General features: G+C 41.5%; 1 protein-coding gene and 1 pseudogene across 1 annotated transcript in view; both read right to left on the bottom strand.

Moving 5' to 3' along the window:
* Positions 1-17305: 17305 nt before the first annotated feature.
* LOC131255624 (H/ACA ribonucleoprotein complex subunit 2-like protein) lies at positions 17306-59180 on the bottom strand (annotated as a pseudogene).
* Positions 59181-71735: 12555 nt separating this feature from the next.
* LOC131255623 (S-adenosylmethionine decarboxylase proenzyme-like) overlaps positions 71736-72089 on the bottom strand; it is a 4572-nt gene continuing 4218 nt past the window's right edge. Inside the window, exon 4 of the mRNA XM_058256382.1 lies at positions 71736-72089. This exon is cut by the window's right edge and continues 869 nt beyond it. Within this exon, the coding sequence (XP_058112365.1) occupies positions 71874-72089 (216 nt within the window). The 3' untranslated portion in view covers positions 71736-71873.

Raw genomic sequence — 72089 nt, 5'->3', positions numbered from 1 at the left:
TCCAGAATCCCTTGCCTTAGCATCAGGCAGGTCCCAACACATCAGGAACCCCCTCCATCAACGCCATCTAGGGAGATTATCCGCCCCAACCTTGAGTTACGACCAAGAGTTTCCTCATCTCGTCCTGCAAGGGGCACCACTCCCTCCTCCATTGATCCTCTGAGGAAAAGCCCCCGAACCATCCCGCCATCCAGTCTATAATGCACATTAATCGTGGGACCAACCACTGGTTCCATAAGGGCGCACCCCGGCAACCAATCAAATCGCCAGTCACAACCAGTCTTAAACCCAATAGCCAGTGCTTTTCTTGGGGAGAGCCACAGAACCACCACATGTTGCCAGTCATATCCGTCAGTCACCTTACAAGGAGGATATCCCTTCTCAGTCTTCATGCCACATGAATGGGCCAAATCAGCCCAGACAATCCTTATTTAGGAAAATCCACCCCCATAGCCATTCATTCTCTTGAGGGCAAGCCCAGCACATTGGCCAAGTCACCTAGCCCCTCCTACCAACCACTGCCTCCACCATCGCAACCTCCTCTAGTTCTATAGGGAAGAGAGGTACCAATATTTGATAATAAGGTAGTCCTATGGCACTATTCAGGATAAGCAACATAAACATCAGAGCATTTGATAATTCCTGGAGACATGCCCAAGGGGAGATCGACATTGAACTGTAAATCAGTCTAGATACATCCACAATCACATTTCAAGTCTTGGACATCCCTTCATCATTCAATTTTCTCCTTGGCCACCCCTGGCTATATAAGGTTAGGGTTATACCTTTGACCCTTCACCAAAAAGTCAAGCATATTTTTGGGGATAAAGTTTTCTCCATTTTTACTGACCCTAAACGAGTCTTTCCTGCAGAAAAAAGAGTCGCCTGAGGTAGAACCCCATCCCTCTCTACCAACATGTCCCCAAGAAAAAAGAAAGAAAAAATGTGTTATGAAGGAACTTCTAATTCGTACTTCTAAAGGTCACAAAAATAAATAAATCATCAGAAATCAGCTCAAATCTCACAGAGGATGGATGTTATAACAGTCAAGTGTCTGATCCCCATAATCCAAAGCTCTAAAATCCAAACCACAGATCATATAGACAAAACGATCACAAACAAGCTTTTCATTTCGTCTCTTCTATAGGAAGTTATGTTTGCCTTAAAAAATAGGTGCACATGTATGTATATAAACAACACCACACCTCCCGCACATGTATGTATATAAACAACACCACACCTCCCCCTCCAAAAATAATAATAATAGTAATAACAAAATAAAATAAAAAACTATCGTTGCAAGTTGCATCACTCAAGCCATGGGCGTCAGATAACAACCTCAACAAACCACCTAGGTGACTCGCTTCTTCTGCTCCAACTCTTCAATCATTCGGCTAAAGCGATTCTTATTCTGTACAGGTATAGAATAACTCTTGATAATGAAGCACGCTAAAAGTTGTATATTAAGCAACGAGTCAGTCTTAATAAAAGCTAATCTTGATCGCATTCACTGGATTGTGAGATGATAGGTTAGATCTATTTAAAAAAAAAAAAAAAAACCCTTACTCTGATCGTAACCATTGCAATCTTCAATGGAAACAAGAGCAACCCAAACTTATTTAAAAATTCAAAAAAAAGATGCCAAAATAAAAATCACCTAACAATGCCCACTCGCGAGATCAGGCAGATATCTTAAATGACACACACACACAAAAAAAAAAAAAAAAAAAAAAAAAAAAAAAAAAAAAAAAATTTAAAAAAATTTTTGCAATAAAATCCCCATGTAACCATATTTTATAGGTAGGGATCTTTCAAAAAAAAAATCTTCAAAATATAGCGCGCATGGCATCTGAGGCAGTAAGCGCTCTTCCATACCTCCCAGTGTATGCCAATGCAACACCAATAATTGATTTTGGTTTTTTTCGACTTGTTGATTTTCTTCGAAATCATATGCGAAACATGGGGTGGCCATCCTGAACTCTCAGTGTCACCCCCAATCATCTCGGAATACGGAATGATTACTTCTTGATTAGCGCAATCATACCTTCGACTACAAAAAAGTCTATTACAACCAAAGTGACGAAATCGAGAACTCGAATGATGAAAGAATAACTCGGATGACTCTAGTCCGGGACAGTACTTGTAAGCTTAACGCATTGTAATGTGGGATATCCATAAAGCCGCACAATGCCCAGGCAAATTATTCATTACAAACGACCTGTATTATAAGCAATCCTAGAAAATTGTGCATCATCAAAAACTATATTTCTATATTAAAGTTTGTTATCATCGCAAGGCCACAGAAAGCGTAGGGGCTCTAACCACCCTCATTCTAGACTCGTAGACTCATTCAATGCATACACATGCCTATCACGATATAAAAAGGTTGTAATTTGATGCTCTATAAAGCTGCAAAACGCGCAGGGACAAATTACAATATTTTCCCCAACCTTCATGAGATGTCCAGGATAATTTTTAACCAAGCAAGCCTCTCTATAACAACACTATGGCAAGTAATAGACAAGATCACGTCTAAGTATAATATGAGGGTGAGGTGTCCACTTACTTTAACATTCGGTTATATTCCAACCTCTGTCAAAAAAATGGTATATATAAAAACCCCACTTTAAATGGGATCAGATCCTACCTATTAACTTCAGTTGGACCCTGAGCAAGACATGTGTACGGCTAAAATTGCACTCTAAAGACAGGCATCTGGCGAATCAGCCATTCCAAGCCAGGTGGTAGGACGGCAACATAGCATAAATCTAAAATATCAAGCAAAGCGCACTTGAATTATTCGAAAGATGGCAGGGTCTGTAAATTTACAGTGTAGAAAAGGATTTCCCTATCCTGTATTTGAGCATATACGGTCCTTGCAATACCATATCTACGCATAGCCGCCCCATGCACCAATCAGGAGCTAACCAACACAAAAAGCCAAAAATAAATACGGGCACCGTTCCATCAGGTGCGACTTCAAACGCGGGAGGGCGTTCACATTAAGGGAAAACACAGTATCACCTTGATCCGAAACTTTTGTGGCCCCAAAAAAGAAGTTTTCAGTGGTGGGCATTCAATCACATCTGTTTCCTCCCGTGTGTTCCAACGGAGAGTTAGATCTGCCTCATTTCCCATCTTTTGCCATAAAATGATATGAAAAAACGGAGGGACGGTGTGGATATATCACATACATCATTGTAGGGCCCACAGAGCACCGAGTCCTGAAATTTCTACTTGGAAAGAAAAAAAAAAATCCACACGCGGGAACACGTGCCAATATGGAACACATTTACTGTATATATATGGCACGTATGGAAAAGATCCAGACCATTCATACCACTGATTCCACAGTTGAATGGCCAACAACCAAAAACCACCTTGATAGCTCAATCCTAACCATCAAACCAGTGAAAATTCTCTCTCCTTCAATCTGAGCCATGTCCTTTTGTGTCCGTTACAATCTTCAGACAAATGTTTTTTGTTTTGTTTTGATTTGTTTTTAGTTTCTGCCCTATTCACTACTAAACCTATTGCATGTACGGTCCAGATCTAGTCCATGCATGCCACAAGTAAGGTCAGTGCAGGTGCACGGAACTCCTGTGCTCCAAAAGCACTAAATCATCTCTCTGTGGGGTCCACCGAAGCCGACACGTGCCAAACCCTTGGCCCACGTGAAAGCCATGAATCATGCCATTGAAATGGATATCACCCAATGAAATCCAGCCTGTCATTCTGATCTTGACCGCTGATGTCTTTTAGCTCCTTTTCAAGGACAGTCAAATGACAAAACCATACAGCAATTCTCTTGTCCCACTCTCATTGGCTTCAACGGCTTTAAATCATTCCTTTAGAACTGTTGCCGAAAGCGATTGAATTAGATCCATCAACAGCAATTAAAAGAAAATTGCTAATATGCATGTAGCTGCACCCGAAGTTATACCCAGTTCCTCCTCATTGTACACGTGGAAACCATTTTCTTCTGATCAGATCCGTTGATCTGATGGGCCACCATGTCAATGGTCTATAGGAAAGAGATTGCAGTGATCAGATAATTCTAGCCGTTTATTTATCAGTTTTTATAACTGACCGTTCTCTGATGGCTACCACAGTCCAATCCCCATGGTGGCCCACCAGATCAACAGCTTAAATCAGTGGACGTGTTTTCCATGTGTACATAGAGGAGTGAAATGTACGGAAGATTTGTGCAGCAGCTTGCACGCTAACATTCCGCTGATTAAAAATCAGCCACTACATGAGCTTTTTGTTAAATTATTGTTAAAAGCTGATGAATCATGACCGTTGGTTTAAAGCTATTGCCGACGATGATAAATAGATATGGGCTTGTTTCTTTTTCCGGCATGGGAAAGCAATCCACGTCTAGGGTCTTGATTGACGGTCTATCTACCGGACGCGGATTCGGTGGATCTTTGACTGTTTTACCCACGGGGATGTATGTGTCTTTTACCGTGATTCTGTGAATGCCGCGGGGAGCGCGTGCTCATGACCCCACACTTTCACTTGCACGTGAGTTCATGACACCATACTTTTCCTTGCACGTGTTGTGGGATCTTATCTAGATGCGGAGTACGCCCACAGATCTGTCTGTGCATGGGACATGGCGATCAGGTGTCGGATAGCTTACCTAGCTGAGACGCCGCCATGGAAGCCGGATAAGAATACCAGAATACCTGTAGAACTTAGGATCTTCCTCTCCTTCACACCCTTTCTGCAAATCAGTAGATGGGACTCGAATTTCTGCTATGGTGTAGGGTTGGGGACCCAGCTCTCTTTTATAGAGTCTGTGGAGAGGGAGTTTGAAACCCATCACAACTCTCTCTCCCATGCTCCACGTTGTAGCATCCTAGTTCAACTCAAACTGCTATCTGCGTAAGACAGCTATAGCATTCCAGCCCTAGTACGCAGAGCTGCGCAGATAGACTGCGCAGCACATCACCTGAAGTGGGGCCCACTGGTCTACTCAATCATCCAGTCCAACTGATAACAATCCAGACCGTTGATCAGTGAGGCCCACTAAATAGAGTTCTTACATTCTCCCACTTGGGCCTCATTGAGCAACGTCAATGATAGTCATATATATAATAATTTTGTAAACAAGTTTTGATATTTTTAAGAAAATATCTAAATAGTCAACCAATGAAAACAGTTGGACAATATGAGTAATGCTATTCAATCTGGTCCATCAAAACAGTCAGTATCGAAACGCGGTAGTCATCACAACATTTAATTTAGGCGAAGTGAGTCTAAGCGCGATCACAAATACTTTCAATCTTAACGACATAGATCACGAACTAGGAAATGTGGTATAAGGATTACACACTTTAGTGTGATAATATGTGCCTATCCTTAAGAGGTCCTGAAGCTTTTTCATGTCTCCAACGAGACACAACTGTAGTTCCACTTATTTAAAAAATTTGCGCATATATATAAATAAGCAGAAATAAATTTTTATATCAAAATCATCCAAAAATAAAATTGCATAAAACGAGATCTCTAAATATCTGTGAAAATCAAAATACGCTCAACTCCCACTAACTGAAAACATCTATGGGACCAATGACTCCCATGGATGTCACATGCTCCTGAAACGGCATGATAGGGAGCCCTTTAGTAAGCAAATCTGTAATCATCTGCTTAGTATCGATGAATTCTACGAACACTTGATGATTATGAACTTTTTCTTTTACAACAAGATATTTGATGTCGATATGCCTCGATCTTGACGAAGGCTTGTTGTTATTAGAGAATGAAATAACAGCTGAATTATCGTAAAATATTCTCAAGGGTTACAGGATATGCTCCAGTACCCACAAACCTGAGAAGAAACTCTATAACCATAGTACCTAATTAGATGCCTCATGGTAGACAATTAATTCAACTTCCATAGTGGATGAGGCTGTGGTAGATTATTTTACGCTTTTCCACGACACAGCTTCTCTCACCATCATGAAGATATATCCTGAAGTAGACTTCTTAGTATCAACGCAGCCTACGAAGTCTGCATCTAAATATCCGATCAACTCCAACCGATCAGATCTTCTGTATGTGAGTCCGAAGTCTTTCGTTCTCTATAGATACCGTAATACTTTCTTTGCAGCTATCTAATGTTGCATTCCTAGATTAGATAGATATCTTCCCAACATTTAAGTGACAAAGGCAATGTCCGGTCGCGTACAGACTTGAGCATACATGATGCTCCCTACTACTGATGCGTACGGAAATTCTTTCATTCGATTCTTTTCTAAATCATTCTTTGGACACTGAAATAAACCAAATTTGTCGCCCTTCACAATGAGCGACTTTCCTGAAGCACAATTTTGCATGCCATACCTTTCGAGTACTCTAGCAATATAGGTCCTCTGTGACAAGCTGAGCAGCCCAAGTGTTCTGTCACGGCGAATCTCAATGCCGATGACGTAAGAAGCTTCACCAAGGTCTTTCATTTCAAACTTTTGAGATAAAAATTTCTTGGTGTCGCTCAACATCCTGGTATCACTGCTAGCTAACAGAATGTCATCAACATACAAAATCATCATAACGAACTTACTCCCACTGGTTTTAATGTAGATGCATTCATCTGCAGTGTTTTCTACAAAGCCATATGAAGAAATTACTTCATGAAACTTAAGGTACCACTGCCGCGATGCCTGTTTCAACCCATAGATGGACTTCTTAAGTTTGCAAACCAAATGTTCTGCGCCAGTAGCTACAAAACCTTCGGGCTGCAACATGTACACATTCTCATTTAGATCCCCATTGAGAAATGTAGTCTTTACATCCATCTGATGTAACTCTAAATCCATATGAGCTACAAGAGCCATTATGATCCTGAATGAGTCTTTCTTTGATACTGGTGAGAAAGTCTCCTTAAAGTCAATGCCCTCACGTTGGTTAAAACCCTTGGCAACAAGTCTGGCTTTATATCGTTCGACATTACCTTTGGAGTCCCGTTTGGTTTTAAATATCCATTTACAACCAATCGGCCTTATTCCAGTGGGTAACTCTACAAGATCCCATACTTTATTGTCCTGCATGGATTTCAACTCATCTTTCATGGCATTAAACCAACGAGAAGGATCAACACTTTGTTTGACTTGTGTAAAGGATTCAGGATCCTTTTCTACCCCTATGTCAAAGTCGTGTTCCTGTAAGTATACGATGTAATCGTCTCGATTTACAGGCCTTCTCTCTCTTTCAGATCTTCTTAATGGTTCAGCTTGTTGGGTCTTATCTTGATTTTCCTCATCAGTGGTTTGTATATGAGGTTCTACGTGGTGCTCTGCAATGACTGCAGAATCGACTGTATCATTAATGTCCATGTGATCTGGATTGACTATAACAGGAGTCACAGTCCTTTGTTCCTCAAATACAAAATTTCTTATATTCGTGCTCCCACTGTTTTCAGTGTCCTCAATGAATCTGGCATTCCCAGTCTCAACAATCCTAATGGAGTGGGAAGGACAGTAGAATCGATAGCCTTTTGATCTTTCTGGGTATCCAATGAAGAAACAACTTATGGTTCTAGGATCAAGCTTCTTTTCATGCGGGTTATAAATTTTGGCCTCAGCAGAACAACCCCAAACATGTAGATAATGGAGACTTGGTTTTCTCCCATTCCACAACTCAAAAGGAGTTTTGCTTACTGCTTTATTGGGAACCTGTTTAATATATGAACTGCGGTTTTGATCGCATCACCCCACAGAGATTCTGGTAATGTTGAATTGCTGACCATACTTCGCACCATATCCATAAGGGTGCGATTACGTCTCTCAGCAACTCCATTCTGCTCTGGAGTACCAGGCATAGTGTACTGAGCAACAATGCCACAATCCTGTAGGTATTTAGTGAATGGCCCTGGATTGCGTCCTGATTCGTCATATCTGCCATAGTATTCACCACCATGGTCAGATCTGACAACTTTAATTCTCTTATCGAGTTGATTTTCAACCTCGGCTTTATAGATTTTAAAAGCATCCAGGGCATCTGATTTCTCACTGATAAGGTATAGGTACCTAAAGCGAGAGTAGTCATCTATAAAGGTAATGAAATATTTGTGGCCACTCCATGAGGCTGTAGGGAATGGTCCACAGATATCTGTATGTATAACCTCTAATAGATCTACACTCCTGGTTGCACCTTTCTTTCTCGTTCTAGTCTGTTTCCCTTTTATGCAATCAATGCATACTTTATATTCAGAGAAGTCAAGAGAATGCAAAATTCCTTCTCGTACAAGCCTGTCTAATCTCTCACGAGATATATGGCATAGCTGTGCCTGTGCCACAACATGGAGGAAATCTTATAGTCTAGCTTTCGCTTGGATCCCACTTTATTTCTCTGCAATGTATTAATATTATAGACATGAGAGACAATCAAGTCTAACTGGTATAAGTTGTTTACTAAAGAGCCGGTTCCAACTTTAATCGAATTAAAGTAAATACTAAAACTTTTATTTCCAAAGTGGAACGAATATCCCAACTTATCCAAACAGGAAATTGAAACTAAATTACGCCTTATAGACGGCACACAGAATGTATTAACTAAATTCAAAAAATGACCAGACTTCAACTTAAGCCTATAGACTCCTATTGCGTCCACGTCAACTTTGACACCATTGCCTACGTATACTGAGCGCTCCGCATCAGTTGGTGGCCTGGCCTGTAGTAATTCCTGCATAGAAGTGCATATGTGAATAGTAGTTCCTGAATCTATCCACTAGGAATCCGCTGACACATCGGTCAGATTAGATTCAAAACAAACAAGGACAGAATGATTACCTTTCTTTATGAGCCAATCCTTAAAACCTTCGCAGTCTTTCTTTAGATGACCCGTCTTTTTACAAAAGAAGCACGGTTTGCATTTAACCCGTTTGCGTTTAGATCCATTTCCAGTTTGATTCTCATGGTTTCCAGATGGAGGACCAGAGAATCCATTATTAGAACCTTGTTTCCTCTTCCTTTTACCTTTATTCCCCTGCCCATGCCCTTGTCCTGAAGTCACCATATTAACATTTTGAACTTTTATCATCTGTCTGATCCTGTCTTCTTCTTGGACGCACTGAGTGATGAGTTCATCCAATGTCCACATGTCCTTCAGAGTGTTATAGTTTACCAGGAACGTGCCGAATTGAGGAGGTAGGTTGTTCATGATCAAATGAACCAGTTGATCATCAGTGAGTACAAGCCCTAGAGCACGGATCTTAGAAACAACTTCGATCTGCTCTACAATGTATTCACGGATGTTGCCTTTTCCATCGTAGGACGAGCGAGTCAATTTATTCAAAAGAATGCTTATAGCTTTATTCGATTTCTTGAATCGTTTTCCCATTTCGATCAGGAAAACTTTAGCCTTATCTGTTTCGGCATGGCACCCTTCATCGATTCGTAAATTGAATACTTAATGACTTTCATGCATGTATCATTTGATCTAAACCATGCAACCCATCGATTATATTCACTTGATGCATTATCGGATGGCTTTGGCGGTTCGGTGTTATCGGGCAAGATCTAATTGAAGACAACCCAGTACAACTTCAATGGCGTTCTTCCATTGAGTATAATTAGATCCATTTAAGGCAGGGACTTGATGTGTATTAGTTGGAATTGAGACTGAAATATAAGAGATACACATATACGCACATTAGTTCATAGTTTCACAAAAGCAATGTTATGAATGTAAACAAATGTCAGGCAAAGTTAATCAATTCAGTTCCTAAGGGAGGCATCAACTGAATCCTTCAGGATGAAAATGGGCCCAACCATCACATCCTAGTGAGAATCTGTTACATCATCATCATTCCTCCTGTGGGAGGTAATAATAACATGTTAGTGATCCTCCTGAACATGAAGCTGAGTGATGTAAGTCATGTAAATTTGAGACACTCAACACCTATGGGTGAGATGAGTCTTTCAGTTTTACATTACTAGCACCATTTACTTCACCCGTTCACTTGACTGCCAAACGGTAATCGTCTATGTTTTCGTTATCGTACGCATGAAAATGTGAACGCAACTGTATGCAATCTTTCTGATCCCAATGTTACAAATCTGTACTTGTAAAGTTTTCATCGATTGAGGTCACTATGGTGGCTAACACAACCGAATCCAACACTACAAAGACAGACTCAAGATTGCAATCATAATCCTGCCTCTCCATGAATTATATCTTAACAGTCTGATGCGGTCCATAAGTTAGTTGATTTTGACCTTTTGGAATTCCTTAAAGTGAAATAGGTTTCACATCTTATATTCCAACGGTCCATATCAACGCTTAAAGATGGGTGATGGGCCAATAATAGGGTCGCACCTGTACTCTATACGATCTGAAAGTGTTCAATGAGCATGACTAATCCAGTTCCTAATATCCACATGATAGATAAATAGTACGGAATTTTGCAATTGGATGGTTAGGTCCATGCATAGGTGTCCACAAGATGGACAGATTAGTTTAAACGCTTAATATAGATGGAAGTTCATGTAATCATCTACCAAGCAAAATAGACATAATATGTCCATAAGTTAGCCCAGATTATGGACATGAAAAAATATATGATGGTCCATACAGTTTTAACTCAGGGGGCCCACCATCAAAACAGTATAGTGAGCAAAGTGCCGGTGATAAGCCCACGAGAGAGTGGGAATAGATCCCGTTCGCGGGTACAGGAGTCGGACCCGAATGCGCTTAATCGGGTCCGAAGACCCGATTCCATATAAGGTCGACTTCGACCTAATGCTCACAGCGAAAAGGGGAAAAAAAAAAAAAATTCGCCCCGCTCCAAGCCGCGTCTGAAAGGAGGGAGAAGGGAAGATCAAATCCCAGCTATTCCCCTTGTCCGTCCGATACAAGTAGTAGAGATCGAGATCCTCTCATCTCTGCAAACCTTAGCGGAAGCAGCGGCTGCGGCGGAGACAGCGGCTGCCATTGATGGACGCGAAAGCACGAGACGCTGGTGTGGATGCGGATGAAGTAGAAGACGCATAGCTGTCCAACAGAGATGGCGGCTACAGTCTCCATGGTCATCTCCCAGAAATACAGGTAAGGGTATATGAAATCCCCAATTTGGGATAATCGAATGCGAATCCAAGTTCTGCATTCTGGAATCTGAAAACCTTAAATAGATGTGGGTTTCGTATTTCCAGATTACCCTAATTACTGGATCCAGATTTGGAGATTCGAATCTAAATCTCTGATAAGTCTGATTTCAGAATCCAGGGATTCAAAAATTCCCAATCTCAACTTGATTTTGGGGTTGTAGATATGAAAACCCCAATTTGAGATTTGGGATTTGAAATCCCTAATTTATCTGATTTTGGGGATCCAAATCTGAAAACCCTAATTACCTGATTTGGGGTTTCCAAATCTTAAATCCTTTATTTTATTCAGGTCTGAATTCCGGGAAAAATCCCCAATGGTTGATTTCTGAATTCAGGGAAAAATCCCTGATTTCAACTGTTCCAGGAATTCGAAAATCTCTTATGCTGATGTGAGAAGACTGAATATGATCTTCCATACCTATGCACAGACTGCTTTGATACCAACTGTGGGATCTTATCTAGATGCGGAATACGCCCACGGATCTGTCTGTGCATGGGACATGGCGATCAGGTGTCGGATAGCTTACCTAGCTGAGACGCCGCCATGGAAGCCGGATAAGAATACCAGAATACCTGTAGAACTTAGGATCTTCCTCTCCTTTACACCCTTTCTGCAAATCAGTAGATGGGACTCGAATTTCTGCTGTGGTGTAGGGTTGGGGACTCAGCTCTCTTTTATAGAGTCTGTGGAGAGGGAGTTTGAAACCCATCACAACTCTCTCTCCCATGCTCCACGTTGTAGCATCCTAGTTCAACTCAAACTGCTATCTGCGTAAGACAGCTATAGCATTCCAGCCTTAGTACGCAGAGCTGCGCAGATAGACTGTGCAGCATATCACCTGAAGTGGGGCCCACTGGTCTACTCAATCATCCAGTCCAACTGATAACAATCCAGACCGTTGATCAGTGAGGCCCACTAAATAGAGTTCTTACACGTGTGTCATACTTGTGTCTCGGTTATTAAACATGTGTTTGGATGGGAGTCTTTGTTAGTTAAATGAAATCTTAAAATTTATAGTGGGCTAGAAATCATAGAATTGCATATCAAAATATAGGGTCCGATGGTTATTTTTAAGAGGTGCAGGGCTCTTTTGACTTGTCGCAATCCACATGGCCCAATGAAATGCTACCACATGTCAACACTATATACAAATGACGGACACAATCTCACTTGCCCTTCCACAAATCTCTAGATCCTACTTCCTTCGGTGACATGTAGCTTGCTAAAATTAGAATGACTTAGGGCCATATGCACATTTGCAGGCGAAAAAAGAAATACACTGAGAGGAACACGTGATCATCATAGAGCGGCATGTGTGATCGAGCAACATGCTCAAGAAACTTATAAAGCTTCGTCGATACTGAAAATCTTGTGACACAATATACGCACGGCAAGGTCATCTCGTACAATCATACCGAAGAGGAAAATAAAAATTTTTAGAGACAACTACTGCTTTTGCATAGACTACGAAGGGTTAAGAAACGGATTCTTCCAAAATTAGAAAGGGGTCAAGGCATGCAATGAAGAATTTGAATCCAGCTAGGATACAACCTCCTAACCTTTGAGTATAAAAGCATGCACCAATAAGAAAACCTTGACGCAACCACCATCTCTCCACGTCTATATAAACGGCACTTAAAAAAGAGTCTGAGGCCCTCGTCAACACACACAATCTCTTTATACAAAGCAATGCTATCCATTTTAATCTTAGATTTATTTCCTCCACTTCTGTCTAGCCCCGCTGCAGCAAGTCTAGAGTTTAACATATTTTATATATGTGTTATACAGTTTCATTGTTATAATATGATTAGGAATAGTGTAAATATCCACGACCACCATTGTCAGATTTTCGATTAATTGAGTCTATACTTTGAAGATCACACAAGTCATTTCTTGTAAACCACACGTCTCGAGTGTTTGTGCATACGGACGATTATAGGTAATTTATCTTTTATTTTATCTGCTTTATATTGTCGCTAATTATAATTACAAATTTACAAATCAATAAAAATCAACTATTATCATTTATTTTTAATCTTATTTTTTGCATTACTGAGAAACCTTAAAATCACGATCACCGTTAAAAGAGAAGTCCTTAACTTAAGGCAAAATGCAAAATGGTCTCATTGAAGAACGGACCCTCCCTTTCCATATCGCTTAATCTAATCGCTGCAACATTGGTAGCTAGACAATCAGATCAACCTTCATATGGTCTTGGTATCGATCCCTAGTGGGGGTGGCTAACATGGAGTGTGTGTACTGTCATGGGTGTATTTATACTAACAAGCTAACCCAAAAAAAAAAAAAAAAAATCCCTTCATAAGTCTCATCAATACATCGTTGAAACTTCTAAACACCTTGAGAGATCGGCTGTTATATAAGTTGATCATATCATAGGCCTCGCGATCCAACCCATTAATCATCTTTAATTAGGTCATGTGGTGGATCTTTTCTAACCTAATCATTTGGATCTTTGGGCCGTTTGGACCCGAGAGATGGCTTCATCCATGATATGCATTTTCAGTTTTTCGAAGGACCTTGATAATTTGGCCGAAGTCAGTTTGGCTGGGCCCTTGATCTACTGATACGATAATTAGTCAACCTCTTCCAAAACATGTTTGAAACGTATCATCCTTAACTTGCATTGTCCCTTGACATATGTAGAATTCCACAAAGGTATTTTTATCAAAGCTTAATGTGGAATAATAGTTTAAATCTCATTTTGGATGAAGTGTATACGTATACCATTCTGTCCATAAAAAATAAAGCAGATACAAATCTCAAGTGGACCACACCACATAAAATAGTGGTGATTGAACACCCACCGTTAAAAACATTCTAAGGTCCACAGTAATGTTTAATTGCTATCAAACCCATTTGTAGGGTCACACAGACCTGGATTGAGGTAAAACAAAAATATCAGCTTCACCCAAAACTTTCCTGACCCCATGAAGTTTTTAATGGTAGGCGTTCACTCAGCACTGTTTCCTGTGGTGTGGTCCACATGAGATTTAGATCTACTTCATTTTTTAGCTCATCCCCTAAAAGGAGCTTGAAAAACAGATAGACGGCCTGGATATAAAACACATACATCCCGGTGGGCCCCGCAGTGATGGATCCACCGATGTCGTTGGTTACCGGATACACCGAATCGGCGTCCCAAAGGTTCGGGCCCGCTGGATGCTGTACAAAGCTGCTGAACCCTTTCTGCCTTTCTCGTGATTGATCCAGGCCGTTCATCTAAAAAGTCCAGATATAATTGGTCGCACGGAAAAATCTCGGATATCAGGAACCTTGATGTTGGTAAAAACTTCCAAATGAAAGAGTTAAAAACAACGGTCCAAAAAGCCTGGGTATTACCCCGCCCCTACCTAGCTAGGAATGGACAGGGGCTCTGAGGAGCCACCCTAATGTATAGATTTTATCCACACCGTCCATCCATTTTTTTCATATCATTTTAGTGTATAAGACAAAAACTGAGACAGTTTCAAGCCTCAAGTGGACCACACAGTAGAGATTAAATACGTACCGTTGAAAAAATTTTGAGGGCCACGGAAGTTTTGGATCAAGCTGATATTTGTGTTTTCCCTTCATCCAGGTCTATGTAACGTTATTAACAGGTTGGATGGAAATTAACCATCACGCCTCCCTACCCTTTTTATCCAAAATAAACGGTTCAGATTCTATCATTCTGAGAATAATTTAAAATAGGGTTTTGCTAACGTCCATTGGGGTGTCTATTGTCAATCTGAACCATTCATTGTTAGAATGATCAAATCAAAGTGCTACTTTAGAATGATAAAAAAAAAAATACAAAGTTGAATCTATCTATCTAGATGGCTAAATGTTTCACGATGATGATTGGATCCATTTTATTTCTCTAGTCTCACTGTCTCCACATTCATGCTATTGATCGGAAGCTTAGGATCAATCGAAATGAACGGTTGAGATCAACAATAAATCACCTGATGTGACCTTTAAAATGTCTGGGAACGTTGCTAACCTCCATGGGACCAATTACTTTAAATAGATGTATAGACTCTTGCCTTACAATTTCCATAGAAATTCATTATTTCAAAATGGTGGTGACTGGGCCGCCGCACACGTGGCATGCACGTACAGCAATACAGCAATATGGACCATTCAAAATTGTGGGTCCCAATGTCTATGGAACAATGCCCATCGATTTGTGCCTATTGAGTATGGACCGCTCACTTTTAACCGTCCAATCTAGATTTTTTTCAATCAGCAACATTCAAGCTATGACTTGGACTGATCAGATTGACTTACATGCATCCCACGCGTGCTTTATGATAGGTACGCTCACATGCACACGGACACACGTGGGAATCCAATCGCCTCTGTACAAAGAGAAAAACTTGGATACTCTGGCAAAGCGTGATGGATAATACACAGGCACTTCGAAATTACTTAAAAATCACATACAAGTCAAATAAACGGTCCCAATTACAGGTCCCAGTTTTTAATGTATTATTAACTAATATTTAAGATTATTTGATAATCGGCTTGTGGGGTTGGCTTTTACTTATTGGACGGTTAAAAATGAAAATTATCCAATGGCCCTATTTCAACAAGTACCCACCAATCAGAGGCTAGGATTGTTCAACCAATCTAGTTCTGGAACTGTGAGTTAGCAGCGGGGGCTCCACATTTTAATACGAATTTATGTATGCCACGTGTATACTGAGTGCCTGAGTATCAGGCATCATACTCTCAGAGTAGTAAATAAGTATGGATTCGGTGTGGAGCACGTAGAACAGGAACATAGCAGGAGCATATGCTGTTCATCCAGTGGGACCCACCACGTATAGGATAGCCCATATTTTAAATACCAATCCTACCCATCAATTTTCTGCACTGAATGCCTACCTCTTTGATCGCTTTTAAGGCTATTTATCATACGGCTACGATCATCTGATCAATCATTATTTTGAAACAATTGCCATCCTTGATCGTCCACTGGAAGGACGGTCCTGATTGACATGATCCCTGCCATGGAAGCAGATTGCTTACTGAGTAAACTGTGAGGGGCCCACCGTGATGTGTTTGTATTATCCACACCATCCATCCGTTTTACCACCTCATTTTAGGGCATGGGCCCATAATGTAACCATATGCAAAGCTCAACTGGACCACACCACAGGAAAAAGTGGGATTTGAACACCGACCGTTAAAAACTTCTTGGAGCCCACAGAAGTTTTAGATCAAGCTGATATTTGATTTTTTCCCTTAATCCATGTCCGTATGAACTTATGAACAGATTGGATGACAAAAAACTTCATTGTCGGCCTTAGGAAGGTTTCAACGGTGGACGTCATTATCCCCACAGTTTGTTGCGGTGTGGTCCACCTGAGCTTTGAATATGCTTCAATTTTGGGCCCACGTCCTAAAATGATCTGGAAAAAAGGATGGACGGCGTGGATAAGGCACATACATTCATGGTGGGCCCCATAGTAACTCAGTACGCAATCCGCTTCCCCCCTGCCATGCTCTCTGACGAATGGGCTCCACATTCCGCAACTACCGTCCCACGCAAGATCCACAACTCGCAAACCGTTCATCTGTTGGGCCCTACCATTGATCAGCTGTGCCGGAACTGCAACCGTTCATCTGTACCATCCGCCTCAAATCCTACAATCAGCATTCGAATGGTAAAGATGCAATTTTCAGTAAGGCCAAATCCATGGTAAGGCCCCATATATCAAACTGCCCGGATCAAATACATGCTTACCACCTGATTAAAAAAAAAACACACACACACAGGTGGGCCCAGTCCCAGATCCTTTCCCAAAAAACACAAACCACCTTTCAAACATGAAAAAGAACATTCACCAATTAACAGAAGATAAGGACCACCACCTCATAATCATGATCCAACGGTTGCAAATGACTCCTTCAATGGCTCAAAAAATAAAAAATAAAAAAACAGCTATATTATGGGAATGAAAAGGCAACTGGTCCCCACCCACCCACCCACCCACCCCAACACAAGCTATGCTCATACAAGCATGACAAATGACAGAGGCATAAAGCAAAAGCAAATGCATGCATATAAAAAAAATTCCTCAGGTGGGCCCCACTTTGTTGATTCCCTGGCCCGCTCCTCCGGTGGGCCACTCCTGTACAAAAAGAAAAGGACAATTGGTGGTTAAAAAGTAGGCAATGGTCCACATTGAACGACACCGGTGGCCCATCCCGGATGACGACGAAGTTCTCATTTACCAACTCTGGATATGATCTGTTTCACAATCTTTCGAGAAATGCATACAAGATAGCGAAAAGCTGGAGCAAGCGAATTGGGCTTCGGTCTTCAAAAGAGGCGGGATGTAAGTTCATTTACGTCCAATACGACTTGGGTGTAATCCGCCTTCAATTTTTCCTGCTCTTCCTGGCCCAACTCTCCCTTGGCGGGTTTCGTTAGCACCAGCACGCAGCATGTGGGCCTCTTCGTGGTCCCTGCGGTAGCAAGATCCTGAAAAAGAAAAATGGGTGGGCCCCACAAAGAACGGTCAACATACGGAAGGCTTTGATCCTAAGTTTTCAACAGCACCAAGGTGGCGTGTGGCACAATTTAGAGGTGGCAATGGGTCAGGTTCGGGTCCAATCAAGGTCAATCTGAGCATGACCCATGACTGCAGATGAGATGACCATGGTCGACCCATGACCTCATTCCCAAGCCCAAGCCCAAGCCCATCCCGACAACAGGTCACTCAGCATGCTATTTCAATGTGTGGTACCCTAAGGGTAGGATCATGAGTCTGCTCTGATACATATACTAGATATATACAGTATATTTTCATGTACAACATACCAACCCTTCCAATAAGTCCACCCAACTATGACGATCATATAGTGCAAAAATCAGCCCCCATCTGCTCATCAGGTGGGCCACAGCATAGTAAAAAAATAAAATTTATAGCCATCGATAAATAGCAAAATACAAGTGTGGTCCACTCAACTAGTGGACGTGGCTGATTTTTGCCTAAGGCAATCCTCATGGTGGGAACCCATCAGACGAATTAAATGCCACACGCACACAAATGGTCAGAAGTAATCCATTAGGTGGACCATAACCTAGTGGTTCAAACGATTGGACATGTCGCTGCATAAATAAAAGTATAAATATCTACATTCTAAATATATATTAACATTACAAGATAAATCTATAATAGGAGCATAGGGCCATAATTTTGGATTGCTAGGGAGGCTGGCAATTTAGGTAACATGAGTGGGCTACATTTTCTGACACGAGCCCGCCCGAACCTACTAAGTTTGACCCCGGCTTCTAAAGTAGGTAGTGTGGGTCGACCTATTGCTAGCCCTATGGGACATGTTAGCAGTGCATAGGCCAGCCCCCACCATGAAGATCATACGAAGAACCCGGCCAGTCAACTCATCAAGTGGGCCACCCCTTTAAAAAATGGATGGTTAAAAAATGCCAACGGTCCGCATTCAATGTGTTTGTGGCTCTCCATCAAAACTGAGTTGAGCCAGTCACATTCCAAACTTTTTTATTTTTATTTATTTATTTATTTAGATATTGCATGGGAAGTGGGAGCGGATTAGGTGCAGCCCTTACTGTAGGGCCCATCTTGATGTATGTATTCTATATCCACCCTGTCCATCCATTTTTCCAGATCATTTTATTGCATAAGCCCAAAAATGAAGGGAAACAGTGGTGATTGACCATTAAAAACTTCTTGTGGGCCACAAGTTTTGGATCAAGCTGATATTTATATTTTCCCTTCATTTAAGTTTGTGTGACCTTATCACTAGGTTGGATGGCAAATAAACATTATAGAAACATTACGGTGAGCCCTATTAAGTTTTTAATGGTAGAGAATTCAATCACCACTGTTTCCTATAGTATGGACCTTTATTTTTGGGCTCATGCCATAAAATGATATGGAAAAATGGATGGACAGCATGGATATAGAATACATACATCAAGGTGGGACCTACGGTAAGGGCTGCACCATCTTGGGTGAGGCTAGGGCCGCACCTAATCCACTCCGTAAGCAACTTGGACCAAGACTCTATGCAGGTCCGTCCCAATAGTAGACAAGACGAATGTGTGGTTATTAGAACTGTTGATCTGTTGGGCCACCATGTTCAAGGGCCATGTACCAAAACACATTATGTTAATCCGGCAAAACTAGCAATAACTTGGACTGTAGCCCACATCCATGCAGTGGCCCACTAGATCAACAGTCCCAATCAACACACATGTTTGCAATGTGTAACATGGGGAGCAAGATGTATAGAAAATCTACTATGCATTCTATATGCATTTCTCAATACCTTTGAAAATTAAATAAATAAATAATAGTAATAATAATAGCATTTCTCAATACATCTAAAAATAAATAAATAATAGTAATAATAAAAGCATTTCTCAACTTGGACAATGATGCATGCCAATATTGGACATGGCGACTTCAAAAACCGATCAGCGGTTCAATAGAAACAAATTCAATTTTTAATTTATCCATTTATACATTAAAATAAAAATAAAAAAATATATAATAAAAAAAAAAAGATTTTATCAAAAAATTCCTCGGATATTTGCATTTTACTATAAAATTCCTGGGAGATGTTTTTTGGAGGGTGGAAGTGTACAAAATTGTCCTCGTTTAGTTTTTTCTTTGAAAGGTAATAAAGTTGAGAATTGTGGACTCCACATGGTATTTGTACAACATCCAATCTGTCTAAACATATGAAACCCACCATGATGTTCGCACAACCCAAAAATCTGGCTGATCAAATCAGGAGAATGGCTACAAATGAATTTAGATGTTTTTGAGTGGTGTATGTTAGTTTTTATGGTTTGGTCCACCTTATCATTTGATCTGCCAATGTTTTGGTCCTTTTGGTAATCATGGTATGGTGCATCTATTGGATGGGTTGGATGCTAGACATATAACTTGTGGGCCCCACAATTCTCGATTCACCATTTTTTAAAGAAAAAACCAAGAGTGTTTAGGTGATTTCTCTCCTCAATAAGCATTGGTCAGTAATTTGAGAGGTTGGAGGCATTATTTGGTAAAATCTGATTTTAAGGAAATTTGCTGAAAATCCCCTAAAAAATTTACCCAAAAATTAAATAAAAATAATAATAGCAATCCCCTAAAAGAAAAAACTAAAATGAGAATGTTTTGGTGAGAACCAACCACCTACAGCCGGCTGCATGCTAAACTTGTGCAGGCGGCCATCTTTCCCATCAAACATGCCACTTGTGTAAGATATCATGCAAACGGTAGGGCCCATCACAAAGATCACCTCTCAAATCAGGCAGACTTGGTCGTTGGGTGGCCCAGCTAACGACTGGATCTGCCTGATTTTTGAAACAGGCAATCTTCATGATGGAGCCCACCATTTGCATGGTATGCACGTCCTAATGTGACATGCTGGTGGCAACAGCATAGTTCGAAAACCCGAAAACTCTACTTGACTCAATATTCAGCTGGGTTTGGTCGACTGGAAGAGTCAACTCGACTCGCTAGTTAACAATTAAATTAAAAGGTTTTAGGCATAGGTGTTTGGGATATGTATGATCTGAGTACAAAAATGGTGCAATCTCCTCCAAGCATAGCACATGGCAAGCTGGTAGCAAGGCACACGTTCAACGTTCAGGTCATGCACTCTCACTCAGTTCAAGTCATGCCTTTGAGTCGACCGAGTTGGCGAGCTGACTCAATAAGTCTTGCCAAGTCAGTACCGAGTCTCGCCGGGCAGCGAGTTTCTTAGTGACCCGACTCAATATCTCTTCAGTGACTGGGCCGAGTTCCAAGTCGAGTCAAACCATGGTTGGCAGGAGAGATGGGGGTGTATGACAAGCTAGATACAGCCAGCTGTAGGTAATCAGTTCATACGGAGTGGTGTCTAGTGCTGCCAAAACACATCTACACCAAGATATGTGGACCCCACCTTGATGAATAAAATGACCAAAAGGGGAGATGAATCGAATTAAAAGTGAAAGGAAGCACTAGCATCGATTTTGACAGGCACTAAATGTATTTATAAAGGGAAATGACAGGCAGACTAATCAACAGAAAAGCATGGTTTGGTTGTTGCTTCGAACACAATAAAAGGCCAAAAACAGTTTCAGGACGAACCAAATTGCATTATCAAAAGACAGAATTACCCCACAAAGACGCAATTATAGGGGGACTGAAAAAGGTAGCACTCATTAAAAGTAAATGAAGGTACGTAAAGAGGATAACAACATGTGCCATGTCAATCAGGAGCGCAACTTGGCTACAACCCCAGAACCAGCAATGTGGGTGAGACCCTGACTGTGGAAAGAAATGAGGTGTTGAACAGGAAGACACAGTATAATGCTTCAGAATGCAATGATGGAGAGAGTATAAACTCTTATTAGTGATAATATATATATATATATATATATATATAGAGAGAGAGAGAGAGAGAGAGAGAGAGAGAGAGAGAGAGAGAGAAACTTCGATACTCTGGTGGTGTGATGGATGATATGCAGGCACTTAGAATTTACTTCGAAATTGCACAAGGGCATACAAGTAGTCAAATTAAACAGTCCAAACTATGGTATCCAGAGTAGAAGGATCATGAACCAAAATTAAGCTTATTTGATTGTCTGACTATTGGATTCCTGAACATTTATTGGACAGTTAAAATGGGGAAGAAAAAAAATTCCAACCACAAACAAGTGTCCACGAATCAGTGGTTAAAATTGTTCAACCAATCTGATCTTAGGATTGTGACTTGGCCATAGTAGGGTGCACAATCTAGTCAGTTTATATGAGTTAATATATGCCACGTGTACAATTTCTGTGTTCTTGCGTATCAAGCATCATATATGCCACGTGTACAATTTCTGTGTTCTTGCGTATCAAGCATCATATATGCCACGTGTACAATTTCTCTTGCTCCGGTGGTAGACTCTAAGGAGTTTCAACACCTGGTCAAGGGTTCGAGTATCAATAGGTGGTGAAATCCCACTCCAATGTGAGTGTGTGGGGGGGTGTGTGCATGTGTAAAAAATTTTATTTTTATTTATAAAAAAAAAAAAAAAAAAAAGTATCATATAAATACTCAAATAAAAATAAAATAAAATAAATTCATTATAGATACACATATATAAACTATGCAAGGACATGAGGCGTCAAAAGGAAGATACCAAACAACCTGAAATTCCTAGAATAGTAAAATGTTTAAGAACTAACTGGTATAAAAATACAAACCACTTAAACATATCGATTAAAATATGTTAAATACATCCACATCTATAAAAACTTAAGGGAACTTTACAAACTAGTACCTCATTAATATGGTATTTACAACCCAGTACCCTTTTAAATTAAATTTTCATTAAGCTACCTCATTAATTTAGTTATTGTCAAAAGGGTAACTTTCCGCTAGTTTTCTCTAACTTCCGCTAGTTTAAAGTATGATTTTTCCTAAAATGACAAAAAAGCCTATCAGTTAATGAGGTTGTTTAAGAAAAGTTACATAGTTACGTAGATGTAAATATCATTAATGAGGTGTTATTATCCAAGAATTTCTAAAAAAGAAAAAAATAAATAAAAATCAAGAGTTTTACTAGTAGTGACGTGGCTACTGGTCGGTGTTTTGTGGGCCCCACCATGATGTATGTGTTTTATCCATGTTGTCCATTCCATTTTGCTAGATCATTTTAGGGAATGAGCCCAAAAATGAAGCAAATCCAAAACTCAGGTCGACCACACCGCAGGAAATAGTGGTGATTGATTGCTCACCATTAAAAACTTCCTGGGGCCCACTTATGTTTATTTTCATCCAACCTGTTGATCAGGTCACATAGACCTTGATGAAGGGAAAACAAAAATATCAGCTTGATCCAAAACTTTAGTAGCCCCCGAGAAGTTTTTAATTGGTGAGGGTTCAATCACCACTGTTTCCTGCGATGTGGTCCACCTGAGATCTGGATCTGCCTCATTTTTGGGCCATACCCTAAAATGAGCTGGCAAATTTGATAGATGGCGTGGATAAAATACATACACCATGGCGGGGCCCACTGAATTTGGCTGTCATCAACATGGTGTGATTGCATGTCGCAAGCGTGCACAATTGGCTGTTTTGTAGAGGCGTGTCTGGTCCAGCAATGCTCTTTTAGGGCCTCTTTTCAACCAGACAATAAAGAAACTTTGATGGCAAAGACTTTTCAATTATATCTCATCTATATGAAGAGTTTGGATCACCAAAATATGGGAGTCAAATGTACCATTTGCATGTGTGCCTACATGTGGATTGGCAGGCCACAAGGCCCTATACACGTATGGAATTAGGAAATCTCAAGATAGCTATGTTTGTGACGTGGCAAGTATGAAACTTGGAATCGGGGTAGGTTTCATAATAGAAGCAAAGCAGGAGTATCTGAGAGGAAACGGACTGATTGTATTGTATTATTTTATTTCTGGCAGATGATCCGTAACCTGTAGTACTGAAGTCACTATTGGTCAGTGCTTTGAGGGCCCCACTATGATGTATGTGTTTTATCCACACCATCTATCCATTTTGCCAGATCATTTTAGGGAATGATCTAAAAAATGAGGCAGATCCAAATCTTAGGTGGACCACACCGTAGGAAACAGAGGTGATTGAACGCCCACTATTAAAAACTTCTTAGGGGCAACAAAAGTTTTGGATCAAGCAGATATTTGTGTTTTCCCTTCATCCAGGTCTGTGTAACCTAATCAACAGGTTGGATCGAAAATAAACATTACACTGGACCCTAGGAAGTTCTTAATGGTGGGCATTCAATCATTCCTGCAGTGTGATCCACCTAAGATTTGGATCTGCCTCATTTTTGGGCTCACACCATAAAATGATCTAGCAAAATGAATAGATGAAGTGGATCAAACACACATCGTGGTGGGGCCCCATAGAGCACTGACCAGTAGCCACCTCACTACTAGTATGCAATCTGCATTCAGTGAAAACCCTTAATTTTTTTTTTCCTTTTTAGGAATTTTTTTATAATAACACCTCATTAATGATATTTACATCTAGTTACATATTTAACTTTTCTTAAGCGATCTCATTAACTGATGGGTATTATTGTCATTTTAGGAAAAATCATGATAAAGTTAGAGAAAACTAATAGAAGGTACCCCTTTGACAATAACATGATTAATGAGGTAGGTTAATGAAATTTAAATTTAAAAAGGTACTGGGATGTAAACATCATATTAATGAGGTACTATTTTGTAAAATTCTCAAAACCTAATCTTGGGTTGTTTCCTTAATGTGGTGTTGACATGCATGGCAATGAAAGTGATGGGAACATCTCGCACATATGCATGCCCCCCTTCGATCTGGATCGATGACGACATCCATGGACGGCCTCCTAGTTAAAGGACTGTGTTTTGGTTACTTGGGGTGGACCCGATCATCCTGTGGATCCCATCATTGGATCTCATTATCGTGGCCCACTACCCTAGGTGACCTAGGACTTTGAGTTTTGCTTATTACCGTTATTAGGAACATTCTGAACAATTTAGATTACATTGATTAATTGTTATTTTTTATTACTTCATCTTTAAGTAATAGTATAAGCACATGGCACGGCTTATGGGGTATAGGTTTTTCTTATAAATAGGCAACCCCTTGTAGGGTTTTTTTCATTGAAGATGATTAAAAAAATTCCACGTTTTCTTGCTTCTCTAATTCTCTGAGTTATGGATACTCAATTGGGTGTGAAACCCTCCCTTCTTCGAAGGGCTAACTACCATGGTACGAAGCCACACCCATCCCAAATCGCCCCCATCTCCTATCCTCCATATTCCTTATCTCTTATAATCATTCCCTTATCAAATTCACCCACGTTTACAGCTAATCTTTCCCCTGCTTGCAAGAAGGCCGAAACTTCGGCGAAGCACCGTGTTCAAACCGATCATCCGTTTGGCCTGAAATTTGGAGGGAAGGTGGCCCATCCCTAGCCGACCAGGCACTAGCTGGTCGATTCTAGATTCGTGGGCCCCACACACGTGCGAGCCGCCATCCACGCACATGCGTCAGGCCAGTTTGCTGTCCACACGTGCAGGCTGATCACAGGTTCCCTCTCGTTTCTATTTCACTCTTCTTTCGCCTTGTTTCTATAACCCTAACCCTAGATCATCTCAAATCCTCAAGTTTTATTCCACTTTTGAAACCCTAGGTTTTCCCGAATTGAAACATGAGAATCCCTTGGATTGGGAAATAATCCTTTGCATGTGTAGATAAATCTACTATCCTTTGAGCATTGTTTAGTCTATAATTTTTAATTGATTCAGCCCTAACATGTGTAGGCTTGGACCCTCGTAGATTCCCCTTGTTGAATGCTCGACTTTATATGGGATGTGGAATTATTGTGATTGTTTCTAAATTATTATGATCTAAAGCCTGAAATCTTGCACATCATATCTAATTTTCATGTCTTGCATAAAATTTGGTATCAGAGCTTAGGTTTTTCATTGGGGATTGCATTGCATGTTAAGGGTTTAGTCTACTCACGTTTATTTTGCATTAAATTTCATCATACAGGGTTGTTTAGGACCCATCGTTCACAACATAGACTGCTGAATTTTCTATTGTCAGAAATTCCCCAATTTTCATTGCTGAATTTTTTGTTAACAAACTGTTTGGACAGTTATATTGCTGAAATTTTAGGAGCGTTGCGTAGTTTCCCTCATATAGAGTCCTCTAGGAGCATTTAGCCCCATTTAGATGCATATAGTTGTATTAGAGGACCTTTGAGTTGAGTGGGTAATTGTATGCCCACACGTACTGGTCGCGATTTTGGGTTGCACTCTGCACTAAACATAGAGCAATTACAGGAGTCAATGGACAACATAACCCGGCAGTTTGAGTCTTTGGGTAGGCGCTTAGAACAACATATTGACCAACGCTGGGATTAGCTTAATGTGCGAGTTACCCAACTAGAGACTTCCGCCTGGGCAAATTTCGTCATTGGGGAAGATGCCCAATATCAGGCAGGTGGTCAGGAGGATAGACAAGGGAATAGGGGTGGCCAAGGAATTGGTCATAGGCGCGTGCCCGTGCACCCACCCCTAGAGCTAGGCATTTTATACCCGAACCGGTGGATCCGACCCAATCAGACCCGATTCGACCCGATTCGAACAGAATTGATGGTCAGGATCAGTCAGGATCAGATAACATAATCTAGATCCGAATTATTTTCGAGTCGAATCCGGATAGGCCCTATTCTGAACCAACCCGATCCGAAATCCGATCTAATTGGATCCAATTCGGACCGGCCTGATCCGGACCGTCTGCAATTTCTAAGTGCCTGTGTATGATCCATCAAACTCCACCAGAGTATTAAATTTTCTCATAACTGCAACCCACGCTATAGCGGTTTTAAACAAAACAATGGGTTGCAAAAGCGGTTTTAAGTTTCCTGTTTGAAAATTCAGACGTATTCGATATTTCTGCTTGGAAATCGGTCCAAATGGACTAGTTTAAATTTGTGGGTCCCACAGTGATATATACGATGTATCTGTGCCGTCCATCCATTCTAGCAAAACATTTTGAGGCATGAGCCAAAAAATGAGGCCGATCTAACACTCAAGTGACCCACACCAAAGGAAACAGTGGCCCTAAAAAGTTTTTAAAGGTAAGTGTTTGATTTCCTAAATCCTGTGGTGTGGCCCACTTGAGCTTTGGATCTTCCTCATCCTTTTAGACGATGCCATAATTTCAGCTGGGATAATGGATGGACGGTGTGGATAAGACACATATCACCGTGGGCCCCACATATTTCACAGCATCATCGGTTTTAGTGCCAAAACAAGCAAACATCGTATCAAGCATTGGTACAGCTGCTGTAATTAAGGAAATCATCATTAACCATTTCCTGTGAGTTTACCATTGGTTTGGAGATCAAAGTTATATGGCCCTACAGTGATGTATTTATTATATCTACACCGTTGATATATATTTAAAGATCATTTTAGAGCATTATCCAAAAAAATGGATCATATCCAAAGATCATCTGGACCACACCACAAATAGCAACAGAGAATGATTTTCAGTGTGGTCCCACTACTTTTTCCAGTGTGGTCCACTTGATAGTCAGATCTATCTTATTTTTTATCTCAAGCTTTAACACGAGCTTGCCAAATGGATGGACGGTTTGGATATAACACATCCCATGATCAGACCTACATAACTTGGTAACATCAAAGTCATCTTTTCGTGGGCAACAAGTTACAGCAGCTGTCGTGCACAACACGTTCGCAGCTGCAGCGCCTCGAGCTCCAAGTTGTACGAACGGCTTAAATGATATCAACCTTATATGGACCCCACAATGATGTATTTATTATATCCATACCGTTTATCCATTTTTCATGATCATTTTAGATCATTTGGAAAAAAAAAAAAAAATCATATCTAAAGCTCAAATGGACCACATCGAAAATAGCAATGAGATAATGATTTTCACCATTTTTAACAATCCGAATCGCACCCAACCCAATCTGACTCAGTTTCCCTGACCGAGTCGGACTAGGTTCAGGTCAGGCCAACTGTGTGCCGGGTAGGATTGAGTCCTATGTTCCGGACTCGGTCCCGGATCGGATCGGATTCAGGTCAGTCCAGCTGGATTTCGGACCGAATCGGGTTAGCCCCAATCCGATCCGACTCGGTCCAATGCCCACCTTTGCCTACCCCGCAAGGGGCATCATGATCATTATGACCCAGATGCGTAACTCCTCAAGAGAGTTAGAGTAGAGGCCCCTACGTTTAATGGCCACTTGGGCCCTAAAGCTTTTTTAGATTGGTTGGCGGATATGGACCACTATTTTGAGTTGCAGGACATGTCGGATGCTCGTCGAGTCCGATTTGCCAAGATAAAGCTTGTGCGCCAAGCAAAAAGATTTTGGGCTACTGTGGAACAAAAGAAAAAGAGGTTGATGGAACCCCCAATAGTCCATTGGGGAGAAATGAAAGAAACTCTTAAGGAAAAATCTCCCTTTCTCTTATCACTCGAGGTTGTTTGAGGAATCGAAGTCCAAGTCTAAGCCTTTTCATATTCTAAATACCAAAAACTTTGAGCGAAAGACTAAGTCGGACTCGATGGTGTACGCCCTTGTGGCTAGGGAAAGTGCACCAAAGGCTAGTGCAGAGTTACCCACTGAGGCCATTCCGGTAGTGGATGAGTTTCGTGATGTCTTTCCCGGTGATCTACCGGACGAGCTTCCCCCTATGAGGTATATACAGCACGCCATTGATTTAGTCCTTGGGACGACTCTACCAAACTTGTTTGAGGTTGTCAATAGGAGTTTAGGAAATTTGCTCAGGTGTTTAGTGGAGGAGCACACCATAACGTGGGACACTACACTACCTATCGCTGAGTTTGCATTTAATTGTTCTATCAATAGATCCACAGGTTTAAGTCATTTTGAAGTCGTTACTGGTTATAAACCTAGGAAGCATATTGATCTTGTCCCTATGTCCGTCCCATAAGCCATTAGAGTCTGCAGAATCCTTTGCACATCACATTCATTCATTGCATCAAGAAATTAGGCGAAAGATCAATACTAGTAATGAACATTATAAAATTTCTGTTGACCAACATAAACGATTCAGGGAATTCAATGTAGGGGACTGTGACGGTCCGCATTAGGCCAGAGCGGTACCCTCAGGGAGCCATTCGTAAATTACACACGCGTAGCGCTAGACCATTCAAAACTATAAAACGAAAGTCTCAATACGCATGTGGTAGATCTTCCACCTTCTATGGGAATTAGTTCCACATTCAATGTGGAGGATCAAGTTGCATTTCAAGGGACCACTGATACATTGTCCAGCCTGTCACCTAACCATCCTAATTCCCCAGACTTTTTCCTTGATCCATATTCCATAGCCCCCTCCCGACCCATCTTCCCAGCCTCTACCTCCCATACATACCCTTCCCACACCCAGAGATGAGATAGAGAATATTCTGGACCATCAGATTATATCGACGTCAGATGGCGAATTTCAAAAGTTCCTGATCAAGTGGAAGTCACGCCCAGCTTCAGACAATACGTGGCTCATTGAGGAGCTTTAGAGACTTAATCCTGACATCTTGGAGCAGTTCAGGAATTTTGTTTCGCCAGTGGAGAAATCTTCGCAGCCGGGGAGAGTTGGTGGGGACATCTCGAGCACAAGCACGCCTCCTTACGCACGTACGCAAGGAGGGCCCCACCTTTGATCTGGATCGACGACGACATCCATAGAGAGCTTCCTAGTTAAAGGATTGTGTTTTGGTTACTTGGGGTGGACCCGATCATCATGTGGATCCTATCATTGGATCTCATGATCGTGGCCCACTACCCTAAGTGACCTAGGACTTTGAGTTTTGCTTATTATCGTTATTAGGAACATCATGAATGGTTTAGATTGCATTAATTAGTTGTTATTTTTTATTACTTCGTCTTTAAGTAATAGTATGCGCACATGGCGCGGCCTTTGGGGTATATGTTTTTCTTATAAATAGGCAACCCCTTGTAAGGTTTTTTTTTTACATTGAAGATGATTAAAAAAATTCTGCATTTTCCTGCTTCTCTAATTCTCTGAGTTGTGAAAACCTAATTGGGTGTGAAACCATCCCTTCTTCGAAGGGCTAACTACCGTGGTACGAAGCCACACCCATCCCAAATCGCCCCCATCTCCTACCCTCCATATTCCTCATCTCCTACAGTCATCACCTCATCAAATCCACCCAAGTTTGCAGCTAATCTTTCCCCTATAGCAGATTTCCAGAATCTGGCCTTGCAAGAGGGCTGAAACTTCAGCGGAGCACCATGTTCAAACCGATCATCCGTTTGGCCTCAAATTTGGAGGGAAGGTGGCCCATCCCTGGCCGACCAGGCACTAGCTGGCCGATTCTAGATTCATGATCCCCACACACATGCGGGCAATCATCCATGCATGTGCGTCAAGCCGGTTTGTTGTCCACACGTGCGAGCTGATCACAGGTTCCCTCTCGTCTTTATTTTAATCCTCTTTTGCCTTGTTTCCATAACCCTAACCCTAGATCATCTCAAATCCCCAAGTTCTATTCCACTTTTGAAACCCTATGTTTTCCCGAGTTGAAATGTGAGAATCCCTTGGATTGGGAAATAATCATTTGCATGTATGGATGAATCTACTATCCTTTGAGCATCGTTTGGTCTATAATTTTTAATTGATTCAACCCGAACATGTGTAGGCTTGGACCCTCGTAGATTTCCCTTGTTGAATGCTTGACTTTACATGGGATGTGGAATTATTGTGATTGTTTATAAATTATAATGATCTAAAGCCTAAAATCTTGCACATCATATCTAATTTTCATGTCCTACATCAGAAAGGTTTCTAGACTTTAGCATTGCAATGGTTTAAATCCTTCCAAGGGTCAGCCCACCATGTTTGACCTTCAAGCATAGCCTTCCATGAGTAGGGCTCAGGCCTGGACTCCTAGACCCATTGGGCTGGTTCAGATTGGGTTAAATACAACCTGAACACAGGCCATACTCTAGTAATTTATATAAGTTGTATACATTATTGAATACGCTTACCATACAGTATACAAGTAGAAATTGCTTAATAGGCTGGGCTGGTATTGGGAAGAAAATTTATTCAGGTAGGCTCTGGTTTAGAAAAGGAAATAAAATAAAACAAAAAACTCGGCCCGTTTCAGGCTTAGGCATAGGACCTTGTATTATCGGGTTGGGCTCATGCTCAACCCAACCTGGCCTGGTCAATCAACCCTGTTAGCATCCATATGAATCTCCACTAATTATATAGGAAAAATGAAGGGGAAAGAAAAGTCTTGAAATGCATCACAAAGGACTTGAACTTACTTCCTTTGAGGGTACATATATGTATGGGATTTCAGCTTCTTCACATAAGATGGGGACGTGTGATCACATCAATTGGGGAAATATTTCCAGCTATTACGCATAACCTGCAGCATTGAAAATCATCTCAAAAGTTCAACTCCACATTCCATTTAAGGTGCGCGGAAAAAAGAAAAAACTGAAAAACAACTGCCAAGATCTAAATTTTCAGATGACTAAAAAATGAATAGAAGATTAAAAGAAGATCAAGGAAAGTTGGAATTATCAGGAAAATCATGATGCTAGATTAGAATGTGCAATAATCTGAAGAATAGGAGTGCCGATCAGCTGGGTCTGGGCCATGCCAGGGTCAGCCCGAGCTGAACCAATTTAGTAATTGGCACCACCCGTAGATTTGTCGAATGGATACATTAACATGGCGTTGGAGACAAATCCCAGAAAGCTTGGGGGCCACCATGGGTGGGCCCCTTGTAGTGATATGCATGCTTCCTCATTTGTTGGAACCCTCATCATTTTGATCTTATTGTGCCACCTCATGTTGTGCTGACACATCACACTTAGCTACCACGTGTTGCTTCCTCATAGGCTATCAAAATCCAAATGCCACATATTGAGTAGGGCACAGCCATGAGGATAACTGCCTTACCTTGCCTCCCTATAATAAGGGTATTACCTTTCCAAAAAAGGCAAGAAAAATGTGTGAAAGAGAAAGGAGGGGAGTGAAATGAGCATGGATCTCCACCAGCTGGTGGAAGCATCATGACAACTCTCAACCTCTCACCTGCTACATGCATCATTTTGGGTAGTTTGGTATTACAACACCCACCCTCAACGTACATTCTTTCCTTTCTTGAACTTGGGGGATCCAATTGTTCCCAACATGCACACAGTATCCATTCTGTCTTCTTGTACTAGGGGATTTGTTTATTGGCTGCATGCACACGGTACCTCTTGCACCATACATTTACTTATTGCAAATAAGTCGTCCAAGGCCGACCAAGCCAAGTCCTCGCGGGTTTACGAGAGGATGCAGAAATATCAAGGACACCATAAATAATAACCTGTCCTTGAGACAGGTGTTCGCTTCAAAGTGTAAATTTGCAATTCTCTCTTTTTGCTGCCCCTATTTTCTCTTAGGGGATCATGTCATTTGAAAGTTCTTAGGCTACTTACTGGGACTCATTAATATCACCAGCAAAATTATCAGGCAATCAGTCTGATAGGGGATTCCTTACAAATTCCAGACTTCACTAGATCCTTTGATGATCATCTCAAAGGCCCTTAGCAACATGTTAGATCAGGCAACAGATTGAAGCTTAATCAATGGCTCTGAGCTGGAGCATGCCAACTTTCATATCTCACCCCTCCAGTTCGTTGATGATACACTTTTGTTTTGCGAGGCAGATAAGGTGCAAGTCAATGATCTGCATAAGGTTCTTGGTGCTTTTGAGGTTGTCTGGGCAGGAAATCCATATTCAGAAACTGTGAAATATTGGAAGTGTCTTCCTTGCACGTCTTTGGGTGCAATCCGGATAATTTCCCATCCACCTACCTCAGTCTTCCTTTAACTGTCAGCAAGACAGCTAAGCATCTTTAAGATGTGCTAGTGGGGACGATGGAGTAGAAGTTGTGTAGTAGGACAAGTAATTACTTAAAAAGTAATCTGGTAGAAAAAGTCATTACTTATATTTTGGGTTTGTATGAACTTGATTGAGCCATCCTTGTCTAGCATGACTTACATTTGTCTCTATTTTAGTGCCCAGCTAGTCATTCAAATATTATAGAGGATTCAAGGGGATTTCCCTTGGCTAGGGGCTGAAAATAAAAGTGCCACTTGGTTAGTTGGGAGAAGGTTTGTAAGCTTAAGAAGTATGAGGGATTTGGCATTAGAGGTCTCGAAGTTCGAGAATTTGGATCTCTTGGGTAAATGGTTGTGGAGATTTAGGAAGGAAGAAGGCAGCCTACCGAAAAGCATGATAGCTTGTAAATATGAGGTGGAAGGTTGGTCATCTTGGCAGTCTTCTCAGTATAGAGCTTCTGGTCTATGAAAAGATGTGCTCAAAGTGAGTCCCCTATTTCGCAGAGATATCTTTTGCGCCAAGGGATGGTACTCGGATCAGATTCTAGATGGACAGGTGGTTTCGGGACACCCCCCCTAGTCTCTTTCCCTAGCCTTTTCAGGCTTAACACCCAAGTAGATGCCCATTTCTCCTAATGTGCCTCTTAAGGTGGGAGACCAAGTGGCATGGGATCCTTGATTCCTGAGAAACCTGACTTTCAAGAAGAGTAGTGACTTTGTGGGTCTCGTGGATCTTTTTAATGCCCAAGGAATCACTTTGTTGGTTCAGGTAGGTGGGTGTGGAATGCAACAGCTCAAGTCATTTCTATGCCGTCGTCCTATTTAGCCATCTCCACCCCCATATCCATGGTTCTGAAGTTCGGAATCGGCGTACATATCGGCCCAGCCGAAAAACAATATGATACGGTATTGTGTATTGGTATAGGCCCCATATTTGACCGTATTAATCAGAATTATTTCCAAGACAATCATTTACGGGAAATTATTAGAGAAAAGGGAAGCAACATATTCAAGAATGTATCACTTTTTTTGAAAGATGACATTTTATTGAAATAACCCGACTCAGCAAACTTAAGACAAGGAAAGAATTATTCAAGAATGTGTGTGTGCGGGCATATATGTATGTATGTATGTGTATGTATGTATATGTATATGTATATGTATGTATGTATTTTTGACATGTATGTAATGGTGTGTTGGACTTTTCTTTGATAAGAATATCTTCAGACTTTTCAGTTGCCTTTCAAACATCAAGGCAAAGTCCCTTGAGAAACCCATTGTGGAAGACGAGATTAAAGTAGATGTAGTGTCCTTGGGAAGGGACAAGGCCTCGAGTCCTAATGGGTTCCTGTTGGCCCTCTTTCAAGAGTTTCGGAACATGGTTAAAGATCTTATTATGGGCTTCATGACGGTGTCTTTCAAGAGGGGCCATTTGTCGGCCGTGATAGGTGCATCCTTTATTGCAATTAACCCGAAGGTATCAAGAGCTGAAAGCTTGAAGGATTTCACGCCAATAAGTCTAATTGGGGGACCCTACAAGATCCTTGAAAACACTTTGGCAGCCAAATTCAAGGCAGTCCTAACCAGTGTCATCTCCAAGAATCAAGGTGCATTCATAGCAGGAAGGCAGATTTTAGATAGCGTACTTATTGCCCATGAATGTATTGATTCTCAACACAAGGGACGAAAGGCATACTCTGCAACTTAGACATGGAAAAGGCGATGACCATGACATTTGAAAGTTCTTTAGACTACTTACTTGGACAGATCAGTTGCAGGCCAAAGTAGAGAGGTTGGATGAGGGATTGCGTTTGATTAGCCAAGTTTTGCATCTTGGTAAATGGGTCACCTAAAGTTACTTCAAGCCATCCAGGGGCATCCGGCAAGGGGAACCACTCTCCCCCTTTTTGTTTGTCGTGGTATCCCAAGCACTAAGTAGGATGCTAGCTAAAGGTCAAGAAGCAAATATCATCCAAGGTTTTTAAACGAATAGGGAGAGCGCCCCCCAATCTCTCATCTCAAATTTGTCGATGATACGATCCTTTTTTGTGAAGCCAGCGATGACATGGTGGACAAGTTGAGTATGGTGATTTTATACTTTGAAGTGGTCTCGGGCCTAAGAGTCAACATTACCAAGAGCGAAATGTTGGGGGTCCGAGTGCCAAGGAGGGAGTAGAGTGGAGGGCATGGATTTTCAAATGCCGCGCGGGTACTTTTCCATCAATTTATCTTGGGCTTCCTCTCTGTATAGGAAAACCAACAAAACACTTATGGGATGTGGTCACAAAAAGGTTTGGAAGAACTATCAATGTGGAAAAGCCAATATCTATCCTTGGGTGGCCGGATCACTCTCATTAAAGTAGCTCTCTCCATTCTCCCATTATACTTGATGTCCCTTTTCAGATGTCCAAAGTTAGTATTTGGCAAGGTTGGAAAAGTTGCGGTATGACTTCCTGAAGCAAGGGTTAGAGTACAGGAAAAGATTTCTTTTGGGGTGGAAAGAAATGTGTACTTCATACAAGGAGGGGCTGGTATCAGGGACTTGGGCATGATGAATTTAGCTGATGCAGGACAATTAACCACTTGCTCTAAAAGCTTGAACCGTTAGAGTATGGCAAATTAAACCCTTTATCTCATAGCCTAAACCTCAGCCAAACCCCCCTCGTGGCCTCGTGGGCCCCAAATCACATGGGCCGCCCACCTCGAGTGTGTCCCCGCATCCCACAGGCTACCTCGTTCGAGCCCGGTGTGAAATGCCCCTGCATTAATCACCCCCGATGAGGAGTTTCGAACACGAGACCTCCCCCGTGGGCCCTAAATCACATGGGTCACTCACCCCAAATGTGTCCCCGCATCCCACAGGCTACCCCACTCGAGTATGTTTTCAGATCACAGAGCTTTGCTAAGCCCACACGTGTCTAATAAAGCTCACATACACACCACTGATGCAGGACAATTAACCACTTGCTCTAAAAGCTCGAACTTTTAGAGTATGGCGAATTAATCCTTTTATCTCATAGCCCAGGCCCCACATCTCATGGGTAAGGACCTCGGCCGAACCCCCCTCGTGGGCTCGTGGGCCCCAAATCACATGGGTCGCCCACCTTGAGTGTGTCCCCGCATCCAACGGGCTACCCCACTCGAGCCTGGTGTGAAATGCCCCTACATTAATCACCCCTGGTGAGGAGTCTCGAACACGAGACCTCCCCCGTGGGCCCCAAATCACATGGGTCACCCACCTCGAGTATGTCCCCACATCTCACGGGCTACCCCACTCGAGCCCGGTGTGAAATGCCCCTGCATTATTAGCTCTCTTGGGAAAGTGGCTATGGCGATTCGAGATAAAGGAGGATGCCTTATAGCAAGCAGTCATAGTAGAAAAGTATGGGTGTCAAGGAGGGTGGGGGGTTAGGGGCTTGTCTCTCTACTGAGCTTCATATGTGTGGAGGGGAATATCTATCCTAAAAGGCAAAGTTTAGTGAGGGGGACAGATTCTCTATTGGAAATGGGGAGAGTGTCCAATTCTAGAAGGCCGTGTGGATTGGAGAATGCCCACTCCAGTTGGTGAACCCGAGAATTATCTGCCTCTCTTCGGGAAACATTATCATGGTCTCTAAATGCTTTTGTTTCTTCAAAATGATGTTGTTTGGACCCCACCTTGCCGAAGAAACTTGCAGGATGAGGAAGTTGAGGAGTTCAGGAGGCTTCTTGATCGTCTCCAACATTGCATACCGGTGAGGAATGAAAGAGAATGATTTGGTTGAAGGACAAATTAGGGAGCTTCTCGGTCCATTCCTTTTGCAAGTTCCTTAGATCATCGGATGGAGGGGGAATGCAAACAAACATGACCAACGTTTTCCACTATGTTTCAAGGATGCAGAAACAATTGAGTATCCATCCACGCAACGTTCCCTTAGGTTGGGGATCTAATGGAACTTCTTCAATCTTTTCGAGTTGAATGGAATGGGTCATGTTGCTTTCGATTGGGAACTTTTTAACCATGGCAGGGTGGCCACAAGGATTGCAAAGGGAGATCTTCCTTGTACCAACACACTTCTTGCCTCTTTGTGGGCAATTTGGCTCAATCAGAATAGGAGGTCTTTTCAGGAAAAATCATACTCGTTGTGGTCGTTCTGAAAGCAAAAAGGCTACTCATAGATTGGACTATATTTTTGAAAGATGATAATTTTTATTAGGCAAAGCCAAAGGAAAAGAGCTACAATGAACTACAAAGTAAAAACAAAACCAAAAGAAATAGAAGCAAGAGAAGAAAAAAATACAGTAACCAGCCCCTCAACTAGAGGGCAGACCCCGGAAATCCAAAAAACTAAGGTGCCCAATCCCCGAATAGAACTAAAACTCTAGAAAACACCCCAGCCAAGGAAATACTAAGATTTCTGAAACAACGATTATTTCTCTCAACCCACACAACCCATAGAACTGCCAAATGAAGGACCCTCCATTTCCTTTTCCCTAAAGCTCCTCCCGGATCCGCATGCCAAGCACGGAAGAGGTCATCTAGAGAATTGGGCATAGCCTAAAAGACCCCCTGCCAAGCAAAGAATGCTCCACCAGATGTCTGAGGAAAAGGGGCAGTGAATAAAGAGGTGATCCACTGTCTCCTCCGCCCTGAGGCAAAGCAAACATACATGCATAAGAGACATTCCTCTTTTGCTCAAATTATCAATCATCGGCACACAATTCCTGCCCACGAGCCATCTGAACGTTGCAACCTTTGGGGGCACACCATAAGACCACACTAGACTCATGTGACAACAAGCTGAAGAAACTGGAGAGGCTACCATATATCTATAAAGCGAACGGATAAAGAAGAGGCCAGAACTCTCTAGCGACCAATCCATGGAATCTTTCAAGTTTGAGCACAGCAATCGATCCTACAAACAAAAAAGTAACTAAGCGTCAGGCTTTCAACTTAGGGAAGATTTCTGCAAGGGAGAGGGGGGGGGGGGGGGGGGGGGCCAAATGCCTCAATATTTTACTTCCAAAAAGCAGCTAGCCACTAGAATATTAAGTTTGGGACTGATAGCAAAGAAAGCAAGAAAAGATTCAGCCAGGGTCGGGTATCCGCAGCACAAATCCAATCAAAATCTAATTTTGGATCCATTACCTAGGGAGAAAGATACCCTATCAAAGACTACAGGGCCACCTTGGCTATACCTTTACAGAGAAAGGAAGCACAGTAAAGAGAGGAGGATTTGATCCACCAGTCTTGGGGAGTTAGACCATATTTAGCAGCAATGATCTAACGCCATGGATTCTCATCCTCACAACCAAATCACCAAATCCATTTTTTGAGGAGAGCCTTGTTAACAACCTTCAGATTCTTAATACTCGTGTTCCCCCTTCTTTGTAAGGAGAACATACCTCTCTCCAATTTAACAAGGGAAATTTCCTAGTGGTTAAACTTCCTTGCCACAAAAAAATCCATACGAAGTTTGTCGATCTTCAAGATGACAGACTTCGGGCAATGGAATAAGGACAAGAAGTAGATCGGAAGATTAGAGAAGGAGGCCTTAATTAAATTCAACCTTTTACCCAAGGACAGTAAATTTAACTTTCAGGCAATGTTTTAAGTATCGACGATATCAGCCGATTTATCCCACGATATATCTTGTTTCCCACCTGTGCAATGCGAAACACACAAGTAGTGGGATATATATCCCACATGTTCAATCCAGTGAGCATTTTCGATTTTCAATCCTTTTTTCCATGCAAATCATGTTAAATCAGTGTCAAATTGTTACAAATTCATGATTTTTCATGTTTTGCGTGAAAAATCATGGATTGGGAGCTTCGATTTCGAGATTTTGAGGAGATGGGCAGAGTTGTGGAAAATTGAAAAAAAAAATAAAAAACAAAAAACAAAATTTCCCAATTTCTTGCAAATTGGTTGCAATCTTTATGTCCAAACATAAAATCAAACATGTACATAACCTGATCTAGTGATTCTTTTGTTTTTGAATGTATTGCTTGTGTTTCCACAAATCTTCTTACATTTATAAATTATATGAATAGACTTTGAATATACTTGCATCAATTCAATTAGACAACGCATAGATTAGGACTCCATACAAAGAAAACTTATGCACTTGTTTTTGTAATATTTTGATTTATGAGTGTGTATTGATGTCGTTTTTAACAATCACTAAAGTTTCATGGAAAAATTCAACCAATTTCCCAATGTTTTCACATGTTTCCAACAACAACGATACATTACACGATACAACCGATAAATCCCATGCGATGACCGATACGCAATACTAATATTTCGAACACTGCTTCCAGGTGAAAAGTTTCCTCTCCATTCTTTCAATAATCTTATCCCACAGGTATAAAGGAGGTTTCCCTATACATGGGCAAACCCAAGCAAAGCGTAGGGAGAACCTACCTTACATCCAAAGGATTCAGCAAGAGAAAAAATTACCTCTAGAGCAAGATTTATCCCAAAGATCTCACTTTTCGAGAGATTTAGCTTCAAACCTGAGACTACCCCATACCAACAAATAGGCATACCCAAAATGGTTACCAAGTTCTCGTTAGTCGTCAGCCTCATAAAAAAGAAGGGTGTCATCAGTAAGCTGTAGGTGGCAAATACCAAGGTGGGAATTTTCCACTTGAAAGCCCCCAAAGAGGCCCAAATCCTGACCCCTAGACAGCATACCACTCAAGGCTTCAGTAACCAGCACAAAGAGGAAAGAGGACGGAGGTCACCCTGCCAAAGACCCCTAGAGGCCCTGGAGAAACCAAAAGGAGATCCATTTATGAGAACTAAGAATTTTGGAGAAGAAACACAGATTCTAATACAAGCCCTCCATTTAACACCGTAACCCATCCTTTCCAACATGTAGTCAAGAAAGGCCCGGTCAATATGATCATGGGCTTTCTCAAGATCAAGCTTACAAAGGATTCCCGATCCCCTGGCTTTTGAGCAGGAGTCCAGACATTCATGTGCAATAAGCACACAATCTAAAATCTGTCTTCCTTCCACAAAAGCAAACTGAAATGGGAAAATAATCTTAAGGATTATCATTCTTAATATTTGGCTCAAGATTTTAAACAGAATTTTGTTGGGGCTACCAAGAAGATTAATTGGACAAAAATCTTTTATGTTTTGAGCCCCTTCTAGTTTGGGGATTAAGGCCAGGAAGGTGCTCTTCATCTCTATGGGCTACCAATTGTGCCCAAACGATTTTCTTCCTATATTGCAATATAGATTGGGCTATATATTGCACAAGGATTTTGCATAAAGGCCTCTAGAATTATTATAGGGTTTTTAGGGGGGCTTCTTCCTCTATGTAGGGTTGAAGCCACATCATCTCTTTGATTCTGCCTATTTTCTTCCCTCCAATAAAACTTTTGTGTACCCTTTAAAAAATAAAAAATAAATAAATAAAGGTCCTGTAACAGGTGCTTAATCTGCCCAGAACCCAACCAGCCCTTGAAAAAATCAATTCCAATCTCACTGCCAGACAATTCTGCAACAACCAACTAAACAACCTTAGGGCCTATTTGGATGCCTATAACTTTTCTAAAATGTAACAACGTTACAGGTGACTTTGTTACAGTTGGTGTTTGGGGGAGGAAAGTCACAGGTAACTTTCTCTCAACCTGTGACTTTCTTACAGGAGAAAGAGGCGAAAATGATACAGGCACTTGAGTCGTTTTCCAAGTTAAGATACAGCTAATGGTTGGAAATTTTGAAATGAAAATTTTTGGAAAGAATCACAGCTTCCCTCTCCAATGTCTCCTTCTTCCTCTCCCAATCTCCTTCTCCCTCTCCGATCCAGCTTCAGCAGGGTTAGAAAACCCCTTTCTTTCCTTTTTTTGGTTTTCCTTTCCTTTCCTTTCTTTCTTTTTTTCTTTCTTTTAGGCGTGGGTAATGTCCAATGGTCTGTGGGGTCCACCATCTTGTATTTTTTTATCCATGCCGTCCATTCATTATTTTGGATTGGTTTAGGGCTTGATTCCAAAAATGAGGCATATCTATATCGCAGGTGGACCACACCACACAAAACAGTAATGATTGAAAGTCCACCATTAAAAAACTCCTTGGGCCGTCCATTCATTATTTTGGATTGGTTTAGGGCTTGATTCCAAAAATGTTTGTTTCACTCCTTGGGCTGATGACTTAAAATGATTTAGAATAATGGATAGATGGTGTGGATAAAACAAATACATCATAATGGGGCCCAAATCTGTTTTACATCATAGTGGGACCACACCACATGAAACAGTGGTGACATAATGTATAGAATTTATATCAATGCCATTCCCTTGTTCAGTTTGTATAAGTGGGGCTTGTTGGTCAGTGCAACTTGTCCCCAAGTAGGTCCCAAATCTGTTTTAACATATGGTTTTTTAAACACTCCTAATTTCTATTTGCATTGAGATTCCTGCACGTCCTCAGGTGTTTTGAAATTGAGTGCCCACTGCATTGTTAACATATCCAGTTTCAAACAGTCTCAAGTTCCATTTGCATCTGGATTCTTGCCTGTTGTCAAACGGTGAGAAATTGAGGGTACATCGAAGTGTTGAGATATCTAGTTTTAAACAGTCCCTTGATATTGGTCCATTTTAATAATGTCCCACTATGAGATTTTAACTGCTAATGCAAAATTTGGTAGAAGCAGCTTCCTATGCTTGTGATTTCTCTTTAAACCTATCCTTGCCAACAAGAGTCACTCCTGTGGGAAATTTTTGCCTGGATATCTTACTTCAAGTTTTTTTTCCTACATTACAAGCATTTTGAAAACGTGAGCCCACTTTTATGGCCCACCCGTTGATTTGTTTAGCCTAAGAATCAACCAAACTATTCATTTACATGGGCTTAATAACATAGAATAATTTTATCCAATATTTTTTACATGTTAATCTGATTTTTCAACGATTCCCCATTTCAAGATCTACTGAGCGTGAATATGCGACTTATTATCTGTAATAAAGTTATAAGTTATCCAAACACAAAAAGTAAGTTACCTGTAAGTTACAACTTACATCCAAACAGGATTACCTGTAACTTTCTTTCACCTGTAAGTAAGTTACATGTAACCTTCTTACAACTTTAAAAAGTTATAGGCATCCAAACAGGCCCTTAATCTGTCCCCAATCTTGCCCCAAAACCCAGTCCATAGACCAGCCCCTAACAGACCATAAAACGAAACTGTCTCCAATCTGCCCTTAACCTGCCCCTAAATCAGTCCATAACCATAGCCGATTCACTCTTCCCAACATCAGATCACATCTCAACCCCAACTCAGCCCAAATTTAACCTGCAAAACCCCAAGTACTGTCTGAAATCTGTCCCCAGTGTACTCTCATTTTTGTGCCTAAAACAATCCCAAATTTTGCAACAAAAAACCAGCTCCAAAACCCATCCCTAACTGACAATAACCAGTCCATAAATCTCTGCAAACTTAAATCCATCAACTTCCATCCATGGTTACTTTTTGGTTTGCTTGTCTTATATCCTCCATACACACTTTTCACCTACATGAGCCCATTCTGGTTATGCGTTCTTTATTGAGATGTCTATGAGCAGCAGTCATTCCTACACTTCTTACAATGGTCCCTATGCATGGTGGCAATTCCAAGTGGAAATGCTAATGCAGCAGGATCTAAACCTCTGAAGGAAGAGCAATCTGAGGAAACCATGACGACCATTGGAGAGAAAGATGAAATTCAAATGGATCAATTGTTGAAGATACCAATAAATCAATCAAGGAATCGTATGAAGGATTAACAAAATAACTTCGGAAGACACAGGAAACAAACGAAATGGACAGGTTGAAGGCAAGATTGATGGAAAAAGTTACAGACTAGTTAGCCGTCAGATCAGCAAATTTGAGGTGCGTTTGAGTTTGCAATGAACTCATTAATTTCCTTCCCAACAACAATCAAAGGAGACAGGTTGAAGATCAACGGTCAGATGAACACAGAGAACATCTCAACTTGCAATGAGGCACAAGAAGAAACAACTCACGCAAGTAGACAATCTAATGAAGATCAAGTCAATCCAATTGATAGGATTGCATCCCCAGCTTCCGCCATAGCTGGTAAGGCATGACACGGGTGAAATGTGGCAAGTGATTGGTACAAACTCAGGGATGAGATCTTTCAAGACGAGGGGGGAATTGATTCGAGACCACCAGGCACTAGATCATTGAAAGTGGTCCATGATTGGCCAAATGCTGCTTATTTGAAGAACGGGCCCATCCAAGTATACAGATTGAAGATTTGGACCAAATCAAGGGACCCAATGGAAGATTGAGACCAAATCAAGGGTCTACGCAGAAGGTGAGGCCTACACATCCAATGGGATGGCCTAGTTATCAACCAGTTGGACTGTGGGTCCCACTAAACATTTTTAGCTAGATATAAAAACCATATAAGTGAAAATGGGGCCATTGCACAATTGTGCAGGATATAATAGTCTTCTCGTGTTATTCAGAGTTTATTTATTTATTTATTTCTTCTCAGATTAGTTTCTTTATTTAATAACTCCCATCTTTTATTACAAGTCTTTTAGGAGAAGTTTGAGACAATTTAGGAAATAATGAATGGATGGAAAGGAATTCAGCCAAGGCTTCTTTAGCTTTAATTAGGGTTCTTATGAACATGAGGCTATATAAGCCAAATGCATGGAACCAAAAGAGATGATATGGAGATTATTTTATTAAAATTTTCTTTTTTTCTTTTTTTTGGTTTGAAGGTTGAAATAAAGATTTTTTTGGTTAATGCAATGGGAATTGTTATGGGTAAAAATGGACTGGCTAAAGAGAAAAGGTCAACTCGAACATCTCTGTGGCACAAGAGGTCGGCCAGCACTAGTCATGATCAATGAGCTCCTCAATGACCAAGGAAAAGAGGTCGGTCACCCACAGCATATGAAGGCAGGTCCGCAGGTCGGTCATCTACTCAATGATAAGGGGAGGCTCGAAGCTCATCCAAGTATCCAAGTCGGCCAAGACCACCTTGGACTCTTGAGGCAGATCGGCCATCTACCCAATGATAAGGGGAGGCTCGAAGCTCATCCGAGTATCCAGGTCGGCCAAAACTACTTCGGATTCTTGAGGCAGGTCAGCCATCTACCCAATGATAAGGAGAGGCTCGAAGCTCATCCGAGCATCCAGGTCAGCCAAGACCACCTCAGACTCTTGAGGCAGGTCAAACATGTACCCAATGATAAGGGGAGGCTCGAAACTCATCCAAGTATCCAAGTCGGCCAAGATCACTTCGGACTCTTGAGCTCGACCCCATCACAACATATGTCATCCGAATTCTACTAAGGAAATGAGCTCGGTCTCATTGCCCAAACACGAAATATGAGGGCAGGTCGGCAATTTACACGACACTGAGAGAAGGGTCAGGGCTCGCTAGAGAATTCAAGTCGGCATATTACCCCCAGGTCGGGTCGACATACTACCCCAGGTCAAGTCGGTATACTACCCCCAGGTCAGGTCAGTCAAGACCACCTCAGCCTTTTATTGCACATATCTGTTGATTCCGAATAATCAGATCTTATCTAAGAGAAATCCGCTCGAGATCGAAGATCTTGGAGGATATTCGCGACATTCTCGGGATCCCGATATCTTCGCCAAAGATCTCAAGAGATTCCCCCACGTGGATCTGAATCCCTCTATAGTACATCCCTATTAAATAAGGAGATTTCCTCTATGTCACCGCCTCTCCTCAACTATAAATAGGAGCATTTCTAATGGTGAAAGGTACACAGAATCTCACTCCAAACCCCTCGATACTACTAGACCCAGATTCCTAGCCTGACTTTAACATCAGAGGGTCCCTTGCTCTAGCCAGGTTCTCCTTTGTCTTCTTCATGTGCAGGTACTCGAAGGTCTAAAAAGGTGGACCAGATTTTTGCATCAACAATTTGGCACCATCTGTGGGAACGACATCAAAGTCGTTCTTGCTTTACCAGAAAACCACAATGGCGAAAGGAAAGAAGAAAGCTCTAGCTGCCATTATTGCAGTCATCCCAACCCTTCATGAATCATCTGCTGCAGCCATCCCAACCCTTCCTGAATCACCTGCTGCATCCATCACGGCTCTTCCTGAATCATCTCCTGCAGCTATCCCAGCTCTTCCTGAATCATCAGTCAAGCCGGGTGCCCAGCGCTACCAGCATACCAACCGACATCCAGAAAGTCGCTTCCATTGCTATACTCCCTTGAACACCAAGCCGGAACATGTACTGAAAGAAGCTGAGCTGAGCAAGGAAACCTTACAACCAAGCTGAACCAATTAACCAAGCTCGATAATAAGGCTCATCGGCCAACTCCGACCTCGACATCAAATACCGAGGGACATATCGACTAAAAGACATGGTGGGCTCTTATCTCGCCCATGGAATGTTGACCACTTGAAGATCTACTACTCATGAGGACTCAAGAAGTCGTCCGACCAGGAGCATGTCGACTGACTGACCTACTCGACAAGGGTGACCTCCCTTTCTAAAAGGAAAAAAGGTTCTCGCGACACTACTGCTGTGTTTTCTACTATTCGACGATTTCTACAATAAAAGAACTTTCCCGAGTCGAGGGAAGAGAACTTCTTTCAAATTTCAACTATTCGAGCTGCAAAATCGACTATGAGGACTCCCCTTATGCAAGGGAAAAAAGTTTTCTACCATGAATTCTATTATGGAAGAGCTTCCTCAAATCGAGAAGAAAATCTCTTTCTCGAGTTGCAAAAACTACTAAGGACTTCCCTTAGTGCAAGAGAAAAACAGTCATCACCAGTCATCTGACCCTTAAAGAAGAAGTCGGACCACTAATTGGTAATGTCACTTAGATCACACAATCTACAATGAGCATATCTTAGTGCAAGGGAAAATAATCCTCCCAAGTAAACTACTCAACCCCTCATGAAGGGGTCATTGACAAAAGCAGAATTCCCCTAATAAAAGGAAGACCACAAGAGCTCACCCCAATGCTCCTACTCGGTTAAAATGTTCGACCTCACCGAAACCAACTTACTTCCCAAGCCCACTACGCGAGCTCAAAAGTAGGGGGGCTTACTGTTATCCGTGTTCGAGTTATCGGTATCACTACAAGTTTCGCTGGCTGGAGATAAAGATATAATATCGTTATCACCGATAATATCCTGATAACCAGAAATGCAGGTGGGGCCCACAGAGCACCGACCCCCAGCCATTGGCTGGTGGCAGGGGGCTTAGCCAATCCGTTTCCTTTGGCTACAGCTCTTGTCAGTAGCCAATCCACGCCGAAATCGGATTACGTACTGAGTTACTCAGTACGCTCTTATCGTACTGAGTAAACTCAGTTGGGCCCACTGTGAATTTATGTGGTTTATCCACACCTTCCATCCATTTTTCCATTTCATTTTAGGCGTTGAGCCCAAAATTGAAGCTTATACAAATCTCAAGTGGACCATACCACAGGAAACAGTGGAAATAATGATTTCCACCGTTGAAACCTTTCTATGCCCCACAGTGATGTTTATTTTTCATCCAAACTGTTCATAAGATCAAACAAACATGGATGAAAGTAAAAAACAAATATAATCTTGATCCAAAACTTCTGTGGCCCCCAAGAATTTTTCAACGGTATAACTTCAATTCACACTGTTTCCTGTGGTGTGGTCCATTTTAGCCTTGTATATCCTTCGGTTTTGATCAAAGGCCCTAAAATTATCTTGTAAAATGGATGAACAGACTGGATAAAATACATAAATCACGGTGGACCCCACAGAGTTTACTCAGTTACTCAGTACGCTTCCATCCACGCCCGTTTCAATAGTAGCGCGGGACTCAAATTTCATTCCTACGCTGTAAGCTCAAGTGGGGCCCACTGTGATGATGTTTGTGAAAAATCCTCCCCATCCATCCGTTTTGTGAGTTCATTTTAGGACATGATGCCAAAAACGAACCGTATCTAAAGCTCAAGTGAGCCTAAAACGTGATAATTAAATGTCCACAGTTGAAATATTCGTGGGGCTACAGAAGTTTTGATTTATGCCAATATTTTTGTTTTCAGTTCATCCCAATAGTAATGACGTTATTAACGATACGGATGGCATCTAAACATCACTGTTGAACCCAGGAAGGTTTCAACGGTAGGAATTTCCCTAACCACATTTTCCTTTAGAAAGGCTCACTTGAGCTGTTGAACCCAGGAAGGTTTCAACTGTGGGGTCCACCGTGATTTATGTATTTTATCCACTCCGTCCATCCATTTTAACAGATAATTTCAGGTCTTGAGCCTAAAAACGAAGTATATCCAAACCTCGAGTGGACCACACCGTAGGAAACAGTATGAATTGAACATCTACCGTTGAAAATTTCTTAGGGGCCATAGAAGTTTTGGATCAAACTTCTATTTGTGTTTTCCCTGCATCCATGTCTGTGTGATCTTATGAATAGGTTGGATGAGAAATAAACATCACTGTGGGCCCTAGAAAGGTTTTAACGATGGAAATCATTATTCCAACTGTTTCCAATGGTATGGTCCACTTGATCTTTGGGTATGCTTAAATTTTGGTCTCAACTCCTAAAATAAGATGGAAAAACGGATGGACCGCATGGATAGACCAGATACATTCTTGGTGGGGCCATCAGAGTATACTCAGTACGTTAAGAGCGTACATAACTATGTACGCAATCCCATTTCACGTCCGCCCGATCCCCAATTTACGTAAAACCCCGAAAATCCCTCCCCATCAAGAAATTTCAAATTTTCATCTCCTTCCCACCAATTTCCCCAGATTTTCAACCCGAAAATCCCTCTCCTTATCCCAAATAAGAAAAAAAAACCCTCAAGATCTCGGCCCGCAAGCAGATTCGAGAAGTTACAAAGGATTTTTTTACGGAAAAAAAAAGAAATTTTTGGGGTTGAATCTTACCGGAAATTGTCGATTTGCACTCAAGGTTGTTAATTCGCGTCTTCCTCCAAATCCGGGGGGAAAAATAGGTATTTTTTGAGTTTTTTGAGATTTTATCGCCGACAACTGCCCCCTTTTATCGATAAAGGGGGTTGTTGGCTACAGTTCCCACCCATTGTTGGTGGGAACAGCGAAATATCAGCGAGATTTTGAAAATACTGACAATCCGGCGAGATTATTGGCGAAAACTGGAAGCAATTCGAAAAAATAGGGTTTTGGTGTCGCCAGTGCAGCGACACCGATATTATCAGCAATATTTCAATAATATCGCCGACATTTTAAACACTTACTGTTATGGGTAAAAATTAACTGGCTAAAGAGAAAAGGTCAACTCAGACATCTCTACGGGACATGAGGTCGGCCAGCGCCGGTCATGACTAAGGAAGGGAGGTTGATCACCCACTACATATGAAAGCAGGTCGGCAAGTTGGCGAGTCGGGCATCTACTTAATGATAAGGGGAGGCTCGAAGCTTATCCGAGTATATCTAAGTAGGCCAAGAGCACCTCGGACTCTTGAGCTCGACCCCCTCACAACATATGTCATCCGAATTCTACTAAAGAAATGAGCTCGGCCTCACTGCCTTAACAAAAAGTATGAGGGTAAGTCGGCAGGTCGGCAATCTACACGGCACTGAGAGGAGTCGGTGTTTAAAATGTCGGCGATTTTATCGAAATATCGCCGATAATATCGGTGTCACTGCACTGGCGACACCAAAACCCCATTTTTTTTCGAATCGCTTCCAAGTTTCGCCGATAATCTCGCCAGATTGTCGATATTTTCAAAATCTCGCCGATATTTCGTTGTTCCCACCAACCACGGGTGGGAACTGTAGCCAACAACCCCCTTTATAGATAAAAGGGGATAGTTGTCGGCGATAAAATCTCAAAAAACTCAAAAAATACCTGTTTTTTCGTCCGGATCTGGACGAAAACGCGAATTCACAACCTTGAGTGCAAATCGGCAATTTTCGGTAAGATTCAACCCCAAAATTTTCTTTTTTTCCATCGAAAAATCCTCTGTAACTTCTCAACTCCGCTTGCGGGCCGAGATCTTGAGGGTTTTTTGCTTATTTGAGATGATGAAGAGGGATTTTCGGGTTAAAAATCTGGAGAAATTGGTGGGAAGGAGATGAAATTTTGAAATTTCTGGATGGGGAGAGGGATTTTTGGGGTTTTACGTAAATTGGGGATCGGGGCGGGCGTGAAATGGGATTGCGTACATAGTTATGTACGCTCTTAACATACTAAGTACACTCTGTTGAGCCCACCGAGAATGTATCTGGTCTATCCATGTGGTCCATCCGTTTTTCCATCTTATTTTAGGGGTTGAGACCAAAATTTAAGCATACCCAAAGATCGAGTGGACCATACCATTGGAAACAGTTGGAATAATGATTTCCACCGTTAAAACCTTTCTAGGGCCCACGGTGATGTTTATTTCTCATCCAACCTGTTCGTAAGATCACACAGACATGGACGAAGGGAAAACACAAATAGAAGTTTGATCCAAAACTTCTATGGCCCCCAAGAAATTTTCAACGGTAGATGTTTAATTCATATTGTTTCCTACAGTGTGGTCCACTTGAGGTTTGGATAAACTTCGTTTTTAGGCTCAAGACCTGAAATTATCTGTTAAAATGGATGGACGGAGTGGATAAAATACATAAATCACGGTGGACCCCACAGTTGAAACCTTTTTGGGTTCAACAGCTCAAGTAAGCCATACTAAAGGAAAATGTGGTTAGGGAAATTCCTACCGTTGAAACCTTCTTGCGTTCAACAGTGATGTTTAGATGCCATCCGTACCATTAATAACGTCATTACTATTGGGATGAACTGAAAACAAAAATATTGGCATGAATCAAAACTTCTGTGTTCCCATGAATATTTCAACTGTGGACATTTAATTATCACGTTTTAGGCTCACTTGAGCTTTAGATATGGTTCGTTTTTGGCATCATGTCCTAAAATGAACTCACAAAACGGATGGACAGGGAGGATTTTTCACAAACATCACAGTGGGCCCCACCTAAGCTTGTAGCGCAGGAAGGAAATCCAAGTCCCGCGCTACTATTGAAACGGGTGTGGATGGAAGCGGATTGTGTACTGAGTAGCATACTGAGTAAACTCTATGGCGTCCACCGTGATTTATGTATTTTATCCAGTCTGTCCATCCATTTTACAAGATAATTTTTGGGCCTTAGATCAAAACCGAAGGATATACAAGGCTAAAATGGACCACACCACAGGAAACAGTGTGAATTGAATTTATACCGTTGAAAAATTCTTGGGGGCCACAGAAGTTTTGGATCAAGATTATATTTGTTTTTTCCTTTCATCCATGTTTGTTTGATCTTATGAACAATTTGGATGAAAAATAAACATCACTGTGGGGCATAGAAAGGTTTCAACGGTGGAAATCATTATTTCCACGGTTTCCTGTGGTATGGTCCACTTGAGATTTGTATAAGCTTCAATTTTGGGCTCAACGCCTAAAATGAGATGGAAAAATGGATGGAAGGTGTGGATAAACCACATAAATTCGCAGTGGGCCCAACTGAGTTTACTCAGTACGTATCGTACTGAGTAACTCAGTATGTAATCCGATTTTCGGTGTGTATTGGCTACTGACAAGAGCCGTAGCCAAAGGAAATGAATTCGCTAAGTTGGTGGTCGGTGCTCTGTGGGCCCCACCTGCATTTCCAGTTATCGGCGATAACGATATTATATCTTTATCTCCGGCCAGCGAAACTTGTAGCGATACCGATAACTCGATCACTGAAAGGAGTCGGGACTCGCCAAAGAATCCAGGTCCGCATACTACCCCAATTCGGGTCGACATACTACCCCTAGGTCAGGTCAGCATACTACCCCCAGGTCAGGTCGATCAAGACCACCTCGGCCTCCTACTGCACATCTCCGCTGATTCCAAATAATCAAATCTTATCTAAGAGAAATCCGCTCGGGTTTTTCAAAGATCTCGAAGGATATCCACAACATACTTCGGATCCCGATATCTTCGCCAAAGATCTCGAGAGATTCCCCCACGCGGATCTGAATCCCTCTACAGTACATCCCTACTAAATAGGGAGATCTCCTCTACGTCACTACCTCTCCTCAACTATAAATAGGAGGCCCCATAACGGCCGTTACACCTTTTTTTTTTAAGAAAACCTATTTCAGCCCCATAATGGACTATTGCAGGGCCTTTACAGCCATTGCAGGCCATTTTCCATAATGGACATTACAGCCATTACAACTCCGTAACATGTAATTGTTACCACCGTTATCATTATGTAACGACCGTTATAGCTGTTAACCATTTTGGAATACCTTGCTGCCAATACATGTTCATCAACGGGGCTAAAATGCCAACATGGTCACACCCCATGCTCCATCTTAGCAGCACAACATGAAGGAAAAGTTATGAGTTTCATGTATAGAGCCTGCAATGCCAAACAAGCCCGCTAACGAGAATGAATACTACTTGAAAAATATGGAAATCAATTACCATTCAATTATAGCTTGAAATTTATTCTCAAGAGGAACGAAATCCTATTGATATGTTCTAGTCACAAACATCAGTTGCATGATTTCCCCCAAATCTTTGCTAGCAATGTTGTGACTGTAATCTTCCAATAGTATCAACCGCTATGAGTAGGTTCTGTTGTAATCTGTTGCTATCTCAGCCTAATTTATTCCAAAACATGGATAAGTTCCGTTTTCAATTAATTACAGATCCCAGTCTTGTTCATTTGGAGATGAACTATCATAAGGAATAAAGAACATAACTGAAAAAGGAAGAAATATTTATTCAGAAGGTTCCAAGCAGTGTAGCTGAATTGAAGGCACTCATCGCTTCAACCTTCTTCAGGTTCAAGGCTGCTGACCAACCGGAAAGAAAGAAAGAAAGGAAAAAAAAAAGATTTACTAGGAAGAATAAGAAACATAACCCTTTGTTACCGCATCGGATGCTCTTAACCACTTCCTTCACTCCTCTTTTCAAGCATTTTGATTCAGAAGCTGAAAAACCAGAAGCCCAACACCATATTTTCAAAACATAGTAAAAACTGGCAAAAGAAAGGACCAAATGGGAGGAAAATATGCTTGAGAACTAAACCTCCAACACCACAGTTTCATTCAAAAGAGAGGATACATGTTGATAGTCAAGACCAAGTAAGAATGTACCCAACCAGCTAGTTGCCCTCATTAAAACTATGCTAGAAGCTGCCTTTTAATTGAAATTTGCATGGTCTTGATATTTTAGGTGAAGGCATTAAAATAAGAAACATTCTACAATATGAAAGTAGTTCTTAGCTAGTAGAATCTATATGGGTGAGTGTAATCTCTACTAGATGTAACACAAGAGGTTAGGGGCAATTATTTTCCACACAATTAGTTTTTCGAGTCATAAACTTTGGATTTTCAAAGAACATGGGAAGGGATTTGAACCAAATATAAGAGGATTTAGGCAACTTGGAGGTGGCTGGCTTCTTAGCAACTAATGGTTGAGATTTTACCCGCCTAGCATCATTAATGGTGTACATTTTACCCACTCTATAGGAGCACTTTTGTCATTTTAAAATGTAGATGTGAGTAGCCCACACAACCTTAAGTGCGTGTAGCCTACACCCACACCAAAACAAGGCTTACTAGAATACGTCCTAACATATTGTTATAGGATTAGTCAGGACTTTAGCCTTGTCATCTTCCAATGATCCAAACCATTTACATGACAAGTCTCGCCTAGATGGGGTATCTAGAATTTTTTTAAAAAAAAATCTCTTAGACTAGGATGAATTTATCCATTCGGTCGCTTGACTTTTTTCCTTTCAATATGAGAGTTATTTTTGGGCATCCCCATCCATAGTTAGACCTACCATATAGATGCTTTTGGTCATTGAAGAGGACCCTGATCCAATGGTTGATGTCCCATAATATCCTTTCAGGTGTAATATTCATAGAGTATCAAATAACTCCCCTTTACAGTGCTCCACATCTCCCACATCTTGCAAACCACTTCCTCTCTTGCACTTGTTAATAAGCTAATCTATACTACTACTAAAAGCCAAGTCGTTCCTGTTTTTACCACTCCTAAGAAATTACACAACTACCCCTGTGAAATTAAGGAATTACCCTACTTACACTTCACATATTAAGGGTATTAAAGTAATTTTCTCTCGTACCCATAAATTTACATATATGCCCTCTGAAAATCAAAATTAGGAAAGGGTATTTAAGTAATTTAAATATGGATGTTTTATATCTACAATGAAGCCCTCCCATTTTAGGAGTTACGAAAACTGGGTAAATGCAATATGATATTCTATATTTTACCAAACAATACCTCCATGATTAGAAATTACATGTAGGTGCTTGTTGAGGGATGAAATTACAAAAATGCCCTCATTTATTTTATTTTTAGGTAGTAAAACTCAAGATTTGTGGGGCCTACGTGGTATGTGTATACTATACAACTGGTAAATGTATGCACCATACCATGGTGATAAGAACAAAACAACATGTCAATCAAATCATCAGATGGGCTACACTTGAACTGGGATATTTTGAATGTTGTACATTATTTTTTATGGATTGGCCCACCTTACAATTGGATTTGCCATATTTTTTAATCATCTAATAATAATGTTGGCATGCATCAGTTGGACAGGTTGGATGTGAGACATACCACGAGGGCCCAGCAACTTCCGATTTTTCAATTTGTTATAAAGAAAAAGCAAAGGAGGGCAGTAATGTAATTTCACCTCTTAAAAAGCGTTGTCGAGGCATATCAATTATTGTAGGTATTATTTGGTAAAATCCAATTCCTAAAGGAATTTTGCAGTAAAAATCCCTATAAACAATAAATAATAAAGTCAACTGCCTCTTTATTTTCTCCAACCCCCTGAAATTACTAAAATACCCTTCAAAAGTTATTTTGGGTCAACATATTAAAGGATTTTGAGTAATTTCATTATACTTCACTATTTCATTTTAGTAAATATTTCTCTACATTTAAAAATTCCCATTGACTTCAGAGCCTTTATTTTCCTTTGCATTGAATACTAGCATTAACTAGAAAATGACTTAATGTTGAAAGATTTTAATCAAGGCACATAGTTATTTCATCATTACAAGTTTAAATGTTTCCCAACATATCTAAAATGGAGAATTATAAAAGAGGTCACAGGTTCCCTTTCCTGCAGTAGAGAAGATGCTACTTCCGTTTTTAAGGAACTGCAATCCTCTACAACAGGCTCACTAGTAAAACACCCAAGTTGTGGGGCCCCCCATGCTGTGACTGATATCCACTCCATCCATCAGCTGTGCCTCCAGATGTTAGTCCATGCGGACTAAAATAAACATGATCCATAACCCAAGGGCACCACAATGCAGGTAAAAATAGGAGAGGACACCCACCATAGGTTTGCATTCAGAACCCACCATGGTGGATATATTTCATGTGATCCATTCATTAGATATGAAACAAACCATTCAACAATAAGCATGATCCAAAACTGATAAGCCAAACCACTTGAAATCAACAATGTTTTAGCCATGATTTTGTTTTTTCTCTCATGGCCACTGGAGTTTTGGATCAGGCTAATTATTGGCATGTATGGTATGTGTGGATGCAAAAATCTGTACCACCCTCCACCGAGCCTTCCGTGCTCGGAGCGAACCCTGGTCCTGCACAAAGGAACAGGCAAAGGAGACCCTGGCTCAAGTAGGGGACCCTCTGATGCCTAAGTCAGGCTAAGGAACTGGGTCCAAGTAGAGTAGAGTATGGGTGGGGGTGCAAGAGATTGCGTACCCGTTTCTGTAGAAATGACTAGTATTTATACTTGAGGGTCGACTTGAACGTGTCCTATAATCTCGGCACGGTCATCGCCATTACGCAAGAACTGCGCGCATGCAGTTGTCGGCCGTTACGAAGATCGTGCGCTGGGTATTACTCCAGTCGTGCATTATGGAGTCACTCATTAATGTTATCGTTGTCCAAGCTCCCATCCGAGTCGACCTTATGGCTCGGCTCATACCTAAAGGTCCGAGCCCATGAACAAGTTGATTGTAGGAATGCCAAGTAGAAGGACTCAGCTTGGGGGAACATTGGATGAGCGAGTGGTGCTGCATTCTGAGTCAACATAATCGGGTCGAAGTCATGACTTTGCAAGAGCCCTCGGATCGGACACCCACCTCAGGTCGGAGGTTTACTAGTCCAAGACCTTACCCTTTGATGTCGAAATTGACCTGATGTACCTCGGTTCGGATTTACCCATAATAGTATGCATTAGAAAGCACACCATGCACACGGTGGACCCCACATAGCTAGGTTGCTTTACCCACTACGTACATAGGTTTTGCTAAGGATTCTGGTCCATTTTAACGATTTTGATTGTAAACTGTATACTTATAATACATCTCTCATTTGCATTTAGATACATCGATATGCTAGACATTGGATTTGGGTTTGTTTCAAATTTTCATTGACCCAAGCCATTATGTGATAGGGATCCTCTTGGACAGAGATGCCAGAAAAAAAAAAAAAAAAAAACTTTTTATTATACAAATGTAGAGTTGTACATGAGTCGAACCGAGTCGAGCTTGGCACAGCCCGGCTCGGCCAATAGCTAAACCCAGCTCAAACTCCACTCAGGTCGGTCCTTGAGCTTGTCTTGCTAGCTCGGCTCGGTTCGGTCAGCAGCGCGGGCCAGTTCGAGCCTATTCGGCATTTTCTCAAACAGGTAGAATGCATTTTTTATTTCTCACAGAATGTAAAACAGTAACAATATTTTACGGGTATTTCATCAAACACCTAGAGAGCAGCATCAAAATCAAACACCCAAGCGAGTGGCATCAAAATCAAACAGCCAACGTATTCATTCCTTCCTCGCCAACACTTTGTCGAGTCATTTCATCAAACACTTGGCGAGCAGCATTCATATCAAAATAACCAAGTCAGTGAGCTGATTCACGAGCTCAGCTCGAAATTTTTTCAAGCTCCAAAAACCAGCTCGACTCGGTCCGAATCTAATTATGAGCCGAGGCGAGTCGAGCTTTTCCAAGTCGAATGAAGCAAGCTGACCGAGCTTGCTCGACTCGTGTATAGCTCTATACAAATGTTACGGTGACCATCCAATCCACATTCATGTAAAGAATCCAATATATCAAAGGGTTGAAACTATCCAATTTAAGAGCTTTTTTTTTTCTATTTACCATACTAAGTGAGACTCGCCGTGTAAATAGCTTGGATCAATGGAAGATGACCCAGATTCAAAGGCTAAAGCCATGATGTATCCTATTGCGATACATCCAAATGTATTCCAACCAACCTCATCACACAGTGACTTAGGGAAGTTTCTAGCCAAAGGATGCCCATAACACTCCTTCAACCTCCCCACCCTGAAAAATTAAGAGTCCTCTACCTTCTCAAAAATGAAAACTATTCAAAGAGGCATGCTAGAATACATTGCATATTCCTATAAGATAGATTGCTACCAGAGCAATTAGCTTTGAAGTTACATTTGTTGATTCAAACGTTTACATTGGTCGGCCACACCATAGATTAGGATACATTATAATAGAAGTCTCAAATTAGAATAATTTTCTGCTTTGATCATTTAAACTCTTTTTCTTTGAACATGGACCTTGGCTTAACCACAATTTCGAATCTTCCAATCTTGAATATTTTAGAGGCAGTCATTTCATCTTCGTATCTCATCAGATCAACCATTTGGATCTTTCAAATCCAACATCCAAAGTCAACCTATAGCAATGGCTCTAAGTAAGAGAGGAAAGGCTCATTTATAGATGTCTAGAACAGTCCAAGCAAAATTTCGTTGGGGGCCAATCAAAGGCTATTCCCACAATACGTTTGATTGGGAAAATCATACATATGTGCCACTTGTGTGGTACACAATTTGAAGGCACGAAAATATCCTGGGTTTGGAAACAGGTAACCTACACGATTACACCCTTTTTAGCTAGAAGACTTGGATAATTGGGTCACCAAGGGGGAATTTTTAATAATTTGGGGACATTGTGATGGATGATAAGCAAGAACTTCAAAATTGCTGAGAAATTGCATGCTTGGATTATAACCAAGTCAAATTAAGCCATCTAGATTATGGGCCCCAGTTGAGATGTAACACCAACCAAAGGTTAAGCTTATTTGGTTATCTGACTATCAGATTGGTGATCATTTTTTGGACAGTTGAAATGAAAAATAGCCAACGATTCTATTTCAATGAAACAAGTGTAAATGAATGAGGGGTCATGATTGTTTAACCAACCTGATTTTGGAACTGTTATCAATGAAACCACTTTCCACATTTTAAACTGTTTAATTTTAGCTATTATTTTCCACTTATAAAATCATGAGTTCCTGTGTATCTATCAAGTGTCATATGCACCTGCAATATCAGATGATTTTATTTTATTTTTTTTCATTTAAAGGTGACTTCCATACATAAGTGGAGGAGGGTTCCTCTAGAAATCCATGTAGCACTAATTCCACAAGTTATTCACCTCAGTGAAAGAAAAATTTTTATTTATATGCGTGTATATTATTCAAATGATTATTCACCTATTCACTGACCTCCTTATTCACTGCTGCCTGTGTGTGGCCCACCAAATCGTGTGAATGACATCCAATGCTGCATAAAGTGACACCCAGTGTAATAATGGGATGACTCAAAATCATGCCTATCCAAGTGAGCCACAACATGGAAAACATAGTCACATTCACATGGTGATCCACAAGACAGTTGGATTCCACTGATTATTGAAGCATCCAACTTTCATGGTGGGGCAAACCGGACAGGATAGATGCCATACACATGACACGCCACACGCAACCCTTGTAGAAAAGGCACAGGGACCTCTTGTGTCCCTTAGGATATCTGGATTCTCTGTCCTATTTTTTTCTGGATAGAGAGAAGGGCGTCTGACCAGTTGCTACCATTTTTAGGCAACGCTCATGAGATATAATCCAATGGTGGAAACATGTCCTGTGCATTAGCTATGGTAAGGAACATTGTTTCCAATCAAAACTCATTTTTAGATTAATTCGATAGAGGCCCACCAATAAACATTTAGGATCTTGATATGCTCAATCAGTACAAATGAGTTGAATAGTTTAGTGGATGGTTCTGCTGGTCTGAAGAGTCTCGCAATAGATGGGAATGCTACTTAAGGGTCTATGACTACCGAATGCTTGTGCCCTACCCTTACCAAAATGGCACAAGCATGTGAGATCTGCCCACTCTGACATTGAATTCAGGCCACATGTGCAAGGAAAAAATGGATGGTTAAAAAGAATAACCAATAGGACAGTTCACTAAAGGGTGGCCCCATGATGAGTGACCATCATCCACAATGATCAGAGCCATTGATCTGGTGGGCCACCATATGTGAAGGTCATAGAAATGGTTATTAGACAATCCCAGCATTTAACATCGACTGAGCATTCATCATGTGCGATGCACGTGCAATTCACTAGCGCTTATTAAAATGCTTATAAGAGCATATATACAAAGGGGAGTTATTTGATACTCAGGTGGAATGTGATGGTTGATGACCAGGCACTCAAAAATTGTACACATGGCATATATGAACTCAAAAGTAAAATGTCCAAATTGCGGAACCCATTCTAGATTGTTCATCATCTCAAAATCAGATGGGTTGAAGGATCCTAACCTCTGATTCATGAACACTTGTATGCTGAATCTGGACCATTGGCTATCTTCAATCTCAACCATTCAACGAATGTCCACCATTGACTAGTTAAGTGATCAAATTATTCTAGTTTTTGTTTTATGATCCATCTAAAGCGTGGTTCGCCATAGGGACGGTTCAATCTGAGTTATAGGCCACATATACAATTTCCCACTGCCAGCGTATAGAACGTCACAATCTGCCAGAGTATTAAAGATTTTCTTGTATAGAAAACATCAAAAAGAAGAAAACCCAACACTCTCATCAAACAAAAGAAGTACACAAAGAAACCCAAAACACCCATTTGGAGAAAGATCGTGAAAAACAACAAAAACCCAACACCGCATTTTCATTGAAGAAGAGAACAATACAAAGAGGAACAGAGAAAACCAAGAAAATGAATAGATAGAAAAAGCGTATATTTATGTACCTTTTCTGATGAGCTTGAGTGTCCTTTTGGAAAGCTTCTTGCCTGCAAGAGGTTTGGCTATTGGGGCCAGCACCATTACCTTCTTCTCTTTCTGGGATTTCTCTGTCTCGCTTTCGCTTCCCATCTCCATCTCTCACTCTCTCTCGGGGTTTTGAGAGGGTTTTAGCCTTCTGCGAGGTTTACCAAAAAATGCAACCAGAAACTCCATTTTATTTTCTTACTCTGGAAGAGAGAGATGGTTGATAAGCGGGCGCTCAGAAACGGGACCGCATTATCTATGTTGTGGGTCCCACCCAATAAACACCCCGGGCCTCTTAGGAAGCGGATTAGGTGCGTTCCTGACTGTGGGGCCCACATTGATGTGTGTATCGTATATCCATGCTGTCCATCGGTTTTTCCAGCTCATTTTATGACATGTGTCAAAAAATGGAGCAGATCCAAATCCCAGGTGGACCACACCATAGGAAACAGTGTTGATTGAATGACAACCATTAAAACATTCTAGGGCTCACCTTAATGACAACCGTAATGTTTATTTTTCATCCAACCTGTTGATAAGGTCACAGAGACCTGGATGATGGAAAAAAAAAAAAAAAACTACAAATATCAGCTCGATACAAAAATTTTTGCAGCCCACAAGAAGTTTTTAACGGTCAATCACCACTGTTTCAAGTGGTGTGGTCCAAATGAGACTTAGATCTGCTTCATTTTTGGGCTCATGCCCTAAAATGAGTTGGAAAAAAGGATGGACAGCATGGATATACAATACATACATCAAGGCGGGCCCCACAGTCAGGGCTGCACCAAATCCGCTCCTGGGCTCTAATACACACGTGCCACGTCTCAGGCGGGGAGTTTTTTCCTACCGGTACGACTCACTTTTAAGCCACGTACAACCCCTTCCAAACATACCTTCCAATACTATTCTCCTGCTGTATGGATGTACATTTATTGGACCAAAATACTCCTACTTTACCATAAATGTCATTTAAGAGAAAGTTAAGGTTCCCTATGGCTACGAATTATAATCGTAGCCATTGAAATTGACTGTAAAGTAAATGGAATTGACCGCAAAGTGAAGAGAATTCATCGCGAAGTGAAGGAAATCTACCGCGAAGTGAATGAAGTGAATGGAATTGGTTGTGAAGTGAAGGAAATTCACCGCGAAGTAAATGGAATTGACCACAAAGTGAATGGAATTGACTGCGAAGTGAAGGAAATTTCATCGTGAAGTGAATGGAATTGACCGCGAAGTGAAGAAAATTCATCGCAAAGTAAATGAATTGAATGAAATTCACTACAAAGTGAAGAAAATTCACCGCGAATTGAATGGAATTGACCGTGAAGTAAATGAAGTGAATGTAACTGACCGCGAAGTGAAGAAAATTTACCGTGAAGTAGATGAATTGAATGGAATCCACCACGAAATGAGTAAAATTCACCGTGAAGTGAAGAAAATTCACCGCGAAGTTGTCACGCCCCGAACTCGGAAACCGGGCTCACAAAATTCCCGATCACCGAATCCGGTGCCGACAGCCTCCGTAGAACCCCATTCTCGGATCCCGGCACCCATTCACCAGATTCCGATCCTGGGATACTACAAGGAGGATTTATAATCATCAGTCTAAATCATAATGAGCATAACAAAAAACTTAACCCACAAACAATAACCACAAGAACACCACCACAAAATCCACTATGATCAAAAACTTTTTGTACAATACAACAGAAAGGGAAAATACAATGTAGTGCAAAAGATAGAAACTCCAAAGCTCGTCTGCACGGTCCAACTATGGCGAGACTATGGCTGCGACTGCGTCCTGGCGTCACCTGCACGCATCAATCGTGCATAAGCTTATAGAAAGCTTAGAGGGTGGTGTAAATATGTGCGTAATATAAGCGTGCTCAAAATGCAAGGTCAGAGTAATGCGGAATCATGGTGATGAGCACATGAATGCAATCAGCCGTACTAAGGCTATGCGGTGCAAGATATGAATGCTATCGGCCATAACACAGCCATACGATGTGAGATGCAACTCAAGCATACCAAACCTCATCATATATTAGTACAGTTCTCCTTCTGGATAATCACCAGGGTTCAATACACTCCAAATAGCACTGTTGCTCTCCTAGCCGCACAGTCCAAGTGAGCGTAAGAAACCTCACTATCTGCCTGACCAATAGTCTACCAATACCTATCCGGCACGTCGATAGCGGACCCATTCGCGAGCTGGTCAAACTCAGCCTAGTATTGCCCCCTACCCTTGGGCGAGTAAGGCCACACTCCTTTCCAACCGACCACAACACAGTGGGAGACGCGGCCTCCTGGTATTCTGCCCTCATGCGCTCATATATTCACTCGGTCTCGACGTTGGAGTCATTCTCTGGTACCATCGGGTTTAGAGATTTTCACCCAGGGACGTCTATGGCGTCCGTATGCTAGAACCAAATATTTTCAGTATCCAATCCTACCATCCACGATGTGTTTATGGAGGCTGTGACCCTGATGTGGCTAGGGCATACAGTAACTACAATCACACAAATGCAAGTGCATGAATCACACTATTAGTCATGCAACAGTCCTGCGTGTACCATGCACTCATATGGCAACTTCGCCTATCAGGGAGCCCATAAACAGTCTGCTCGAAGGCATATGCTATGATCAGTCACTCCTCACATCAGGCATACATATGATGCGTATGATCATGAATCATGGATCTGCATATTATGTGGTGATGAGCTCTGATCAAAATGAAGATGGGCCTAGACGGCCTATATACTACAAGTATGGACCTATTAATGGACCTTAGGGAGAGCGACAATGCGGACATTTAACCAACATTGTACTTGCAATGTGGACGTCAAACCAACATTGTTCCCAAGGCATGAACCATGATAAAATCACATTGTAATGGACTTTATATAAATCTAGTGGAGCCTCGACCCAAGGCCCAAATACACCAAATGGGCCTCAAACCATGGCTCATATATCTCAAGTGGGCCTTAGTGGGCAGGCCACAATACATCAAGCTGGGCTTAAACACACGATTCTTATATGCTTCACAATGGGCCTCATAATATGGGCCCTATACAAATCAAGGTAGGCCTCGGCAATGGGCCTTAAATCATCTCTAAAATAGTTGGACAGTTGGATGAAATATATGCATCATGATGGAGCCCACTCTAATGGAGGGTATGGTTTATAATACATACATAAGTGGGTCCCATGCGGGGCCTACCATAATGTTTATTTCCCATCCAACCCATTGATAAGGTCATTCAGACCGGGGCCCACAGTAGTGTTTATTTTCCAAGCCACCTAGGGCCCAACATAATGTTTATTTTCCAACCAACTGTTCATATGGTCATGTGGACCAGGGTAGGGCCCACTATAATATTTATTTATCATCCAATCACTTCATAAGGTCACGTGGGCCTGGATAGGAGGGTAGGGCCTACAGTGATGTTTGTTGCCATCCAACCTGTCAAAGGGTCACGTGGACTGGGGGGTAGGCCCATTGTAATGTTTATTTGCCTCCTATCTGTTCACGAAGCCAAGTGGACCAGGGTCCACCATAATGTTCACTTACATCGGACGGTTGATAGGGTTACGCTGGAATTTTTATTTTTATTTTTATTTTTTTATTTTTATTTTTTTGCCATCTAAACCATTCATAGGGTCACGGTTTGGGGGCCCACTGTGATGTGGTCCACTGATCCAGCCCATCCATTATGCGTGTCCCACTTGGCTGAACATTCAGACCAAGTTTTGGTCACATCCAAATTTCAGGTAGGCCCCACCAACTGATTTTATATATTTCAGCATGTCTTCACATGATTTTAGATGGTATGGCCCACCTGAGTTCCGTTTACAGCTGATTTTTGGGATGGACGGCTGGTCCGAGGGGACCCATCAAATGCACGGTGTTGATGGTCGAAAGGCATCAAGGTGGGGCCCACAGCTGGGGCCGTGAGCCCCAGCACGTCCGTCCGTCAGCGGCCAGCGCTGATGGCAGCAGCAGCGTCAGCGCTGCTGCATCCCTTGCCTTTGTTTTTTTTTTTTATATAAGAAAACCGTTTTTCTACGGAATCTCTATGGTAGGGCCCACATCAGCAACATCCACTCCAGCCATGGGTCCCTGTGGCTTGATACAAGCCCATAGAGTCCAATATTGGGCTATTTTTGATATACAGGAGCATCAGGGAGTAAATTGAAGGTAGGAATACTGTTTCCTATGGTATGGCCCGCCAAGGAAAGGGATTAACTTCATTTTTCGGCTCAACGCCTAAAATGAGATGGGGAACAAAATGGACGGCTTGGATTTGACTTATACATCAAGGTGGGGCTTGCATGAGAGGCCCACCACTTCTTTCTCTCTCTCTTTTTTTTTTAAAAAAAAATACACACACATGCCAGTTACTTCACTGTTTGCAACGTCCAGCGTCCAGGGATGCTGGACGACATACATATTCACAACATTGTGGTGGGTCCCACGTGGACGTGGCCCACCAATACATATACATATAATATATATCTTATATTATATATATATATATATATAAATACATATTATATTATATAAAATATAACATATATATATATATATACATATAAAAAGATGCATTAGGCCCATCTAAACAATGGATGGTGTGGATCATCACCTACAATAGGATGGGCTACACCGTCTGATGTAGATGGACGGGTAGATATAACACATATTGGTGGGATCCACACCATTACAAAGGAAGAGAGCGAGAGATAGAGAGGGATATACGGTGAGATAGAGAAACCCCACCACTATGGGCCCTCTTGATTAAATCACATACATCCAAATGGGTCCCACCGACAAGTGGGTCCTAAAATTTAAAATAATGGCAAATCACCCACCTTATCTTCCTTCTTCTTGGTCCCTAAGACTCCAATGCTCCTTAGCTTCAACTTTGATGGAGGTTGATGGACTTTTGATGGTTGAGGTGGAAGATGGGAAGGTGGACCTCACTTGGGAGAGAGAGAAAGCTTGGACGTTTGGGGGTTGAGTTGCTTGGGAGAGATTTTCTTTTTGGAGAAATGAGGGAGAGAGAGAAGATATGGATGTGTGAGGTGAGGTGATGGAGTGATGGGTTGGGTTGAAAAATTGTAAAAGGTATATGGTTGTTGTTGAAAATGGGAAAAAGAGGAGTGGTGAGGTGGAAAGAGGGTACACTTTTGAAAAAGGAGGGAATGGGTTGATGTACTTGAGGTAAGGCTTGCATTTATGATTGATTGATGGGACTAATAGTAGAGATTCCTTCGAAATCCGCAACACGCGGTGTTTCTTTGGAATAAATATAGATCGACATCTTCTTGCCTGGGTATCGGTTCGGTGCGCAAGTCACGGCGTTGGAACCGCGGCGACGACGCGATCGCCAAGATATAGGTTTCGGATCGAGCTGACGTCGGTGCACGGGACCTAGCTTAGGATCGTACGCAAACGCCGGATACGGTGCGAAGGTTGCCGGAATTTGACCGGAAGGACCGCGGAAGCCAACGGAATAGTATGGATTAGGACACGGGTCTTACAGAAGTGAATGTAATTGACCGTGAAGTGAAGGAAATTCACCGCGAAGTAAATGAATTAAATGGAATTCACCGTGAAGTGAAAAAAATTCACCGCAAATTGAAGGAAATTGACCGCGAAGTGAAGGAAATTCACCGTGAAGTAAAGGGAATTCACTGCGAAGTGAATGTAATTGACCGCGAAGTGAAGGAAATTCACCACAAAGTAAATGGAATTGACCGCGAAGTAAATGAAATTGACCGCGAAGTGAATGAAGTAAATGAAATTGATTGCAAAGTGAATAAAATTATCTGCGAAGTGAATGAATTGACCGCGAACTGATTAAAATTGACCGCGAAGTAAATGAAATTCACCACGAATTGATTGAAATTGACCGCGAAGTGAATGAAACAGACTTTCGACCATCGACCTGATAGAATCTTAGAAAATAACCAGGTCGGTTGGCTAAAGGTGCTTCTCCTACCCTAAAATGATATATAGTACGTCAAGTAACTCATTCTGGTTTAGGAGATATGCTTGTTAAATGAATAAAGAAATAAATGAATAAAAAGAGAGAAAAATATTTTTATATGCTTATATATACATATTTACATAAATATGTATTGAGAAAAATGTAAGGGAAAAAAAGTTCTCCCTGTATAATAAATAATAATAATAATAATAATAACAACCAACTGGACAGACAACAGGACCAGCGGTATTACCGCCGCCGCCGCAATCTGTCTAGTTTGTTGTTTTTTTTTTTTTTTTGCTAGTGCAATTCCCCACTGCTTTTGTGGGTCTTATCATGAGGTATGTGTTATATCCAAACTGTCCATCTATTTGGCGAGCTCATATTAAGGCTTGAGACGAAAAATAAGACATATTTAACTATCAAGTGGACCACACTGTAAAAAGTAGTGGGGTATTGAACGTTTACCATTGAAACCCTTTAAGGGGTCACAAAAGTTTTTGATCAATATGAAATTTCTTTTTCCTCTCCATCCAGGTCTTTTTAACCTTATGAATAGATTGAATGGAAAATAGACGTTATGGTGTGTAACACCCTGCACCTCTGGTACACGGGTGTTACCATTAAAACCATTGCTAGTAAAATTGTGAACCTAATTAATAGATGATTCTAACCTAAACCAAGATGGTGGGAACGACCTTCAACCGATCATTGAAACTGCTCATTAACGTCTGAACAAGTCACCAAAACCTTTTCCCCGTTGCAACCATTGAATTATGGGATCCAACTACAAGCTGATCAAAGAGTAGACGTGCCTGGGGCTGGACATACGACCCACATTGAAAATTCTGATTAGGGTGGACCCTATAAATAAGTGAGCAAATGGATGAGTGTTTAGGTGTCTAGGTGTACACATACAGCAATGACTCATGGAAAACATAGTTACTGGGAGTGCTCAACAACCAAAGGGGTTGGGCCTGGACATACCCATAACTCTCGGACCTTTGGGCCGTTGATACCTGAACACAGGGAGATCTGACCCTCAGGTCGGTAGAAAATCACAAAAAAACACTCTGATCACAAATTATGGGCCACTCGAGCGTTGGATCGTCCTGATCGATGGCCCGACATCTTAGATGGGACTCCTTAGGAGAATGTACGGTGTGGATTGCGTGATTTCATCGCGATGGAGCCCACACTGGAGTGCACTTGCACCATAGAAGGAATGTATGCAGCACACCGGACCGTTTAGGCGGTCAAAAGAGTGCTAACCTGACAAATTCAAGTAAAAGGGAAATTTCTCCCACATTTCCCACCCAAGGAGGTTTCAAACGGACGTCCGTCCGTCCTGATCGCATGGTGGCCCACTTCAAGCCACCATGTGCAGGATCTAAGTCGTCCATTGTAAAGAAGAGTCCCGGACGATCAAGACCATGTCAGCCGTACGGGTCCATGCAAGCATGCATGCGCACGAGCTAGGGCCCCACAGGTAGCGTGTGGAGATTTATTTCCAAAAGGAGTAGTTGTGCGGCTACCAGCCTGGCGATCCGTGTGTGGCTAAAGCTTATGATCCTAATCGTTCTTCCCAACGCAAATCCCAGCCCTCCATCCAACGCCAAGAAAGGTCGGGCAACCTCCCATCGGGGAGAAAGGTTGCCGAAAGGTTTCCTATTAAGGAAAGCTTGTCGGCGTGATCCAGGCCTTCAGCCAAGCCACGTGGAGAGATCTCTACCCTTCTATGTGAGGCAGCAATGACTCCCTCAAAGGAGCCTCCCATCTCGCGAGAAAACCTTGGAGGTGAGGAAAATCTTATGAGATGGATGTCACTACAATGAATGGTGGGATTAGTGGCCCCCGCGGTGATCTAAGGCCTCATTCGAACCATTCAAACAGTTTGGATCGCCTGGCCAGGCCATAGATAAAAATCGGCCGTTAACGGCCAAGTCATCTTCCTCGTTATATTGAAAAAACCACCATGATGGTGTGGGTCCCATCAGTAGATCTAGGTTACTTTTGCGGTGGGGACCCATCCCTCGTAGCAGATAGGACCCATGCACGCAAGAAACAAAGAGAGATCGTGGGGGTGGGGATGCACCAATCGTGGTCGTTTGCTGTATCAACTAGGGCGACCCTATGCCTATAAATAGGACTCCACTTCCGTGGGATTCCCACCAGCATTTCAGGAGAGAGAGGAGAGAGAGGGAATATGAGAAGAAATAGGAAGTGAGCTTGAGTTTCGATGCTGGGCTCGGTACTGTATTACACCGAGTCAACCAGGCTAGCTTGTTCGGGTCCAATGAGGGGAGGTCCTAGCTCTAAGAAAAACAAAGGGGAGCTCACTGATTCTCTGAACTTAACAGAGTCGAGCCCCAACCCTGCTGGCTGTAGTCAGTTCGCGTTGGGTCTATTTCTGGGTGATACAAGGACTCCAATAGAAAGAGAGAGGGAGAGAGAGGCTGACGAGTGTTCGCACTAGGTTGATGCGTTGAGTGGGTTGAGTTCAAAACTGGTTGGAGCTGTTGTCGTTGCTGCCAGCATCGCTGACTGGTCCCGAGCCATTGTAGCAACCATGCGAGTCGCCGAGTTGACCCAACAGACGCCGAGAACGGTCCAGGTAATGCCCAAACACCCTCACCTTCGTGATCAATGGTTGGGTTCGCCCTCTCGCTCCACCTGCCACTCGTTGGCAAAGAACGACTCTCCTGGCCATGGCAACAACTGCCTGGAGTTATGGTCGGACCTGACTCTTGCCGGCCAAATGCCACACGGTATAGCAGGGTCATCTCAGTCAGCTAGGATGAGTCCGAACTGGATTCAAAGACAGCAGCTAGACCGAGTTTGAACTACACCCAGTTGGTCGTAGGTGATGGGCCGAGTCAGCACTAAACTCGGCAGACGGGTCGTTAGGCCCATTGGAGATGTGACCGTTGATGGTGGAATGATAAACCAACGATGGGGTCCACAAGCTAACTCAGTTCAATTTGATTCAGCCCTTGTGTGGTTGAAAATTTAAGGGCTCGGGCCCTGTCACAAAAACCGTCCATTTCGCCATGAAAATGGCTTCAACCGGGCCACCCGAGTTGAGTCGACTCAAGCTTGAACTAACCAGAAAATCCCCTATTTCAGGGCGAGTTCCAGCTGGACTACGACTTGGAATTATCAATCCAAATCATAGTAGGTTTGCGCAATAGATAAGTCTAACCAAATCATTGGATGAGGGGTTCTAAACGAGTACAATTGCTAACTCCATCCTAGTTACATGACTTTCATCCCGACTCCCCACCAAGTCAAATACAACAGAAAGATCATGGTTAGGCCAAACTTCATTAAAACAACCTCTTAGGTACGCGAATAAATCGGCATACAAAATCCCTTCCTAAAGCCTATAATAACTTTAAAACATCTAACTTGGAAAATTTGTGCTATTTAAGACAAAGGATAGCCTAGAGGCAAGATAACCTATCATGAAGTCTCAATCAAGCTACAAAATTAGGTAATGACTTCTTCCCCTTAAGCTTTCCATTTCCAAATTAGTTTAGTCTTTATTAAGAATTACATTTGTTATCTTATAACATGCGACATCTTACACTAGTTATAAATTCTTAAGACATGATTTGTATCTGATTTATAGTTGATAGTTATGAATCATGAATGCATGCAATAGTTACTTATATGATAACTCCAATTTTAATCGATAGTTCACATCATGACCTATTGTGATTATTATGCTTAACATATGTCTATCATGCTATAACTATATACTTTCACATGAATTATTGCAAGTCACTTATGGATCTATATTCACTACATTCACTGGTGGGTAATCCCTCTTGTATATGTGAACCCATACTTGGGATGTAACAAGATAGATTATGGTAAGAAATGGACCATCGATTTGAAGGTTATATAGGACATGAGACATTAATGTAGGATTTACCATCCATAGGTCATACGGCTTGAGTGACTTAGAAATGACCTTAACCGCTCTGATTTAATATTGCCTGACCCCTTCACCGTCTCGATTTAATGTTCCGAGTAAGCTTTTACAATTGCAATTTAACATCTGTCCCATGATTTGATGTTTGCCCTACATGGCTTCGATGGCTTATACATATGAGATGATAATCCCTACTACTATTAAATTTGATTGACCATTGGTCGACGGGCATCTATTAAACATCCTAATATGAGGAAATCTCATGAGCCGGGGATGGTGATCATATGACACTATGCCCGAGCTGTTGGTCTATGTTGGGTGACGAGCCCCTCGTAGTGATCCTTGGGTTACTTAAAATGGCTGATTGTAATTAGAATAATAAATGTTTGGCTAATCATGCATTCATAGCATATTGCTGATGACGGGTGGTTAATTTTGGATGTTGGAGCACGTGCCCTCAGGCCTAGTGGGGTATCGTTTTGCTAGCTCCTAGACCATCGACTATCGATATACGTGTGTGATGTACGATGACTTGGTCATTATGCTGTACGTGATGTACGCACGTAATATGCTACGTTGATGATCGGTCTTATGCATGGGTGACGAGCCCAAGTCCGACTGGATGAGTATCACCAGGTTGATGTGCATTCACGCATTCATGCATTTAAATAAGATTGTATCCTATTTTGGTTTGAATGTCTTGTTGTTTTTAACTATGCTTAGCTAAGACGGCGGTGTGTAATCTTGAGGAGAATTCACACTAAGTTGACCACTCATTCATCGAATATTCAACCGTATAGAGAATGCAGGTATAGGCGAGGACGACTACGAAGCAGGTCCCGGTGACGTGACAGAAGGATTGGAGGAAGGATACTACGAGGAAGAGCCACGGCAGGATACAACGGAAAACTATGGGCTTAATCAATAGTTGCAGTATTTCTTTTATTGTTGGTCTTAGTATATTTGGAACTCATAAAGTTTGTACTTAAGGTCCTCATCTGAGTGGACTAGGATCTTAAATTTTGGATTATATGATATTATCTATACTTGTTTATGCTATTGCACTCTGATCTTCATATACTGCCAGTTACTTGATTAGTTAACGCTTAGGTTTTTGGGAAACGAGTCTTGTACTCGGGTTTTGGAAACCAAGGCGTTACATAGCGGGCCCTACAAAATTTTTAACGGTGAAAATCAACTTCCCCACTGCTATTTGTGGTGTGGTCCAATTGATCCTTGGATATGATTCTTTTTTTTTTTTTTATAATGCTATGAAATGATCTCGAAATATGGATGAACGTTGTGCATATAATAAATGCATAACCGTGGGGCCCATGTAACTTTGATCTCTTTTGAACCGTTTGTACAACTCCAAGTTAAGAAGCGTCAGCGCTCGTCTTCACACACCAGCCAGTCCGCTTCCTAAAGGGAGGCATGGGTATTTTGGTCTGGTTAAAAAGCCATCCGTACAACAACAGGGGAGTAGTCTAGGAAGGTAAGTTTGGACGGGCCTGATAAGGTACGTTGCTCAAAAGTGAGGAGTACAGTGGTAAAACAGTCTCAGGTGGTAGATATCATAGATTCCTTTCAAAGCGGTAGGGTCGCCAATCGGGCCTTACAAGTCTTGATTTGGGTTGTAATGGATTGGACCTTATACTCGTACATGGGGCTGATAATAAAATGCCCATTTACTACTCAAAGTGGGATCAGGTCATGTTTGGGAGCCCATAGGTAGAATGGACGATCTGGATGATTCTACTCTCTTTCCACATCCTTTTAACTGTTTTCATAATGAAGAGTGATTTTCAAATTCCGTCCATCCGTGGCAAAAGGCCCATCAGATCAATGTCTTGGATCAGCAAACCACTATGGACGCCCATCAGATTGATGTCTCAGATCATCAAACAACAGTCCACAGTTTCAGAAATGTTTCTTGAACTGGCGTCCGGCTAGAGGCTGTCATTGTTAGCAAGGGTCGGGACGAAGCATTTTGGTTTAGACCGAGATTGGGGTGAGGCCCTTGTGTCCATCTTTCTACGCTTGGGCGGATCTTTACTCATTCAGGTAGGAAACATAGTACCCGTTTGGATGTCCATGTTATTGTTTCTTTAGGTTGTTTTAAAAATAAATTAGTATTTTAAAATTTCCGTCACTGATGTATCTTTTCATCTGTAAGCCTAATAGGTGGTACCCTTTTATATTTTTTATTTGGAAAAGTAATCATATCCAAGGGTCACATATTGAGTTTAAACTCGATAGTCAGAATCCCTTTTGAAAAGTTATCTCCATATCCTAAAGGGAATTCTCTCAAAGTCTATTAAAAGAATTTTCTTTATCTGATTTTTGTGTGTAAAAAATGAATATAAGAAAAGATCTGATTTTGCTTTTAAAATATGATTAAGTGTTTTTTCATTAAGATAGACTACAAATGGTTCAAATCCGGTGGATAGTCATTGCATCTTGAAGGTCAATTGCTCAAAGAATTCCGTTGTACTCGGCACATAGTCCATAAAGAGCAAATTCAATTTCAAGTGAGTGATTCCAAAACACGCGTCCACTTCAACATACGTTTCATCCTTTGTTTGTCAAACACCATGGACCTAGGATAGAATAAATTGTGAATTATATTACAGTTGATTATTGACCATAATACATTATAAACCGTCCATGTGCATCAACACCTTGGATTTTGGACAGCACGGATTGCAGCACATTTGAGGACATTATAATTGTTTGGTGATACACTTAAACAGGCGTGTCCACATTTTACATATTGATAGATGCCCATTATTATTATTATTATTATTATTATTACTAATAGAACGGTGGTGGAATATGCTTGAACTTGCTGTAGCAATTTCTTGGCCCGAAATTTCTCAGGAGATTTAAATTTTCAGGTTTTTCTAGGAAAATCTTGCCAGAAATTAAAATATATTTTTTAAAAAATTCTTGTAAATTATTAAATTAGCATAAATTTTAAATAATATATTCACATAAGAATTTTTTTAATGTTTATGATTTAATCCTCCAACAAAATCACAATTATATCATTTCTGCGTATTTAAGGGACACAAGTATTTACTAATAATTGAAAACGCAGAGCATTCAAATACCAAATATCCTGACAAGGCAAAGCATCCAAACAACATATATCAAAATGCAAACGAGAGCTACGTCATCCAAACAACAAATATCAAAATGCAAACGATAGCTAAGTCATCCAAACAACAAATATCAGAATGCAAACGATAGCTACGTCATCCAAACATAGAGGCCATTTCTGCACCCCATCAAATCTCCTCAACTGATCCCTCTTCGTCGTATCCATCTTTCTCTTCCCAGCACTTGAGTATAGACATAGGCGATGATCCACACCCGCTGCCAACTTTAAAGCTCTGGTATGTCACTGATCCACCTTCTCCAAGCCACTGATAGCTCCTCCCATCACAGGTGTACCCCATCAGATCCAGACCATCGATTCTGACATCATCAACATCCACATGAAC

Source organism: Magnolia sinica, chromosome 9 (genome assembly GCF_029962835.1).
Source record: "Magnolia sinica isolate HGM2019 chromosome 9, MsV1, whole genome shotgun sequence".
NCBI classification, from domain to species: domain Eukaryota; kingdom Viridiplantae; phylum Streptophyta; class Magnoliopsida; order Magnoliales; family Magnoliaceae; genus Magnolia; species Magnolia sinica.
This window is presented reverse-complemented; position numbering and strand designations above follow the sequence as displayed.